Source organism: Eublepharis macularius, chromosome 3 (assembly GCF_028583425.1).
Source record: "Eublepharis macularius isolate TG4126 chromosome 3, MPM_Emac_v1.0, whole genome shotgun sequence".
Lineage (NCBI taxonomy): Eukaryota > Metazoa > Chordata > Lepidosauria > Squamata > Eublepharidae > Eublepharis > Eublepharis macularius.
This window is the reverse complement of record NC_072792.1, coordinates 68211488-68272435: the sequence shown is the minus strand read 5'-3', so window position 1 is coordinate 68272435 and position 60948 is coordinate 68211488. Positions and strand designations below refer to the sequence as shown.

Here is a 60948-nt window from a genome sequence, read left to right as displayed (position 1 = left end):
AACTAGAACGTTAGAAATCGCATATTATGAGTTTAGATTTGTATGAATTTTAGAAAGTTGCTTATTTTAACATTCTCTGTCTTCTGGATGTCCTTTATATATGCTAAGCCGTATTGTTTCATTTTTGGACTCGTTTGAAGGAGCAATGTATTTAACAAAGAAAAAAATTCTTTTAATTCTAAGCATTGTTATTTAATAACTCGCTGTTAATAAATAAATAAACAGGATATATTTTTGGTAAGTGAGCATCAACTGCTGGAAAGTTTAAAAATAGATGTCATATGATAGCAGTAACAGGGAACTGAACCTTAGTAGACCTGTGAAATTCTACAAAGGGCAAACCAAAATGGAGGGCAGTACGCTACTCTATGCTTTTAATAACATTTATTTTGCAATCTTTGCTTTGTTTTGTTTCAAGCTTTTAATTAAAAACTCTTTGGCTTTACTGACTCATTTCTATATTGTGAAAGGGAACAGGAAAGAAGCTGCCAGGATAGCAGAAGAAATCTATGGAATAGCCCCAGGTAAAAAGTGATTAAAGACACTAAATAGTTCTGACACATATTATGCTTTTCCCAATCAAATGGTTAGAAATGGATGTTAATTGCTTCCTTGCCATAGTCCAGAATGGAAAAAAAACTGTGAGCTGAGTGCATGCATGTTCTGAAAAGGCCTGTGAGATGACTACTGCCTGCTTGAACCACAGTAGCATGCGGCTTTGCTTTTCTTGGAGTGATATACCCTCACTGCTTTGCTCTCTGTTGCGCTGTGGCCTGGATTATGCTGGGGATTAATGCATGTAGGGGGCTGAGAGGTGGCCTTCGGTGGCCTTCAGGGTTGCTTCCAATTTGTCTTCTTGTGGTTTTTTGTGATACTTGGTTATAGCAAAATTGTTTGGCAGCAAACTTAACAGAATGGAGAGTTCCATACAGACAATTTAACTGGCCTTGTGAAAAATCTTCTTTATGGTTTACCTTTTGCCTAGAGCTTTATTTGACGCATTTTTATCCCAACCCTCCAAGGAGCTCAGGGTTCTTGCTTCTGCCATTTTATCCTCACAACAGCTCTGTGAGGTAGACTGGGCTGAGAATGACTGACCCAAAGTTACCAGTAAGTTTCCTGGCAACCCCATCCTAATTGAACACTATGCCACTCCTTTGTAAGCTGAAAATAAACAATAAATAAATTAAATGTGCCACAGTAGTAACTCTGTAAATCTTAAAAAGTAAAAATATGAAAAAAAAATTTCAAAACCCAATTTTGCCTGAACTGCTTTTCCTTTCAGTTAAAATAAAATGCTTAAGAAGATATTTAGCATATACACAGGGAATCTAAGTATCTCCATGCATCTGACAAAAAGAGTTGTGGTTCTCGAAAGCTTATGCTACAGTAAAGTTGGTTAGTCTTAAAGGTGCTACTGGACTCTACTATTTTCCAACTACAGACCAACACGGCTAACTCCTCTGGATCTAAATATCTTTAAGTTGTATTACCCGAGTTAATAAAAATGCTTTAAAATATGAGTAGGGCAAGTCATCCAAATGCAACCTCTTAGAAAGCTTTTTTAGGCTATAGTTAACTCCTGCCTGCAGTGTTAGAAGGTAGTGTGTAGTTCTGTTGTCACAACAGTTTCTTTTACCAAAGTCTTTCTAGTGTAATTTAAAAACATACATTTTAAATAAAGGTGCTAATGCTTATAGCTTTTATAGGCATGCTAGTTTCTCTACCATCTTTTTCTCTGCCAAGTTGCCTCCTGTAATACTGTCCCATTGGGTATCATCTTTCAAAACAGTCATGACCACTTCACCTCTGCTCTCAATTAGACGGCAGACACAGGGTCACAGTTAAGCTTTAAAGTAATGCCATCTAAAGAAGAGGGAGTTAAAGCTGCTGGATTTATCTTTAGAACTTCAAACAAATCTCACCACTCTGGGAGAGTTAAGAAAGACCCCTTATGGGAACTACATTTGCCATACTCTTCAGGGAGGTACGTTTTTTTCTAGCTAGAGTGGAATTACATAGGTGTGTTTGTGCCAAGTCAAGTGTATGTTTGTAATAAAAAAGCAGGCATGTACAGCTTTTTATAGATTGCAAATGTTGTGTTCTCAGAGCAAATGTTGAAGATCAGTCATATTTAATGTTTAGGTTACAGTGTCACCACAAAGTTGCTATTTTTATCATTTGAGTTTAAGAGCACAAAGATTTGAGCAGTCACATTCAAACCTCAGCTACATTACACAAAAGGTCCTATCAGTTTAGTATTTGTTCTACAATAAAATGGGAATAGATTTTAAAAGTTTGCCACAAAAAATTAGTTTTTCTATTTCCTTATTCACTGGGAACAAAGGAATGGAAACTCTGTTTCAGCTGCTGAAGCTTAATGGAACTTGCACAGCCAGGAATCATTACCAGTCTCCATTCATGAGACTATTTCCAGCAGCCTGCATGGTATGGTCACAGGTGTTATGCCAAATGCTGGGACAGATAACAGGAGAGAATTGTGTCTTCATCCCACTTGTAAACTTCCAATAGACTTCTTATCTAGACATGGAAATAACATGCAGGACTAGATGCACCCTTGGTCTGATTTGCCCAGGGCATTTATTCCTGAACATGGTCGTGAATTCCAAAAGTGTCCAAAAAAATTTAAAAGTATGGCATATACGTGTGTTAATGTATGACTCACACATATATTATATGTGTGAGTCATACATTAACTCTGATTTAAGCGGTTGGTTTTTTAAAAAATGTATGTAGAAAGAAATTTCTCAGTGATTGCAGTGGTTACCAGTCTAAAGAGCTGCTACAGCCAGCTGTGCCTCAAGACCCTCCAGCCTATCTTTTCACTGCCCTGTGCTTCAGTCATGGAGGGAGCTGCTATTACCAAGTGCCTTTGTTTGTCAATGCAATATCTTGCTTCTTTTAAATTATAAAGGGTCCAAGAATCCACAGCTCAGTTTGATATCCTTGTTACTCCTGCAAAAAAACCCAGCAAGGAGCTATTCTGTTGAATGTGCATGGCACTGATAGCGCTCTTCTTATCGAAAACATTGGGCAAGAGGGAACTGGAAGGAAGATTTGGATCATGGCTGCCTTTTGTTGCTTTGGGGACTTTCTATAAGATGCTTCATTAAGGTGTAAACATACTGCTAAGGTATACCATAACTCATAACATTCATTATGATCATATTGTTCTATACGGAGGTAATTGTCGTTTCTACTCTAAAACCGAGTGCCTTGGGCCAAGACAATGGGAGAAACTGTGAATAAAAATTAGAACTATTTGAGCATGACATAGTGCTGTTTCTGAAAATTACAGCTGTGTACAGAGTTCTTCCCCCATAAACTATAAGTTCAGTTGTACAATATGATAGTCATTGCATGTGGGTATTTCCCTATCTGTGCTCCACCTCATTGGATGTTGTTGGGGGAGAGTGGGAAAACAAAGATGAGATGACTTCAGAAGTGATCCTTGATGGTAGAGGATTGCATTTTTCCCCAAGCAGAAAAAGCTTTAAAATGTTTGTATTTCCACATCTTTAGATGTTGTCAGTGGATTTTATCTTATTTCTAGGCTCATGGGCAGATAGATCTCCTCTTCATGAAGCTGCATTTCAAGGACGCCTCCTGTCTTTGAAAACATTGATAGCACAGGTAAGAAATCTCAAGCAAATAGATTCAAAGCAAGGTTGCAGCGGCAGGCAATAGCAAACCTCCTCTGTTAGTCTCTTGCCGTGAAAACCTCATCAGAGGTTGCCATAAGGGGGATATGACTTGATGGCACTCTCCACCACCACCACTTTTACAAGCAATTTCTGAAATTTTGGTCATATCCTCTGATGAGTGTTGTTGCTGGATATTTGCCAGTGCTTTACACTGAAAAGTTATCAAAATGGATATTCTGTCAGAAAAGTTGCTTGCAATTTTTAGCATTCTCAGTCACCTCACCCAACCCCATTTGTTTGGCTGTAGGGAAGGTTCTGCAGCTCTTCTGGTATTCAAGTATATTTTCCTTAATCTTAAGAGGTGAATCTTTCTGTCTTGCCTAAACTATCATTGTCACTATTGATGGGGGGGGGGAAGGTTTGTAAACAATCAAAGATGCAGAGGAGTTAGCCGTGTTAGTCTGTAGCAGCAAAATCAAAAAGAGTCCAGTAGCACTTTTAAGACTAACCAACTTTATTGTAGCATAAGCTTTTGAGAATCACAGTTCTCTTCGTCAGATGCATCTGACGAAGAGAACTGTGATTCTCGAAAGCTTATGCATCTGACAATAAAGTTGGTTAGTCTTAAAGGTGCTACTGGACTCTTTTTGATTGAACAATCAAAGCTTCTTTTTAGATGAATATATTAGAATAATTTTGGAAATATATTAGCTTGAGTTCACAGAAGCAATTTTTCACTCTGCAACCCCCTAAGCCACCCAAAAAGCTACTCCTGAAAGAACATCATGGGATGTAGCACAGAGGGATGAAGCCTCTGTGGGTAGGGGGTAGGTAGGATTGGGCAGTCTTGCACTAGCTCTTCCATTACTTGTGCAAGAGGAATGTGAAAGCTTCCAATTTACTGACTGCAGTTCCTACACTATGTCCAGTGTGGTTGCCTAACTTCAGAAGCTGGCTTACAAGGGGCCTACGTATGTTACTGAAGGTAAAAATGACCACAAACCTGCTTATTGCCAGGCTCCTGTCTTCCTTGCTCCTTCTCCCTCCCTTTTCAGATGGAGAACAGCTGTTAAATTTTAATTCCAGTTGCCCCTAATATATGAATGAAAGTTAATAGAGTTAAATTTTCCCCACTAACCTGGATTCTAAACCTGGATTAAACCCCAGTTTAGGAACTAGGGAGGAGTAATTCTTAGCATACATTGGGGTAACTGGAATTAATTTTTAATCTCTGATTCTCTGTGCAAGATGGAAGGAACAAGGCACATGAACCCAATGATAATTTCACAGTTAAGTAAGACAACCTGAGTGCAGCCCATTCACTCACAGTCTAGCACGCTGTATACTACGCAGTCTCTGTAGCTGATTGGCTATTAGCTGTCATTCTGGGCTATACTCTGGAGCAGACTATACTGTACAGTAACTTTGCTGGATTTCAATTTTTGTATCAAATTTCTCCACCGGAGAAGTAAATGAGCGCTGGGATAATTAAAACTGTGCATGCCTCAGGATAATAATTACTGATTCAATAGAATTTTTGCCAATATGTGAACTGTCTCTGACAATTATGTACCTTTTAAAAAATATGAGTAGAATTTTTTTCTATTACATGATATTTTTCCCTCCGACACCTTTGTTCTGAGTTCTAGGGATTCAATGTGAACATTGTTACAATTGACCGTGTTTCTGCTCTCCATGATGCATGTCTGGGAGGCCATGTTGCCTGTGCAAAAGTCTTGCTGGAGAATGGTGCTCATGTGAGTATTACAACATGCATTACTTCTCTAATGCTGCCTCATATCTTATCTGAAAGGGGAACCATGCACATCAAATGCTTTTAATAGTGTCTGTCACAGGACACAGCCATGCAGGGGCTTGTCTGTACACAGGATATCCCTTCCAAGGATCCCTCGAGGCCCCGCCTCCTTGCTTCCCTCCTGCCCCCTTCAGTCCTAGAGCAGGCAAAGACCGTGGCTGCCTGCCACCAGTGTGGTTCAACAGCTTGGCTGGGGAGGACCCAAAGTACCCTCCTTGCCACTGAGGGCCAAACTACAAGTGACGAATGACACAGGTTGGACACTTGTCAGCTTCCCTCAAGTTCTGATGGGAAATGTAGGCAGCTTGGCAGAATGTTGGACAAGTGACAGCTGAAAAGTCCATTGGACAGTAGTCAGAGAGCCAAGCTGCAAGACCAGGATGCCTACATTTCCCATCAAAACTTGAGGGAAGCTGACAAGTGTCCAATCTGTGTCATTCGTCACTTGTAGTTTGGCCCTCAGACAGCTTTCTTTTCAGTCAGGGTAGGCCCTGTTGTGTTGCTGAATATGAGGTAGAGCTGCCAGGTCCCCTTACCCTCCTGGCGGGAGTGAAGGACCTTGGATTTACCTTATTGTTGCTCCTGGTATTCTCCCATACCAGCACAATGATGTCACTTCTAGGAAGTGACATCATTGTGCAAGGCGGTGGAGTGCACACACACTTCACAGCAGGCCAATTTAGGGCCCAAATCTGCCCACTGAGTAGCATGGGAGCACTCTCAGGGAAGTGCTATGATGTCAGTGAAGCACCTGGGAGGGCTGTTCCCCACCTTCCCCACCCCCCACCAGTCAGGTAAGCAGTGGCAGGGGGTGAAAGGTGGGAGCGGGGGATCTCCTGCCCCACTGGGGGAATAGAATCCCTAATATGAGGTATGAAGGACCCAGGCAAGTTGAACAAAAAAGCCTAATTTATTGAACAAAGAATGTAACAATAGATGCAATAAGAAAGCAATTATGCAGATAAGGTCGTTTAACAAAGGGCAAAACTTTCACAGAAAAAAGCCAGCTAGAAAAACAATAAAAGTCCCCTAGTGACTATCTGACTGTATTCCAACCATTATTTTAATAGCATATCCCTTTCAGGTCAGGCTTGCCCCCACCTTGGGGTGAGGGATGAGCTCCCTCTGACAGCAGCCTCACTGTTGCCAAGGTTCAGCAAACGAAGACCTTCCCTCTCTATGCAGGGCCTTATGATTGCCAACCTCCAGGTGGGGCCTGCAGCTCTCCTGGAAGTACAACTGATCTCCAGGCAACAGAGATCAGTTCCCCCGGAGAAAATGGACGCTTTGGAGCATGGACATAGTGCACAGAGCACTATGATGTCCATGATGTAATTTTCTGGCATGATGGAGGAGCTGCAGAACTCGCTGAACTGGGCACTTCTATCAGTGGAACAGAACACCCCCCTCCCCCAGCTGATTTACCCAGAATGTTGCTGCTGGGAGACAAGAACAGCATGAAAGGCAAATTAGGGGTCTGCAGAACAAAGGGGAAATTGGTGGAAAGTATCCCACCCATTTCATTGGGTGGAAAATATTTTACTTATTTATTTTATTCAGCTTCTATTCCGCCCTCCCTGCAAGTACGCTCAGAGTGTATCACACCATTTAAAACACAATACATAATGAAATACAGTTCCATAAAAACACATAAAAGCATTATAAAATCATCCAGTCTGATACAAAAATTATGATAGCGTCCCCGGTGGCAGGGATATAGTCTGGATACACTGGATAAAGTGTAATTCTGAAAAGTACAAAGTTTTTTAAGGTGCTCATTGATGCAAAGTGCTAAAATATCTAACGCTGTTGTAGTAATATAGATTGAAGCACAGTACACAAAGCAATACAAAGCAATACACATGTATTCTAAGTGAACTTCTACACTTTGCATGAACTATCTTGTGTTTTTTTCAGTGTTGAATAACAAAAGCAGGTTAACTTTCATCTTTGACAGCTAATTCAAAATAGTGGACACTATCTAGATTAATGTTCTCCAATCACAGAATGGACCAATGGTGATCTACTAATTTAACTCTTTCTCCAGTGGAGTTAGCTGTGTTAGTGTGTAGTTGCAAAATAGAAAAGAGTCCAGTAATACCTTTAAGACTAACCAACTTTATTGTAGCATAAGCTTTTGAGAACCACAGCTCTCTGATGCATATGATGAAGAGAGCTGTGGTTCTCGAAAGCTTATACTACAATAAAGTTGGTTACTCTTAAAGGTGCCACTGGACTCTTTACTATTTAACTCTTTCTGTCATTTCTCACAGTTTTGTTTTGCAAGTTAGATATAACATCACTTTTGGGCTAATTAGAATGTTATTCAATAGAAAATATGACTATTTAATTAAGTTTCAAGCCAATGACTGTTTATGCTATCACATGAAAAAGATTTTAGATATTTGCATAAGATAACCTATAAAACATGCAAATTCAGATTGTATGTCAGAGTTCTGATTGGAAGAAATTGCATGAGAATCTTTCCTTTGTATTGTATGCTATGGGCATCTTAATGCATTTCATAGAAACTTTGATTGTTTGAAACTTAAGAGTTATTGGGAAATGTAAGCAAACCTAATTCTTATTGCTTTTCTGTGTTCCATCTTCGTAGGATTTATATTAATAATCATATGTGTTGATATCTTGCTTATTTAAAAGACTAGAGTGTATTTCAATAAAAAGAAATAAATAAACTCTAGAAGGCTTCTGTCTGCCTTGATGGGAAAAATCTTTGCAAGAAGAACCCAATAAATAATGTACTGATAAGCAGAACTTGTTCAAAGAGCAAGTCTCTGTTTGGCAGGTCTTAACTAATTGCAGAAAGCTATTTTTCTTCTGGGATAGTGGAAGCTTTAGTAAGACACGGGTAAAAATTTGTTACAATGCCACCCATCTTTTCTCACTTTTCTCTCCCTCCTCCCAATATTTCAGGTCAATGCAGCCACGGTGGATGGGGTTACACCTTTGTTTAACGCTTGCTGCAGTGGCAGTGCAGCTTGTGTCAACATGTTACTTGAATTTGGGGCCAGGCCACACCTGGAGAATCACTTTGCTTCTCCTATTCATGAAGCTGTGAAGAGAGGTAATGGTAATTGTTTCAGATAATTCTTTCTGTAAAGTATAAACAAAGACCTTGGATTCTGTGCAGAGCTTGTTGAACAAAACCTAGGCAAGAGCAGAGTTTCCACTGATTGTGAAAAACCCCAACCCTCATTCCCCCCCTTTCCAAATCACTCTTGCTGGCAAAGAGAAGAGGAAAACCAGCAACAGTGGCCTGGGTGGTGAGTACCACTGGCAGAGAGGGCAGACTGTAGAATAGGGTGGTTTACCCTGACAAAGCTGCGTGCAAAATGCATAGGAATCCTTGAGTAAAAATAAAGTTTCTTTTCCCACTGCATCATTTCCCCCCTTCTTTTTCTTGATTTTGCTTTGGTGAGGCCCTCTTTTCTGGTTTTCAAAGGGGCAGATTTCCCCCTTATAATCCTTCCCTCCTAGATTTGTTTGCACTCAAAATACCCCTTCCCCCAGCAGCTTTTCCAGTTGGAAAAAAAGAGTTTAAGGAATGCTTTCAAACAGAAGAAATAGCTGGAAGGGAGAGGATTAAGCAGCCCTTCTCTAATGCCATTCCTTTGTTTAATCTAGAAACTTTCCAAGATTACTTTAGATTTTAAAAATGTTGGGGGAAAGTTGCATATTGATTGTGTATTGCATCTAGTTTGAACCTCTGATATGGCATAACTCAACTGCTGTGACTACAGAATGTAAGTCTTGATAAATTTCTTATAAACAGTGATAAACATTTGGCAAGAATGTACCACCCTGAACTGTTTGGGCCAGGCTACCCTAATCTCGTCAGATCTCAGAAGTAAAGCAGGGTTGGCCCTGGTTAGTACTTGGGTGGGAGACCACCAAGGAAATCCAGACTTGCTACACAGAGGCAAGCAATGGCAAATCATCTATGTTTGCCTCTTGCCTTGAAAACCTTATGGAGTCACTATAAATCATCTGCAACATGATGGCACCTTAAACACACACACAAGAATCTACCCACTGCTTGCTTGCTTATCGTATATCTCTCTCTATATACATATATTTATCCCACTTTTCTTCCTTGGGAATACAAGGCAATGTTCCCAGAAGGACTCCTACCCAGGCACTGACCAAATCCAGTCTGGCTTAGCTTCAGCAAGACTGCAATATCATATGCCTGTCAATCATGTCCTGATTGATAAATGATGGTGACCCTTTGTTTATTGTGTACTCTTGTACAGGGCTTGGCACATCTTCCATGCTTGAGACTGTTAGCTGTATTTCATTTAGCATAGAAGTTATCAGATGTGTCTATAGGTTATGACAAGTTACCTCTCCATTTCTGGTATACTATAAACATAAGTTAATGTGTTTAATATGTTTGACTGTGGAGGATTTAAAGAATCACCGTGTGTCTTGTAGTCCTGTTCAATGAGGTTCTTTCTTCCTGTGTTCCTTCAGGTCACAGGGAGTGTATGGAAATTCTTTTAGCCAATGGTGTGGATGTAGACCAAGAAGACCCGCAGCTTGGAACTTCTCTTTATGTGGCCTGTGTGAATCAGAGGACAGACTGTGCAAAGAAGCTTTTAGAACTAGGTACTCTTATGTATACGTTTAAGGGAGGGACACATACTTGAGTTTTATTTGGCAGATTGAATTAGCTGTTTCTGGCATGGTGTTTCAGTCCCATCTGGCCCCTTTTTCTTTTGTACTGCTAAGATATATCATAAACCCAGAACAATCTTTGAACCCTATGTATGACACCACTTAAGAACCAAAACATTATGTATGACTTGCGTGAATGAATGGAGCTATCACGTGTCAAGGATTATACACAGACTTCATTATCAACACAGGCGAAGTTTTTAGTTTAACACAACATACCTGTAAACCTGATGTACACACACAAGTGAATGGGCTATCTGTATGTCTGGCTTCTCACTTTCCACATAGGGGTGGCCTAGGAAAAAGAATCCATGATATTCTAGGTCTAGTTCTACACTAGGTCTAGTTCTACACTCAAACGTTGAATGTTATACTGAGACATCTGGTCGCTTTTGGGAAGCTATGTAAACGTAAGGGTGGATTCCACTAATAATACTCTACTAATAACTCTAACTCTACTAATAATACTCTACTAACTCTACTACTCTACTAACTCTACTAATACTAATAATACTCTACTAACTCTACTAATAATAGGGCATGACTATTCCTTTCTGTTAGCAGAAAGGAGTCATATGATTCAACCAATGGCCTCTGCAGCAGAAAGAAAAAGATTTGGAATAGTAGTATTTATGCACCCCTTTAATGTGTCCAAGCATTTCATGTATATCCTACTGTAGTTCTTCCAAGTAGGCAAGGTCATGTTGTTATCTCCATGATACAGATGTGGGGCTGACATTGTGGATAGTTGACTGCATGAGTCTAGTGAATTTATGGCAGAATCAAAATTTTAACCTGGAAACTTCTGATTTGTAGCTCAAAGTCTCATTTGTAGAAATATTAAATGATCTTCTTTTTCCTCTACTCAGTACTATAATTGTACATTGTGAAAAAGAAGAATTAGTGAAGACTAATTTGAAGTTGGGGTGAGTGGGTAGATAAGATGGAAGAACCCAAAGGAGTTCTCTTCACTGGATAACTTAACAGACTGTCTGCCCTGCCAGCTTAACAGTTTGTTCCAGTTTACATTAATGTTCCAGTTTACATTAATGAGTGACTTTCCCAGCTGATTTATATCTGCTGAGAGTCTTTTTAAGACTCTACCATTCTTCAAATCTGTCTAATATTCTTTTGTAATTGGCTCCAGCTTGCTAATGCCTGGCCTTGAAGAACATTCCTGTGCCTTTATTAACTGCCTGGAGATAAAAGGTTGGAAAATGTAGCTACTCTGCCACTGAATTGCCAGTGAAGGGAGAAGCTGAGCCTTGGACATCTTCCAACTGGGAGGATATTAAAAGAGCAGAAGCTGGTATTTTGGTATCCCTACTTGCCATATGTTTAAAGTATGTTTCTTAGAATCAAATTCTTGAATTCATAGTAATTACTGATGAATTTGACATGTTCATTCAGTTTGTACAAAAGTTCACCATTGTTACCCCTATCTGTTCCTGACCCATTTTTAATCATGATTATATATGTACATTTGCTGCTGTTATATACATTGTCTTTAAAAAGAGAGTCCCGTTTTAACAAATAATATTAAAAGAGGAAATCAAAATGAGAAAGAAATCTTCAGTTTGCTCTCTTACAGCTGTGTCATATTCTCATGTGATTCTAACCAGTAATGTAGTGCATTCTTTCCAAGGAGCTAATGTTGACCTGGGTAAGCAACTAGACACTCCACTTCATGCAGCTGCTAGAAAATCCAGTGTGGAAATTGTCAACCTATTAACAGACTACGGGGCCAGTTTGACGTGTCGAAATTCTGAATTCAAATGTGCTCTTGATCTTGCTGCTCCTAATAGCTCTGTTGAACAGGCATTGTTGCTTCGGGAAGGTAATGGCTTAGAGTTCTAGTATATTACTACTTGGGATGGATAGCAGTGATATTTCTGTTTTGCTTGTCCACATGTTTTCCCATTGCAATAACTCTGAGGAGGGGAGCATACATCAGTAAAGGTTCGGGGTAACTGCTTGGAGATGGATGAGTCCAGTAACTGGAACTCAGCCCAGAAAAGATCAAGATGCTCTTGGGAGACAATACAGCTATTCTGGATGGGGTTTCACTCCCTCTAAAGAAACAAGTTCATAGTTTGAGGGTGGTATTAGACCAGTGCTCATAAATGAACACTCAGGAATCTCTAGCATTCAGTGACTTTAACAAAATTCAGTTGATGTACTAGGAGTTTCTTTAAAAACTGATATCTGGTCACTGTTATTCATATTCTGATGGTTTCTGGGATAATTACTATAACATGAGCTGCATCCATACATTATTGGATATTGCACCAAACTGGACCTTCCACACAGGAAAATCCTATTGCAAATTATTGCTAAAAAGCAACATTCAACAATATGCTGATGCAGTCAAATTCTATATGGGGCTGCCTTTGACTGACATCTTAAAATGATTCAGTATGTAGTAGCAAGATGATTAGCTGATGTTGGTTAGAGAGAACACCTTGTATTAATTTTAAAAGAAATAAATTGGTTGATGGTTGTTTTCAAAATACCGGCTTTGTCCTTTAAACAGGGATGCCAGTTGCCTATAGTAGGCAAACTCCTGGCTGTGCTCTGCATCCCTCACTTGTCTCAATGGAGCAGCATTGGAATATGGGGAGATGTCACTCAATATAGTGACATCACTTCCAGGTAAAAACCTGGAATTGACATCAGCATGTCCAGCAATGCTTTAGGAATTCCCCCAATCACTATAGAAAATTCTAGAGTGCTGATTGATTCCTTTTCCCCTATGCCCTGCCTTCAAGGTCCTTAGGGGTTCCAGGCATGAACTTGGCAATCCTACCTTTAAAGCCCCAGGTGGTCTGAGACCAGAATATCTGAAGTTCCAGCTATTCTCATGCAAACCTTCATGTCAACTGATATCTGTAACTGAGAGCCAAGCTACAAGTGACGCCTGACACAGGTTGGACACTTGTCAGCTTCCCTCAAGTTTTGATGGGAAATATAGGCATCCTGGTCTTGCAGCTGTAATGGAGAACCAAGCTGTAAAACCAGGATGCCTACATTTCCCATCAAAACTTGAGGGAAGCTGACAAGTGTCCAACCTGTGTCAGGCGTCACTTGTAACTTGGCTCTAAGGATTCAGAGTCAAGGTGGGAGGGTCCAGAGATGGAGCCTTCGCTGTATAGAGGGCATTCCACATTTAAGGTGTCTCTGCAAAGAGTTGCTTGATACTACATTTTTATGTCTTTTAAATTGTAAGGCTTCATCATTGTACAAAAAATTGCTCAGGTTGATTAGTTACATAGATATCTAGGACTGAACTGTAGAGCCAAATCCAATTGGGTCACAGTAAAATAAGTTAATGACTTAGGGAAAGAGTTTTCTGATGTTGTTGTGCATGTCTGAATCTTGGAATATATATGCTGGGGACATTTAAGATCTCTATAGACACTCACTGAAGTGTAAAGAACCCCCCCCCCCCAGAAATGTTAAACTACCAAGTATCAGAGGGTTTATCTATATGAGGTTTGATATATTACTTTGGCTTAACTGAAGTCCAGGATACATATTGGAATTACTGTAGTTAAAAAAATAAATTTATTAAGTCTTGAATTCACGCTTAATTTTTTCTTTCTTTTTCCTCCAGGCCCTGCTAGTCTTGCCCAGCTGTGCCGGCTGTGTATCCGAAAGTGCTTGGGTCGATCATGTCTTTATGTAGTCCATAAACTATGCCTGCCTGAACCTCTTGAGAAATTTCTTCTGTTTCGATAGCATTATAGTTAAATTGATAAAGTGAAGGTTAATAAAAATTGGGAGGGAAGACCCAAGTTGTTTACTCTTAAAATATAAAATAAATGTGAAATTAAAACAAAGACCTCCACTACTCTGTACTACATGTTCAAAACTACTGGTGCCAGAAGGTTGAATGTGACAATCATATATGCATTTAGGTTGACTTCTGGACAGAAGCCTTTCTAGGGCCTATTGAAGTTTCACTGCGCTTGTGACATTTTCTCTCAACAAAGTGGCTTCCAACCCACATGAAATACAGCAAAAGAGATATGACATTATATACAAGAAGAGGATAGTGATAACAATATCCAATTGCCAGCTAAATGTATTTCGCTGGATTGATTTATCCAGCTAAGTTCATATTTCAGCTAAAAGTTCAGTGAAGATGGAAAATGTAGTTAGTGCAAATTAACATTACAGACATGAATGTTACAGTAGAGAAGACCAAATACCTGTTGTCAGGATTTCTGAGACACCTTGTACTGTACCCACATTCCACCATGAGCCACTAATCATATCTTATGTGGGCCCTCCCAGAAAGGCAATGAGAAGCTACTATGACATTGTCAAGCCAAACAAAGCTTGGTGGATGTCTTTTTAAAACTGAGATATTAAGTGTTTGAACTAATATGCTATCTTTTCATTTGTTACCATAGTAAATATTTGCATTGCTCATTCATTAATTTGGAAGATTTGCATACTGTTATTATCATATAACAATGATATATTAAGTTCCTATTAGTCCTTTCAGAACTTACTGCTTGATATTCAGAGAGTGCAATCAAAAGGAAGCAAGGGATACAGTCAGAGGCCATGAAAATATATTAAAACCAGCTAAAATACAGAATAAGTTTCCAAAACAGCTAGGGGCTTACAGTACCACAACACTTTATCAGAACTAAAAACACCACGCCTCTGGACTTCAGGCGACTTAAAAAAATTAAGTTGATGTAAAACATGTTTTTGTTGAAGAATAGTTAACATTTAAAACAATGTAGTTAATATGTGACTTTAACCCACACTGAACTTTGTGCATTTCCTGTTGAGACCATTAAAATGTGGTGGAAGAAATAAATCCTCAAGAAAATAGATCAGTTAAACATTTGGATAAATCTATCACACTATGAAAGAGAGTAGATTAGGTGGAAAACTGGGTTCAAATCCCTGCTCTGTCATAGTGTTTCCTGGGTGATCTTAGATCAGTCTCTCTTACTGCACAGGCTTGTGAGGAGAAAATGAGGAAGGGAAAAGCCAAGGATAAGCATCCTGGGAGAAAAGATGGGTTGAAAGTGCGATAAACCATGTTTTCTTCTAGTTTTAAAAAAGGAAGGTAGTTCAGGAATAGAATCTGGATTTTAAATACATGACTCAGTATATGGAAACTGTTCTTTTTACTTTCCTCAAAGACAGATGGTTCCAAATCTGTAACAACTGCTCCATTACTGAATAGTGTTATTTTCCTGTCTCTCGAAAACTGCCCTTTCTTGTGGATGCTTTATGTAATTTTCATTGGTATTAGAATGGATTAACAAGTAATTTGGTGGATGGATTAACAAGTAATTTCAGAAAGGAATTTCTCCCTCCACAATACTGTTGATTGTTTTGTTATCATGTTTGTATCATGTTGTTAATTCTCTCACAAGAAATATAGCAGTCACTGTAGCAACTATGTGCCAAATGAAAATGGTGTCATTTTATAGCCTCAATAGGCAGTCACTGGACTAGTAAATTTAACTCAGGTATTGGACCCAAGAGTGAGTTCAAGGGCGAGGGGTTCCTTTCTTAAAGCCTTCCTCTTTTCTCCTTTCTCTTTACTAACAAACATTGGTTAAAGTAAAACAATTGTATTTATGGTAAGAGATGGGGATTCCCCATCTCCAAAACTCTCAAACCAAATGTCTAGAATGTGAAGATGAGTGATGGCTTATCAAGTCATGACTTCACTTAATTAAGATGGCAACTCTCAGGTAATGTCCCGGGTTTTGAAAGTACTGTCCTTTGGCAAAATATGGTTTGGCAAAATGGTGGCTCCTATGGTCCTGTATACAAGATCTCAGAACTAAGCCAAGGTTTAGTTCTGAGGGCTAGCCTCTTCCCCAATAAACTATTTCAGTCAACAGAAAATAGGAGGGATGGCATATACTAGATGAACTTAGTTCAGCGATGCGAAAGGAATAAGCCAGCAAGAAAGTCTTGAATAAGAATCCAGCAGAATTCACTTTCTTCATAGCTCCCGCCTACTGCTTCTTCAGCTGAGTCTTTTTAGCAATAAAAGCCCTTGGAACAAATACAAGGACTTCTAAAGGGCTTCCCTCCATCCTTTCTTCTCCCCTCCCCCTCATGCTCCACAACCCACCAAGGTTACAGTGACCAAACTAGCTATATACACTCCTCCCAACATGCAAATTATGTAATGGTATTGCTCTGCCCAACAGTTTACATTCCCAAGCATACATAGGGAAGATACAGACTTCACAAATTTAACTGAAACAAATTAAAGGAAGCTCGCAGACTCACCAGGTGCTGTGCTGCGTTGAAACCGAGGGCTAGGCTGTAGTGGAGGCGAGGTCCAGCACTGGAAGAGGAGGAACAGGCAGGAGGTCCTCTTCCAAGGGCAACAACGTGGTTGGCTCCATTCACAAATTTATCTGAAACAAATTAAGTGGTTTACTGAGAGTGAAAGACTACAAGGAAGCATAGGAAGAAATTAGGAAAGGAACAAAATTACATGGTTATGAGCAAAAACAACTGAACTAACAGTTCTGTTTCTGCCTCCATACGCACCCTCCTGCTACATTGCTAAATTATTCTAGCCCTACAGAGCATAGATACTATGGATAAAGTTGTCTCCTCAGGAAGTGCTTTCTGTCCTGGCTGTTCTTTGATCCTGAACCAGGAACAATTCTCATAACTCCCCTCAAAAACATTTTTAAAAATTGCTCTGAAAATGAAATTTTAAGAATAGTTTTATTTTAGTCCTACAAATCCATTCTCTATGGTGGCCAAACCTCCCAAATACTCTTTGTTCAGTAGTATGAAAGGGAAAGTTCTTTTTCTCTAGATGGATTAAGTTCTTCCTCCTGTTGCTGAATCTGGCCTGTGTCAGGGGTGTCGTCCTCCCTCATTGGCCTACTTGCCTGGGTTCTATCTCCTCACACTCAGTGTTTTGGGATGTTTCTTTCTGGTACACTTGAGTCAGATGGAAACTGTTTTGCCTAAATTTCCTCTTTGGAGTGACTATCCAATAAAAGCATGGAGTGTGTGCCTCTCACAGATGGTTCCCTATATTATTTTATCACAAACCCAAACAGCTTCACCAGTTTCTAAGTCTTCTCACAATCAAGACCCATGATACGTGTTGTAATTCTTCCTTTGTCTCTTTCTTTTATGGCTTTCCCACTTAATCAGTTTCTGTGTTTTTACTTTGTGGGAGAGGAGCTGATGTAAGGCCATTGATAGAGTTGTCTGGATATGATGGCCATGAGCAACTCTGCAGGGCTGTATCCATTTGAGAGAGGGGTTGCTCTGTATTCCATCAGCCCTTTATATGGACCTGCGTTCTTCTTTGACTGCATCTTCGCTATTTTGAGAGCTGTCTCAACAAAGCCATTCAGGGGAAACGGAACTGGATGTTTGATGTTGAAATCCTTAGTCCCTTGCAAATGTCTGTAATTCTGATGTCAGATAGAAACTGAAAGCCACTGTCACTCAGGATTAGTTCAGGAACTTTGTGTCTTGCAAAAATGGATTTACAGGGCAGGATCACCACACTGGCACTCAAGCTGTCCAGTTTAGTGATTTCAGGGAAGCAGAAGTAGTAATCTGTGGCCGAGAGAAACCAATTCCCCTGACAATAAAACAGGCATTTTTTGCCAAGGCCTCTCTGGAAATTATGATAGCATTAAAGGTTCATAAGGTATAGTAGCCTTCTGAATGCAGATAAGGCATCTCTTTAACATCTCCTTTATTTCAGCTGAAATTCCACCACAGATTCCCTTGTTCATGCCCAACATTGTGTGATACCTTGGCGTCCCACCATGGACTTGGTATAGAATCTCCTTGAACAATTTCCTCTCATCAGTAATCCCTCTTGAACTGCTATCTCATGACGCCCCTGCCAAAACTTCTGGCACTCCCAATCCAATTTGTATTTCTCGGGCCAGCCCTCCTCTCTATACTGTGCAATCTTACGCACAGTATTCTGCCTGTGGATTAACTGTTGATCAAGTCTTCACATGCTCTGAGTCCCAGCAGAGGTCCCTTTACCACATAAACCATTTCATTAATTTCTTTCCCATTGTAGTTCATGTTTTCTTTGAACCTACCAACTGTACTTAAGTGTTTTCCTGATGCCCCCTTCATGTTCTTGTAAGATTCTAGTAGGTATTGTTTTAGGTATTTTCTGGATACAGACAATGGAATAGCTGTAATGTCTGCCCGTGTCCAGCTTGAATTCCACTGGCAGTCCATTTATTTTGATTTCTGTTGTCCACACCCTTGTTCTACTTGCTTGAATCTCTGTCTCAAAGCCCAAGAAACTAGTTGGATTAGTTGTAATTTGCCTTACTGCTAGACCTGCAAAACATGCCTGTGCAAAGTGGCCTTTTTCTTACAGACTTTTTCTGAGCGTTTTTCTTTCTGTGTGTTGTTCCATTGTTATCACTGGCATTTTGCCTCATTTGCTGGAGCCTCACCTTCTCTCTCTCTATGACCACTGCCCAGATGAGGGCTGCTGCTACTGCCATGTTGATCTAATTGTTTCTTCTTGACACTCTCATGCTGCCTCATTTTGAAGATGAGCTCATTACCTGGCTGTAGAAATGGAAGTCTCTGACTCTGACTATAATTCTGTCTCAGATTATTTCCTCATGTACGGGCCCATATTCACAATATTGAGCTAGTAAGTATAACGTGGTAATGAAATCATCCACAGGCTCACTTTCTTTTTGCACATGTGAATTAAATTTTGCCTGTTCGTAAGTCACATTGGACCTCACAATAACATGTTTTTCGAAACTTACTATTGCTTTGTTATAGTTCTTTAAATCCTTTTCACACAGCCTGAATGACATAAAAATATAATCCGACTGATCTCCTATTAGAACAGAACACTGTGTTGATCTGTTCTTCAGGCTTGTTTTTTAGATCTAAAGCTATCTGGAATCTTTCAAATCTGTGCTTCCATTTAGGCCACTCACTGGGAGTATTAAATGGAATTGGCTCAGGGCAGGGGACACATCATTTAAAAGAAGTTGCTGCCATGTTCTCGCTGCCAAAGACACAGGTCTTGTCTCACCTTCAGTTTCTTGGTAGGCCTTGGTTTCTCCAGAAACGCCCTCCTACCTTCAGGCTGTGTGGGATCTACCACACTGCCACCATGGGTTGTCTACTAGGCAATCAGACATGCTGGATGGAGAGACTTCAACACTTGTCAATAAGAGAAAGCGGAACACACTTTTATTAAGCAGAGGGGCTTAACTTAACTAACTATACGCTCTAGGCTTTTCCTCTTGTCTCCCCAGGAAGTGCTTCCTGTACCAGCTTCCCTTTGATTGCTGAACCAGGAACTATTTTCATAGAGAAGTTCTGTGTGGCTCTTCAACTTACAGGCATCGTTGCTGCTTGATGAGACTCATCAAGCCATAATGTGGACTGCTGTATGAATGGGTGAGCAGGGGAAGAACAGGAGCCACACACACCCATTACCATGGAAGGGTGGCAGTGCAGGCGGATGGGTGGGCAAGGGAGGGAGGAGCTATCCCCTCTGTTGCCCCCACTGCCGTATGAGCCACGGAGGGGCAGTAACAGAGGAAGTGCTGGTAACCCCTAGGACACTGGAGGTGAGGAGAGTTACCCAAACAGCATCCTGTGACACATCTTCTGGCTACACAGGTAGAAGGGACATTGTAGCATAGAATGCTGTCCCCCTTCCCATTCCTATCAAGTGGTGATGGGGTAAAAAAATCTGGCCTGCCTAGGAGGGAGGCAGATGGGCTGGGGAGAAAGGAGCCACCACCACCACCCTTGCCGCCATGTGAGCCATGGAGGCAGCAGTGATGCATGCAGGCTGGCTGGCGGGCAAGCAGGAGAATGGGCCCTGGCAAGTGGGACAGCCTGGTTAGTGGAGAGGAGGATAAGATTTCCCCCCACGATTCTCACAGATCCCCCACTTGTACTTTTTAATAGAGAGCCAGTTTGGTGTAGTGGTTATGAGCGCAGGGACTCTAATCTGGAGAGCCTGGTTTGATTCCCCACTCCTCCACTTGAAGCCAACTGGGTGACCTTGGGCTAGTCACAGTTCTCTGGAGCTCTCTCAGCCCCACCCACCTCACAGGGTGTTTTGTTGTGGGGATAACGATAGCATACTTTGTAAACACCTCTGAGTGGGCATTAAGTTATCCTGAAGGGTGGTATATAAATCAAATGTTGTTATTATTATCGAACTAGTGGGGATAGGTATGTGTGGTTCATTTATTTCATTTTAGTCCAGCTTTCTTGCTGAGATTCAAAGTGGATTGCAACTAAAAACCATGCAGTAGGACCAGTTTAAACAACCAACAGAATTTAAAGAACAACACATTAAAAACACCACAATGTAGTAGGACCAGTATAAACAACCAACAGAATTTAAAGAACAACACATTAAAAACACCACAATGTAGACAATAAAGTAGAATTACAAGACTGGTTAGAGGCAGGAAATGGCAAACTATCTCTGTTAGTCTCTTGCCATGAAAATTCCACTGAGGGGCCCCCATAAGTCAACTGTGATTTGAGGGCACTCTCCACCACCACACAAGACTGGTTACACACTGTATAAACAATGTAATAAAATGGTATTGCAAAATTAGAGAACCATGTACACAGTTAAGACTGCCTTAAATTCCACATTCATTAACTACAACCTTATTCACCTTGTTAAAATTGCCTCCTGACCAGTTCCATTGTACAAAATCTATGGAACGAAAGGACCATGGGAGCCTTCCCATCCTTGTCAAGCAGCTTGGATTTACAAGCCTTGAGGATAGTGCAATAAAAACAGCATAATCTATACAATAAGGATTGTCTTAAATTTCACAGATATTAGCTATAAACTTACATTATGAAAATTTCCAACTGCATGTAAGACCCAAAGGAGAGTTTCATTTTCTGACCTGGATGTCCTCATCCCTAAGCCACTGTTGCACTTCAGTGTTCATTTGCAACTGGATTGCCTTGTCCACACAGGAGAATCCAGTGGGGAATGACTGATGGCTTTTGTGCAATGTTCTGCGTTGTGTGATTGTAGCCCTTGATGCTCATGGGGATTGGACTGTGATCATGCAGTGATGAGGGAAAGACTTTCTTCACGCGTTTCAGGCTGATACATGTCCTGATTCTGAAAATGGAAAGTGTATTCAGTTAAACTGTGCTGATCCATGAATCTAGCTAAAAGATGTGGTAAGAAAATTGAAGGAAGTTTTTTTAAAATAAGAAAAACAAACAAGCATAGAATATGATTCTAGAAAAACTGCAGCAAGAGATTAGCTGAAAGGACTTATTCCTCTAGAAGTATTGTTTATTTATTACTTGCAATAAACTTAAAGTATTATACAATATTTATTACATAATAGTATTTTGCGCTGATGATTTTGATATATAAGCTAAGTGTTCCCTTATAGAGACTTGAGGGCTAGGTAAGCTGTTTTATATAACAACAACAACAACAACAATAACAGCAGCAGCATTCAATTTATATACCACCCTTCATGACAACTTAATGCCCAGTCAGAGCGGTTTACAAAGTATGCCATTATTATCCCCACAACAAAATACCCTGTGAGGTGGGTGGGGCTGAGAGAGCTCCAGAGAACTGTGACTAGCCCAAGGTCACCCAGCTGGCTACAAGTGGAGGAGTGGGGAATCAAGCCTGGTTCCCCTGATTAGAGTCCCACCGCTCTTAACCACTACACCAAACTGCACCTCTAACTGACAGACGTGCTAGACTTTGTGAGGATAATAAACTTCTCAGTTCCTCATCCATCTCATTGTATTTGCTTCTGTACAAATTACATTTTATTGTACACCTTATTCAGTTTCTAAAATTATAGTATGTTGATTAAATTCATCCATTGTCTTATACTCCAGTAAAACCTTAGCCTTTGATAACCTCTCCATATCCATAGACAGACTATTTCCTCCTTTTTAGTATGTTGTATACCAAGTTTATTAAGTGGTTCATGTAAGAATACTTAAGATAATAATATAGAACACAATAATTAATAAATCAAAATCATAAAATTTCCCCATATTCACCAGACTACATACAAAAACTGCATGCTGCAGCCATCATATCTAACGACTCTTAAAGATTTTAAAATCTGTCTTGACTAGAGCATTTGGAAGAACTCCAGTTACTGAAATTGAATTAATCAAAGATTGGATTAAGAATATCCAGTTGGGATCTGGAGTCTACTACTCGTTTATAGGATCAATGCTATGGTTATTGCTACTTTAACCGAACGTACCTTTTACTTTTAAGTGTACCTTTTAAGTGTAGATGACTGGGGAAGGCAATGGCAAACCACCCCATAACAAATGACTGCCAAATGTTGTGATGCAACATCCCCCCGTGGGTCAGTAATGACTCGGTGCTTGGACAGGGGACTACTTTTACCTGCCCCCAATCTTCAGCTATATTAATTATTTATTTACCTTATACCCTGGTATTCTTCACAATGGAGGGCCAAACAGCTTACATCATTCTCCTCTCCTCTATTTTATCCTCACAGTAACCCTGTGAAGTAGGTTAAACTGGGAGTATATGAATGGTTCAAGGTCACCAAGTGAGCTTGCCTGGCAGAGTGGGGATTTGAACCTGGATTTCCCAGATCCTGTTCTGAAGCTCTAACCACTATACCATGCTGGCTTTTGTGAGGTGGTTGTAGTTGATTAGTAGTGAGCAACCAGGACTGTCAGTGGTTGCTGTTGAACCTGGGCCCAATGGGTCCTCCCTCAAAGGTCAAAGCAAGCCTGGAAAAGGACCATGCCCCCTCCCTCTGTTTTTTACTGACAGAAAACAAAGCTTGTAGGATGCCCAGGGCTTTTTTTCAGCTGGAACGCAGTGAAACTGTATCCCGCCACCACTTGAAAATATCCATGTGTCCAGTGGCCCCGCCCCTCTGAACTCCAGACAGAGATCAGTTCCCCTGCCCTTTGGCAGGCCCACCCATCTGCAGAGTATGGAGTCTAAAGATAAAGGTAATTCTCCAAAGAGAAATGGACAGATAGAACCATTATTGTTATTGTTTTCATTGCTTGTTTTAATGTTACTTTTTTATTATTATATATCTCTGTGAATATCCTTGAGGTAAACTGTAACTATACAAATTAATAAACAAACCTTCCTAATGCTGTGTTTTCCACGCCATGGAGAGAATAAAGGATTTGTTGGAAATGCAGATTTCTTAACATGTGGTTTTAATATTCTCCCTAGCATGTGGTGGGCCTCTTCCATGTGAAAAGAATTCAGTTTGCTATTTCTACATGCAGTCCTCATTCTCTTTTCAAATACCAGTAACAGTATGTAGTACACTAGATTTTGAAATCAAAAATATTAAAGGGGGTGATTTCTGAAAACATCTTAGTTTGTGCCTTGTGATAAAGACAGAACAGACAGTACTAAACTCTCTCTCTCTCTCTCTCTCTCTCTCTCTCTCTCTGTTTTATAAATCCCCTGAAGGCAATGTTTGCTGAGCTAGTTAAACTGGCTCTTTCAGTCTTGTTTTTTTGGCAGCTGAGAAGTTTCTTTCTTATAAAAGCAGAAGGCAGACTTTGCTGATTGGATGTGGTTTGGGAAAGGATATGACATCAGCCACAGCCCTCACTTTGTTTTGTGTGCCTGATCTCTTCTTGTACTTTCACTCACTGAGTCAATGAAGAGGTATTCTGTTAAACTGGATTTCCCAGGTATTTGGGATACTCTGAAGCTGTGGTGGGCTCTAAAGTTCCAGTCCTCTTCAAAGTATTCTTGACTGGCACACAGACAGCTCATTAATAAATGATTCATGGAACTTGGGTTTTTCAACAGCCAAGATGGAATTTGAACTCTCATGATCTCAACTGTGAAGTGAAATAACAGTAGTCCGGCTGTCCAGAGCTGCAGTGACCATGGAAGCAGAAAATGTGGATGCCAGCTTGTCCCAGGAATCTCAAAGCCAGTCTCATTCAATGTATCTATCAAACCCATTGATGGGTGGTGAGTAATATTGTTGAAAGACACTCTATTACATTACAAACAGAAGAGCTGTAGAAGATGCCCAGCCACCTATCTAAAACATGCATGATTTCGTGGAGTTGCTGGGAGGTGCAAGCAGGAACATTACATCTAATTATTGTTAACAGTAATTGTTATTGCTGTATAGATAATGTTGCTTAAGGGATTTATTTCAAGAGTCGTTTTTGTTAGAAAAGTTGGTGTTTGTGCTCAAGATTTTTGTAATTAGTTTTTTAATATTAGTGATTTAAAAGTGGGGTACTGGATGGGGGGAGTTGTGAGCTGAATATGCTAGCTCAGTTTTTTAAAAGTGTATTTTGTTTAAAAGCTTACATACTGAAAAAAGTAACATTCCGTTACTTAAAAATAGGTATATTGTAATTGTATATTGTGAGCACAGCAGTTACAGCTACCATCTTTCATTGTGTCCTGTACACATTATTCCCCTTTAGGTTGCGTATTCCTTTAGAATGCAGGGGCCTGTCTGTTTTTGCTTTAGTTAATGCGTACTGTGCCATGTACACTGAAAATGTTAACACTCAGCTTTATGTTTTTATGGAATTCCATAGACCTATAATATTCTGAAAGAGTGCTGGTTGTGCTGTAGTAAAAAAACAGTTAAAGCTAACAGTTGGTCATAAGACTGGTTCCATTTCATAGACTGTAATGAATACAAGTTTACAATTCTTGCCAGTCTTTTTATGAATACATACAGTTTTCTGTAGCTTATTACATGCACACGGTTTTCCTTAAATGTCCTGTTAATTTCAACGAATTTAGCTTTTTGGAAATATTTCACTGTTGCCTCAATTGAAATGAATGGAATCACCTATGAACAGTTTGTGCACTGGAGAATGTGTGGGGCTGTGGAGTGGGCCAGAGTGCTGTGGTAATTTACAGAGGAATTTGTTCTCATGAAATTGGCAGTTTGGTTAGCCTCTGAGGTGTCACTGCCATGTATATTACTTATAATTAATCCGCTTTTGTTTGATATCTGTTCCTTGCGTTGTGATATGGATGTTATTTTTGTATGTTGTGTTACCTCCAGGAAGTTCAGAGTAGCATTTTTAAGCCTTAAAAAATCGTGTAAAATAGATCAGGCTGAGAGAAAGTGACTGTCTGCCCAAGGCCACAAAATAAGGTACAACTGCAGTGGCACTGTTTGATGCTACATCATGTCACTTTTAGCATACATGTAAAGCGTGTGTCACACATGTCTGGAAAACATGCGTGTATATAAGTGTGGGAAACCAGCATTCACTTCACAGACACATACTCATGGATGTTTAAGATGTGACATCTGCATATTTTTAAGTTTTTTAAATGTTAAATCTTAACAGTTGGAAATGAACCATCCCACTGCCTTTCTGCTTTCATCTTGAGCAGTACTTTTCCCTACAAAAATATTTTCGACCACGGAAAAACAGCATGTCAGCAACTAGGATTGCCAACTTCCAGGTGGAGTTTGGAGTTCTCCCAGAATTACTAGAATTACTACAGAGGAAATAGCAGTTTAGGAGGGTGGACTCTATGGCATCACATCCCTGTGGAACTCCCTTCCCTCTCCAAAACCCTGCCTTCACCAGACTGCCCCTCAAATATCCGGGAATCTCCCAACTCAGAGCTGGTAACTCTATCAGCTGGAAAGCGTTCCAGCTTAGTGCAATATGGCAATTTTATTTAATACTTCATTAATGTATTTATATGCTGCCTCAAAATGAATTTTTGCCAAGAGGTCCAGAAGAATCAACTGGCTCTCCTCCTTCCCAAGTTTTTTTGGCAAAGAGCATCCATTAAGGTGACCAGGGCAGGTTCTATTCACAAATTAGGTCTGTAGGCAAATTTTAATGAGTTCAAAATATCAAGATACATAGTCAATGTGATCTCCAACCTGCTTTCTGAAAATTGCACTAAAGAAGGTTGTATACTAATATTGGCTTGGATCAACTGGAGTTTTTCCATGAGTTCCAGGACATCTGCCTACAGAACATGTCTATCTTGCCTTTCCCCTCCTGCGGCAGCCTGAAATACTCTCTGTAGTTTTGTTTTGGGGGAAGCATCTTGGTCTGCTGCTGGAGGGGGTAAATTAGAAAGTCGCTTTCTGCAGACAAAAATCTTTGTGCCTGTGGAAAGCTCCCGTGGACTCAAGCCACTGTTTCTGAGCATTGTAGACTGGGCCATACTTAGGAATACCCCTAAAAATTCCATTATATGACTGTCAGCTACTTTATTTGCCTATTTTCACAAGGCATTTGCAAGGCCTTTGACAATATCTGAGAATATCCCGCTACATATTAAAAGGTTTCCTTAGAGCACCAGTATTTCTAGTGATACAGCCCACTCAGCAGATGGACGGGTTCTTCATTTGGGACAATGCTGTAAGTTCCTGATCAGCAGCAAGCTCTTCTGAAGGCTGCTTTGAGGAGAGAGTGGTGGCCAGGGCCCTGCCACTAACCCTTAATGTGCTGTCAGATTGCATTAGGGAGTCTGGGGGGACGGGGATGTGGGGGGCACCATGGGATGATGGTGTGATATCAGTTCCTAGGAAAACCTGGAAATGATGTCTTGTCTCTCTAAGAATCTCTGGAGCACTTCTGCATTGCATCTGTTATGCGGAAGTGGAGGGTCACGTAGGGCTTAATTTGATAAAAATCAGCCCTGCACAACACAGAAGTACTCCAAAGTGTGTGCGTGCACAAGATGAGTTCTCCTGGCATGCCACCCCCGGTTCTATGGTTTGCCTGGCAACCCTACAACCAGAAGGCGGGAGGGGTGTTGCAAGAAAGGGCATCAAAATGTACAGGTATAACACAGCTTGTTAAGAGTAGAAATTAGCCTTTGTAGTGAGATAAGAATCTTGTGTCTCTCCAGCCTGGGCTGGGAGTTTGTCCATTGTTCTGAATTTGCAAATGAACTCAATTTCAGAAATCTGGCAGCCCTTGAAGTGAGTAGCATAGCATGTCCCAACAGCAACACTTACATAATGTCATATAGCTTTATGCTATATGTGCTGGGCTGATAATCATTTTATGTAGTCAATATATAGTTTCAAATGTTTAGATTCTGAGTTTGAGAGATGCTTAGAAAAATTGCTTTCAGTATAAATGAGATTTAATGTATTTATGTGACTCATTGATTGACTGCATGTATATTCTGCCTTTCTTCTGACACCAGGCAGCTTCCATGGAGTTCTTTGTCATGCCTTTTCACCAACTGAAAGAGCAAAGCTTTAAAAAAAATCATGTTTCTGTGAGCTCTTTCACATACTTCCCTGGTATATAGTAGGGGAAAAGAGCGAGCCTCAGACCTACATATGTTCCTTCATTGGGTGTAGAAAATCTTAAATAGTAGCTGGGCCTTACATGAACCATAAGAAAACTGGGATGTAGTTTACTTTTAAAGTTCTAATTTGACATTGGAAAGAACAGGTGTCAGTATCTGAATTTGTTTCCACGTTCTCCCATGTGTACCATCTCCACAGTCGGGTCATCTCTGTGTATGTGGATGTCCGTCTGTGCACTCACTATGGGTGCAATCCTACCAAAGTGAAGTACTTTTAAATTCCGCTAGTTATAGTTTAAAATAATTAAGCACATGCTTAACCCTTGCATTAGAACCAATAGGACTTAAAAGCACTAGACAAGCCTTTTGCATGTAGTGTCTGATCCATCAGCTATGAACAATAAAGGAAAGCAGCTTGATTAATGGAGGGTATGGCTATCTTAGGTAAGTGGGAGCAGCATAGCAAAAGCACAGAGATATGAGCAGACAGTTCTGGCTTCCTGATGTATGTTGTTTGGGGGGTGTTTCTTGAATTAAATTAACTGGAGATAAGGTTGACAGGCCAGGTAATAGAATTCAATGGGTTTTTTTATTGTAGCAGGAAAGAAGTCATCACATTTAAGCACACATATCTGTAACCTTTAAGAAATCATTAGAAGGCATGAGATGTGCTAAGCTTTGCTCTAAGTGTAGATAACCTGATTTAATTATATTCTTGTTCCTAAACCTTGTTTTTCTCCTCTTTACGCAGATTTTGTTTCTGACTGGTCTCCTTTACATGATGCTTCCATCCATGGGTGTTTGCTCACTCTGAAGAAACTCATCAATCAGGTATTGTTCTATTAGAGAGAGAAAAAGTCTGTTTGCCTTTTTCATTAGGCCTTTTGCGGAAGGTACACTCCATTTTGTGTGGTGAGGTAGCAGAGCTCTAACGTGTGTTTTGACCTCAAGGGAAAAAGAAGAACCTCTGAAGAAAGATAGTCTTGTCAGGGAAAACTTGGGGTGGCAGAAGGATAAATATCCTTTCAGAAATGTCATATCAGTGATAGTACCCAATTGAGCCATCTTGTGTTTTCCCCAGAGACAGTCTTAGTGATGCTGGGACCCTGAATAAAGGTTCAGGATAGGATCCAGAATCAATTTCACCGGGGCTACTACCCCAGGCTCAAGCAAGAGGTAGCCCTTGCCCCGTGTGAGGTAGGCAGGTGTGGTGGCTGCTGAGCCAGTTGTTGCCTGAGCTCTGGAAGAGCTGGGCACACACGGCAGTTTCTGAGCTGGCCCTGGAGGGAGTGAATGTGCATGGTGGCTACTGAGCTGGCTGGCTGCTGCCTGAACGGAGAAGGGGCAGGGGCATGTGGTGGTCACCAAGCTGGACAGCTGCTACCTAAGCCTTGTAAGAGACAATGAGTTTTCCTCCTCTTTTATTCAACAGATATTTCCAGAAAATGAGCATTCAAAACCTTCTAAATGAAAATAAAACAAATTATTAGCTATTGTTGCTTTTTGTCATTTTACGTTTCATAAAAATTGAGGATTAGCAAAAAACCTCAAGTGCATCTGCAGACTTTTTTGGCCCATTTTATATTGTCTTTATTGAGTACAGCACAGTGAAGTATACTCAGTTGTTGTAGCTTCCAGGGCGTGGTGTATAGGAGAATATTTTTTCTCCCTGCAGTGATTATATTTCTGAATAAATATTGAAGATGGTTAGCTGAACAGAAGCCTTAGTTCTCTTTCTCTGGAATAAGCTTTGAGGGAATCAAAAGGTGACCTGATGACCCAGACACAACAGTTACTTCAGTAGGGTTTGTGTTTCTACTAGAACACTGATCATTAGGTTGCCTGATGCCAGTGGTAGGTACAAGGCCTTAACGGCATCATCTATTTAGATTCTTAAAGTATTTCAGAACATCCTTGATTTTAATTTCTGTAGGGGACCAGCGTGAACATCCTGACAGCTGACCATGTATCTCCTCTTCATGAAGCATGTTTAGGGGGACATTCTGCTTGCGCTAATGTCTTATTAAAACATGGGGCCCATGTGAGTATTAACAGATGTCCGAAATTATGGTTCATGTGGAAACTCATAAATCTCGGTTTATTCTCAGTAAAATAGTCCATAAAGCACAAAGGCTTCTTAGGCTTTCTCAACTTATTCACCCAGTACAAGGGTTGAGTAATCTAGAGTACACACGCAGACCCAACACAAATATCCCAAAAGGTTCATGCAATAAAAGGTTAATACAGTTGAATTTTAAAATAACCTTACACAATATCATGAAGAAATGAGAAGCGCCTTGCCAGAGGGAGCTTTGATAGATTTGAAGTGAGCTATACCAGTCCAACTCCACTTTCTCAACATTGCACTGGGCAAGCAGTTAGGCCATAAATTGCTTGTATTATCTGTGGCACTGCAGTTCACTTGGACCAGCAATTCATGTTCACAGGAGAGAGAGTGCAGGCCCTCTGATCTCAAATGTATGGGTACAGGTGGTTGGTTAATAGTGAGCAAAATTCATTTTGTTTGTATTAAGAAGCTATTATTTCATATTTTCAGGGCTGAGTACTAGGTTGAATATATGGTCCAAGGTTCTTTCCTGTCTTAAATTTAAAACCCAAGTGGTGGCAGATACTATTAGTTTCATTAACCAAAATGTAATTTATTTTAGAAGGATTCTTGTGGAACCTTAAGGATTAACGGATTTAATAAAGCATAACTTTCTGCCCCACAAAATCTTATACTTCAATAAATCTGTTGCTTGTTTCCCAAATTTTTCTGACTTCTTCTCAGAGTTCCAATTTAATTTTCGTACAAGGCTCCATCCTGAAATGTTAAATCAGCCAGTCAGATATGCTGCATTTGCCAGAACTTGATCCTAGCTTCAGACATGTTTCTTAACTTGCCAGGACTTGGAACTTGGAAACCACTTAACTCCCAAAATACGCAGCCGATTTGCACCAAACCAATAAGGGTAAGATCCATGAAATAACCTTGAATTTTTGAGTGGATCTAAATCAGGAAAATGATTTACTGAAAATATATTTTGGTATGCAAACTTTGATCACAAATTTTCTGACCCCTGTACATCAAGGCAATTTTTTTGAACTTCCATAACCATTATTCATCAGCCTTTTATGTAATTTGGCCAAATAGAACTGCTTACAATTTTTTTTCCCTATGGCACATTTCAGATTAGTAGATAAAATATCTGGATTTTATATTGGATAATAGTATTTTCACAGCATATAATGATAGAACTCTAAAAAGGCATGCAGTTTGACTATATGGCTATTCCCATGTCTGTATGACATACAAAATTCTACTGCTAAAAAAAGTCCATTACATTACCTTTCAGGTAAATGGAGCTACTGTTGACTGGAACACGCCTTTATTCAATGCTTGTGTCAGTGGCAGCACAGAGTGCTTGAACCTATTACTACAACATGGAGCCAGCCCACATGCTGTGTGTGATTTGGCATCACCTATTCATGAAGCTGCTAAAAGAGGTAAATCAGCCAATAGATACACCTTTCACGTTAATGGGAGTGTTGCTGCTAAAATAAGGAACAGCTGAACACCAAAGCCAGGGAGGAAAGCCAATAACAATTATTGGGGGTATGGCAAATGAAACAAAAAAGTCTTTACCTGCAGTAGAGGGAGACAGACAAATCTCCCTTGGGAGGAAGTTCCAAAGTTTTGATTCCACATCTAAGAAGGCCCTTTCTTGGCTTGCCACCCATCGAGCCCAAAGTAAGATCTCTGAAGATGACTGGAGTGATTGGGTAGCTTCATAGAGAAGAACGTGATCCTTCAGTTACCCTGGCCCCAAGATGTATAGGTCTTTAAAGGTCAACACCAGCACCTTGAATTGGGCTCAGAAGCAAATTGGGAGCCAGTGTAGACGGAAGAAGACTGGAATGATAAGGTCCCTATGATCCACTCCAGTCAGCATTCTGCCCACAGCATTCTGTATGAACTGTAGCTTCCAGACAGTCTTCAAGGGGAGCCCAAAGTAGAGCACGTAGCACATATGTATTATGGAGCAATGAAATGTACAACAGATTGTTCTCATGATTTCATTTAGTTTGGTTTTTAAATTCCATCAGAAGTGCTTTGCACTATGCATTGTGCATGTGGAAAAGATAGTGGGGATACAATCACTTTCACTTAGCACAAGCAGACAGTGAATGGTAATTTTAGCATTTCCATTGCACAAGGACTGTTGAACACTTGAACATCTTGTGTGGGATCCAACCCGTTTTTTGAGCTGGTTAGTCTGGTTTTCCTACATCCAAACACCAGTCGCTCTACAATGGTTTATTGTATAGGAATGTCCTGTGAAGAAAGCAGCAGCAGAAAACATCTTTATATGAAATTCAATGTGTAAAAATAGCCTCTGTCCTTCCCACAAAAACATTAATAAAAGTTGAAATGGCATAGTTTATTTATATTTTATATTATATTAAAATATTTGGACCCCACCTTTCCTCTTGGCTTAAGTGAGTGAAAAACAAAAGTGAGGAGTAATGAGAGCAGAAGGGTGAAACAAGGTAATTTGAGAAAACAGAGATTCTTTGAAGATGTGGAGTATCTGTTTAGTATCTATAATGTGCAAACCATTCAGTGGGTTTTAATTTTATTTTTAACTGCCCTTTAAAGGCCATGTCAAATGTGTGGAGTCTCTTGTGTCCAATGGAGTCAATATCAATCACAGTATCAAGCATCTTGGTACCCCACTCTATGTCGCTTGTGAACATCAGCAAGTGGACTGTGCCAAAAAATTACTTGAGACAGGTAAAGAAAACAAAAGTATATTGTTTCACGTCATAACTGTTCTCTGTGCATGCAGCGCTCTGGAATTGAGGCCACATCTGACTATTTTCTAGGAATGGCCTAGGAATCTTTGCCAGCAGTTTTAAAAACTCGGGCTGTTCAGCTAGCAGCTTGAAGTCAGATCTGGCCCGCAAACCAATTTCATTTGGTCCCTGGCAGCCATACCAAATTTTAATCAAGCCATAATAAACATGTTGCTCACCATTTTTTTTAGCAAGTTAGTGGGGCACAGCAAACAAGCTGCATTCCCATGCCTCTCATTTAATTGCAGTTTAGCATGTCTGAATGTAGATGTTGAGACTCAGGCTTGAATAAACCACAGCCCAATTTCGTTGGGTTTTTATCTGTTGTGCAGTAGGCTTCATTACTGAGTAGGAATTTGAACCTGAAGAATGGATCTCTCTTGTGATCCCCTCCTTGAAGCAGTTCTTTCCGATCCCTGGAAACTTTATTCCTTTGGTCATGGGACTTGCATGATCTGCAGCCTCACAGGCAAGGCATTGCTCGTTTTTTCCTCTTCTGTCTGTGGAGGAGTCCTAATGCAAGAGACAGGGCATTTTTCTCTCCTTCCCCCTCCCCATTGCAACCTCCTGACCTGCGTGGCTTAAAAATTGAAACCTAAAGCTAGTGGAAGCTGGCTTGAAAATCATCTAACTAACATCTAACTGGTCTCCTGCAAAAATTCCTGGCCGTGGTACTGTCCTGTGGTAGTGTGTGAGGAATTGTGTGTTTGCATTCCTTAATTCCTTTACACACCTGCAGTTTGCAAGATCCCTTAGTTGTAAGCTCTGGTACATTAAGAAGCTTGAAGCCAGTTTTAATTAAATGAAAAATACTTAAAGTATTTCCTTTGCAGGTGATTGTGTGATCCTTAAGTTGATGCAAATAGTCCAAGTGGACTGGAGATAACAAAATAAATCAAGGGGGGGGAATCTCTAGCTGATCTTTGTGCTTACTGTTTTTTCTTATTTTTTCTTTCTTTCTCAGGAGCAAGTGCAAATGACGGGAAAGGATTGGAGTCCCCTCTTCATGTGGCTGCTCAAAATGCCAGTGCTGAGCTGGTGCATTTGCTCATTGACTTTGGAGCAGACACAAGTGCCTTGAATGCCGAGGGCAAAAAGCCAACAGACCTGGTTCCACCAAACAGTCCATTAGCACAGAGATTTCCACAGAGAGAAGGTGCCCATTAACTCCTTTTTTTCAGAATCAAAGTTTGTAAAGGAGCTGAAGCAAATGTGTATGATGATCATTAGCATACGTTATAGTGGACACACAGAATCTATGCCGTTTTTTCTCTTACACTACTGTACATGCCAAAAGATTTGCTACATAGGCCTATTTCACTGTTATAGATTATTTTTGCCAGCATTGTCTCAGCAGTGTGGGAACATTTCTTCTAAGAACCTTAAATAAAGGACTTTGTGTAGCCTACCTGCTTGTATTTGTTTATTGTTGTTATACTATGAAATGCTGTGAAGGCCTCAAACAAAAACTTCAACAGAGAAAAGTTTTAAAAGCTCCAACAGCCATCTTTTATTAGGCATTTTAAATGCTTAACACTCATCTCACAGTTTCCCAAAAAAAAATCCAGACATGTACGGGGCTTATGGCACCCAAGTTAGTTTTAACAGTAATGAGTTTTCAAAATTTATCCTTGCTGTTCTGGATTCTTTGTTTAAAGCATGTATTATGTAGCCAAGTGAACCCATACAGGCCAACAGCTGCTATTGTGCCTCTACTAGGCTTACTAGTTGCCCGCTGGTGACAAGCGATCTCCAGGGGGTTTGCTCAGTTGCCAAAGGTGGCAAACTCCCTGGTGATCACCCACCACCGGCTGGCAACCTGGGAAAGTGCACACCAGGCACACTCCCAGGTGTCACTTTTTGAAGTGATGTCATTGCATTGGCTGTGGGCATGCTCCTGCGCTTCGTTGGGGCCAATTTGGAATCCACACAGGCCAGAATTAGCTCCACACAAAGCATGGGAGCACTTCCCAGAAGTGACATCATATCTGTCCAGGACCATGTGTGTACAAAGCATGCACATGAGGGAACAGCATGAGATAAGTCCCAGGACCCCCACCTCCCACTGGGAGGGTTTAGGGATCTGGGAACCCTAGCTTACTATGATGGACCCCTCTTCAGCATTCCCCCACTGTGAGGCAGCTTTCCCCACCAAAATTCAGTTTGCTTGCTTTGACTGAGCAGCCCCAAGTAGAATGTTAATCCTTGTGGTTTAAAAGTCTGTTTGTATCACCCTGGCAGTCAGATATAATTTTGTTTTTTTAGCCTAGCCCAGGAACTTGGTGGGGAGAAGCAGGAGCCCTCTTCCTTTTTGTTAGAAATGGTCCTGGAGACTGTATAACAGTCAAAAGGAAATAACTTTATTTGACAGGCAGGGATTGGATAAGTTTAGTCAGGGAACGAAAGTGTTAAGGTAAAATTTTGTTGGTATTCCAGAATACACTTTGAATAACAGGAAAAATAGTTTCCTTGAAGCTTAGTTTCTTATATTCTGAGTTCTTAGCACTGAGAGTTGTTTTATTAAATGCTTTAGTTACAGCAACAATGCTTATTCAGAGTCTCCTATGACAGCTCAAGTTTCCTGAAGTGAGTTTAAAACTGTTTTCCCTTCACTACAGACCAGGGGTCCCTCTCAGAGCTAAACTCTCTTTAGCAACTGGGCAGGAATTAATCTTTTTCTAAGAAGACGTAACCCTTCTTCTTTTGGCTTGAAAGGGAGTCTAACCTACTACCCAATCACACTTGCCAAAATACATTCTCAGTTATACACTATCTGTGTCAAGCAGGCTTCAGCTTCTGCTGACACTTATACTAAGAATTCTTAAATTGAATTCTTCTTCAGGACATTGATGTTACAGTAAAAGGCAAAAGTTTCCTCTTCCCTCACTCCGGAGGGGAACCTGTCTGACCTTCCCTGTCAGACTCCCTAACAAACTCACTCTCTGAACAATCCTGACAGCCCTGTCAGCCCTTCAGCCCAGTTCTAACTGACCAATTAGAGAGGAGGGAGCTTGCCACTCAAGCTTTCCATTCCAGGCAATAATTAACTCTTTCGCTCTCACCTCGCTGATGGTGCTGCACTTAGGAAACCCGCTTTTAAAGATCAGTCTGTCACACTTCCACATGTATTTTCCCTTATGAAATCTTAGGAAATAGGTTGCTCTATCTCTGGGGCATCCAGAACTGGAACAGTGAGATACAGATGTTGAACAACATGGGATCACATTTAGAATTACTGAGCTAATATATCCTAGCTACTCTAGATGCTCGAAATTTGCCATATAAATGCTAAGTATGATGATTATAAAATCTCTCGAGAAGATCTGAAGCACTTGCTATGCTCACACGAAGGTTCTTTCTGTAATGTACAATGCTGGGCAGGCATTCCCCCCCCCCCGGTAACACCTTGTAGTGCTCCTAGAAGAGAGTTTGAGCTTTGACATTTCTGCTCTGTTTCACTTTTGTGCAGTACTTCTGCTGAAGCCTGTTGAGAATCTATGTTGTAGTGTTGTATCTTGTAACTGGAATTGGACTAGATGGTTTTTGCTCCTATCCATTTCTATATATGCCATATATCAGAGTGTGGGAGGGGGGAGAAACTACAACCTCGAATAAGAGAATTCTTGTGTGATAACAAATAATACAGAAAGGCGTATCTTATCTGAGAGGAGATTTCCATTTAGCCTTGCTTTGCTCAGCCTAGTTTTTGCTCCTGCGATAATTTGATTTGACCTTCAGTGATACCTCTGCAGTACAAAGGTCAGTCTCAAGAATTTCCAAGCCTGGTCTGCCATGGAGCTTTCAGGTGCCCCAAGAGAGCTGAAAGCTCAAAGTCATATTGTTTAAATGCAGCTGCTTGGGGCTTCAGAAAATAAAGGCTGACCTTGTTACCCAGCTGCAGTTGGATTCCCGTGGGAAACTGATCTTAAGGCAATAACATCTTTTTTTAATTTCTTTTTTGACATGTTTCCTCCAGGGCCCTTGTCCTTGATGCAGTTGTGTCGCCTGTGCATAAGGAGGTGCTTGGGATCCAAACAACAACATGGAATAAGTCAGCTTCTGTTACCAGATGAGCTGAAACGGTTTCTCTTATATCTTTAAACCTTTTGTGTTTACCGTGATATTATTAAACATTGTTTCTTGTGCATGTGTGTTTGTCCCATTTACATTGCAAGCACAAATGCAGGGTTAGTGCAGTCTCCTAGAATTAGTACGTGTCTTGCCTTCTTTTTAAAAAATTTGTATACTGACCGTATTCTAGTTACTTGAGAGAGACAGGCAGACAGAATTTAGCAGCATTTCAAATATGTACAGTAGTTCATCTGTGGTACACTACTTAAAAGTGTGGTATTAGACACACCATTAGATATGTGCCTCTAAGCTATCAGTGACTAGTAACACACAGTGACTAGTAAAAGCCCCCTTAAGTGTAAATTTAAAGCAGGATCAGTAAGCAGAACCTGAGAAGTTTTTCTTAAAAAGTCATCTCCTAGGTCACATGCAGCCCTTTCGAAGGGGTGCAGATTGCCCTATGTAAAAGAAGCCCATTTGCAGTGGCAACAGCCTCATATCACAGCTACAACCACACATAAGTGGCTAGTGAATCTGATTTCATTTCACAGTTCCAAAGATTGCTGTAACCAGACTTCAAACTGCCGTGTTGCCCTAAAGCCTTGCAAGGGATGCAATCCCTCTGGGGATTTTCATTCTCAGTATTAGCATTTGTACAACAAGGCCCGTGTCTTTTCAAATAAATGTTTTTTATGTTGTTTTTGTCTACCAGTTTTCTGATAAAAGGGCTCTCTTAGATTCTTCTCATACTTTATGTGGCAGCCATCTTCTATCGATGGTAAATGCATAAACTGTTGAAATGACCTGCATTCCTATTGACTTGGTGATAGAGGGAAGGGAACTGTGACTGATCATTCTTGCGTGTATTGGCATGTGTTTTGGCATACACATTTCCCCCATGCAGAAAGTGAAGTCTGCAGTGTTTGCTGAAGGAGCATCAGTGGAACCTTGCTCCCACGTTGCTTTAGTTTAAAACAAATGCAAATGATATTCTGGTCGAAGACCAATGTAAGATACAAAGGGAGAACTCAAGTATTCTTTAGACCTGTGTTAGCCAAACTGCCTCAAAGATGGGGAATTAATAGGCAATTGGCATGTATTTTTGGGATCATAACCCTGTATATACCAGGGTAAGAATTTCTAGAACACGCACAATAAAAGAGGAGACTGATACTTAAAACGAATCAAGGCTTTTACTGAAGAACTCTTCAAGCTCACAGGGTCTAAGAATCATACACACATTCAATCCACGGCTCGGAAATAAAAGGGTGGAAAGAATATAGAGGTGGTTGCATTAGCAGGAATATCGTCGATGGGTGATACGCATCTGTCCTATGAGAAGCAGAGATTCAGCAGCGAGGAGCAGAATGCCTAGTGTAGTGGCCTGCACTACACTAGGTGGGATGGAGTAGGAGTGAGAGAGGGAGGAGGCTCAAGGGGTCCAAGCATCTCCCTTAAATAGCCAATTTCTGTCCTGAGGCAGGACCCAAGGTGGGTTTCACACCTTGTAAGTGGTTCTCAGGAAATGTAACAAAAGCAATAAATGTGCCCCCCTTAGTGAGACCAAAGGAAATCCGGGATGGATACTTTGGAATCTAATGTTATTTTTGTGACACCTCCGAAAGGATAAAAGGGCAAGGAGGAAGGAAGGGTAGGGAATGATTGCATCTCCCGATAGTCCATGGTTTGAGGGGTGGAAGCGATAGTCTTTGATGTGAGGTTGACAGAGTCCAGAGGCGCCTTGCTTCACGCCTTTATCTTTGGCTGGGCAATAACATCTACATATCAAGAGGCACATCTCATAAGTGGTCCATTACAGGACCACTAGCACGTCATGGCTCACACAGGAAAATAGTTGTCCTTTTTGTTTTCCTTTTTAAACCATTTCTGTAACATGGCTTCTCTGTCTCTCTACTGGTCCCAGTTGCTGTAAGGATCTCAGCAGTGGCTGGCATCTTGGCAAGCAGGCACGTTGATCTGGGTGCAGAGTGGCTACTCCAGAATGGTCCCGGGAAGGGTTGCTTGTGGGCACTGACTAGGGGGGGTGCCCTGCCAGTCCCATCCCTTGCAGGGGATTGGCCTCAGTGCCAAGTCCAGGTTCTGGGAGGAAGTTCCAGGCAACAACCTGCTCTGACTCTGCCTTCAAACTGCATACTAAGACCTACCAGCAAACTGAATGCAGTCTTACCAATCTCTGCTGGCTCCATTGTTCACTGCTGCCTTTGACAGCAGGAATCTAATGAAGCGCCCAATGATTACTGGCAAAGAGGGAACAAGGAGCAGTAGCCAATGATGGAGCCAATGATGGAGCCAATGGGGTGGGACAAGACAGAAAGGCTTTAGCTGGTGTTTGATTCACCAGTATGTCGGATAATTCTGGACTGACAGTGTATGTGGAACAAGGTGAATGTACTCTGGGCTGTCTATTCCTCCGGCATCTTTCTTTTCACTGAAGAGCAATTGTAGCATAGTAGTTAGACTGTCAGTCTAGGACCAGGTTTAAATATCTACACAACCTTGAAGCTTGTAGTATGACCTTGCACCACTCATCGCCTCTCAAGCTAACCTGACACATAGAGTTGTTGTTCTGGTAAAATGGAAGAAGAGAGGAAGCTAGCCCTGTTTGCTACCTATGGTGAACACACGTACAATCCATGTGCAACACTTGATTTTCATTTATAAGTGTGTTGTGTTGAGTAATTCTCATGTTACCTTCAATGTATGTACAGCTGAATGTGTGACTGAAACCTCACATTTATCCAGGTACTGACTGCAGGTTTAATTTGCAAAGTGAATATGCTTTGGGTTTTTCTTACAAACATATGTGTGCATGTACATCCTGCATTCACTGTTACATGTGAACACGGCTTGAATACAACAGCCCGAGCTCTTTGGGTAGGATTAAAATGTAATATACAGATAAACAGTTGTGTGTGATGAATAATATTATTTTCTCCAGATGTTTTCTAAAATTGATCCAGTACTTTTACTTCATTTTGACTCATTCACTGCCAATCCTTAGGTTTGGTTTTGAGAATATTTTGTTTTTGATCTTTGGACGGTGTGCAATTTTCTACTGTACAACTTCTGTGCAGGAATATACTTTCAGTCATGTTTATTAAAGGGGCAAAGCTGCACTCCAGAGTAGAAATCTTTGTCAAAGACACACAGACATATCACCTGGTGGTTATTCAATGGCTACAATACTCCAGTGACATGATATTTCAGAAATCATGTACAAAGGTCCTTTGTGCTGATAATGACCTATCCATATTTAAACTCTCCTGTCCTTTTCCTGTTGATCACTAGGTGGAGTTCTTACTAAAGATTAGAAAGATAAGTAATAAATTCTAAAGTATGCACAGAATATAAATTCTATCCAATAACAAAGTATAAAGGATTGGATCCTGTGATAGCATTGTGCTTCTCTCTGGCCGCTACCAAGGCGTTTCTCCTCTGTGAAGCTCCCTTGCACTGCTGCTACACTTCTGCTTGTACAAGGGTGATCTTGCACATATGAAAATGCTAGTGATGGAAGAAGCAAAGCACCACACCAGAGGAAAACCTACTTAATAGCTGGAGAAAAACCAGAGGGGAATGATGTCATAGGATCCAGACCATAGTTTCTAGAAATTTGCATTCATGATCCAAATCTACATTTTCTCTTAGTACGGGTTTATTTTTTATTTTTTTTGCAATTCATCAAATTACAAGCCAGTACACTGCAGTTCCCATATTCTAAAGTTGTTTGTTGATAGCAATCATGGCATTAATAGTGCATTGTGGTATCCATGCACAATATTTGAAGTGTGTCTGGCCCCACCCACCATATCTTGCCCCTCCTCTTTTTGTTGCTGGGAGCAGGGCTGACTCCACAGGCCAGAGATCTGTAGATTTTCCAAATCCAATGGGAAACCAAGGGGCACATGTTACTCTACTCTTTCTAGCCCTGTGCTCCTTCCCATGCTCCGTATCCAGAACCTGCTGAACCAAAGCTGTTTTTCAGTTTTATAATACATCCCTTATGAATGTTAATATGGAACTCAACCATTTGAACGACTGAATGTGCATACTATCTAATGTGAATTTTTTCCCATTCAGATTCCAGACATAGGGAAAACTGCAAAAGGAATTTAAGCAACACTAGGGAAAACAACCTTAGATAAGGATGCTCTTTGCATAACTAACAGCCTGTCAAGAATACTCTGATAACTCAGAAATACAGCTGATGGCCCACTATCAGGGGACATGGTATTATCAGAATTATTTGTTTTCCCCTGATTAGTTTATCTTATTCAATTGCACAGTTTAGAGGCATGGCAGCACTGGGGCTCTTAATGAAGAAGGCTTGGATTTTTACTGGCAAGATCACAGAAAGAAGGATTCAGAAAATATGACAAGGTTGTTTTAATGTAAAGGTGAAACTTGTGAGGAGCATGGAAGAAATAGGCTTTTCTTTCTTTTCTGTTACTGTTCCTTTGAACCAGCAGATATTATTTGCCCATTGCTGTGACCTTCAGCTAAGCCCTGAAAGGCTCGGGCCTTGCCAACTGATGCCTAGGAATCACTTGCTGAGCACCAGTCAGAGGCACACACACACACACCCCGCCGGCCGCCTGCATTGGTGGTATATGTGTGCACAACTTGCAGAATAGTTCTGGGCTTTGGCCTCTTTTTTTTCTCTAAGGAGTGGGGAAAATAAGGTAAGGGTTCTGCCTCGCTTGATGTCCGAATCTTTGCTTTCTGTCTTCCCCATGTGAACAGAATGAGTTTGAAAACAAGATGTAGTTATTAATGGTACAATAATAAATAATTCAATAAATAGGTTTCAGTGACTTTTGAAAAATGAAAGAATCTGAAGAATAAAATTGGGGAAAAAAATCAGTCTAATCATGGAAAAGTGTTTTGATCTGTGACCTGTAAAGGAAGCTACCTTAAGCCCTTTGGGGAAGTCTACAGTTTAAGCTCGTTTATTCAATATTTAGTTCTTTGAAATTAATGGTGCTTATTTCATGTACCAGTTTCAATTCAATTAAAGTTAGTTATGAACAATTGAAATGAAGCATATTTACCAGCAACTGAAGTCCCAAAAGTTGACATATGATTAACTTTAGATGGATTGGGCCCAGTGTGTTAGGATCCAAATGACAGTATATGAGAGGTTTGGCACACATAGTTTCTCATGAAATCCGCCCACCCCTGCCGCCCATTTCAATAAAATAATGTTTGTTTGCACCATGTTTTCAAGCTGGTGCAGTGAGGCCTTCAGACATGCTACATACATCAAACTGGCAGGACAGTAAGTTAAATGAGGTGAACGAATGTTGTGATTGATGCTGCCCAGACTCGTGCACCGAATCACTGAACAATCCTTACCTAGGAAACTGATAAAAGTATTTAATTCCTTATGCAACAAGATCCTAATACTCTTCAAGTGGTGTTACTAAGCTGTTGAGGCTTATTCTTTCCTTAATGCTATGAGAAGGCCCATGTTATTAGGAACTTGTCATGTGAATGTGAAAATAAATGAATTTTCTGAACATTTCAAGTCTGATTGCTTAACAAGTGTTTGGGCTTCTCATGTGTCCGTTAGGGCTGTTTTTGTCACCACAGATGGAAAACTGAATAGGCTATCAAAGCACTCTGTTATGGGCCCAGCTCCAGATTTAGTGTGTCACCACACGTAGTAAAGGAATCATCTTCAACATTAAACTGGGAGCTTGACTTGCATTGAGTACTAAGGGAATTGTTTCATCACTTCAGTTGTCTGTCTTTGGGGGCAAAAAGGAAGCTATTCTTAATGTTAGAAACTCCACAGAGTAGTGCATGAATGCTGGCAATGCTGTGCTAAGGAAAGAAGGAGATACTATAATTTATTATTACATTTATGGTCTGCCTATCTTTGTGGAACTCAAGTTGCCGTTCAGAAGATTGCTACAAGATCTCACTTGCAGGAATAGACCAGTCACAGTCCCAAGGGCATAGGTAGCCTTCCTCCTCAGGCAGAACTGCAACATTTCTAGGGATGGCCAGACTCTCCTCCACCAATTTGTGTGTGTGTGTGAGAGAGAGGATGGTGAGGTCATGGCTGGGAAGATCTGCTTCCCCCAGGCTGAAGCTGGCTACCCTTGCTTTTAAGGCAACCTCTATCTTTTAAAAACATTTTTGCCATGCTCCCCAAAAGTTTATTTTTAAGCTCAAAATTTTCCCTATTCTGAAAAAGAGGCTCATTTTTTAAAAAATGGGGAACTGTCATATCACAAATTCAAAGGCAGAAAGCGGGGCAAAGCAGTGCTCTAGGTTGGGCAGCAGCCTCAGTGCCCCACTCTGCCAACTCCCTTTCACAAGCCTTCAAACCCTTCTTGGAAGTCATGAATAATTCCAAATATTGTATTTCAACCAATGAACAGAGGCTGAGGTGTTTCCCTAATTTTAATACATTTGTTTTTGCAGAAAAGGCTAATTTGATCTTTCCTCAGACTCCAGCTGGACTCCAACCTGTGGCAAGCAGCTCACTAGTTGGCTGGGGCCTGGAGATTTCCTGGAATTGCACTTGATCTCCAGGCAACATAGATCAGTTCCCTTGGAGAAAATGGCTGCTTTGGAGGATGGGCTCTAATGCATTATACCCTGCTGTGGTCCCTCCTGTCCCCAAACTCTGCTCTTCCCGGGCTACAACCCTAAATCTCCAGGAATTTCCAAACCCTAAAGGCAAAAGCACCTCAACACACAGAGCAGCAGCAGCAAATGTAATGTGGTACAGCATACATCCACACTGTCTCATCTTAGGACTTGATTTATGATTGAATTTTAGGGGTTTGAGAAACATTGTTATTGTGGCTCAGCGAATCATAGATGGAAATAATAGGAGTTACAGTAACTTGGCTGCAACTTTAGAGTGAGTTGCTATGACTGCTTAGCAAGCCACATCTTTTTGCAAGAGGAAGCCAGAGGATTGTTCATTGCTTTTAGTGACCAAAAGGCAGTTTTCTTCATGGGACCTCCTGTTTTTACTTCATTCATTATATTCCAGTCATTCCTTTGCATTTCCCGTTGCTCTTTAATGGAAAAAATATTTGCATTGCTTTTACGTTTTCCATCAATTTTGGATGTAACTATCAGAGATTTGTTTCCTCTCCAAGGGATCATACCTGACAAATTTCAGAAAGATGAGAGAATAGATCCCAGGTTTAGAGGCAATTAAAATTCTCACATGGCATAGGGGCAGAGGGTAGAATTTAGAAACTCAAAGAAAGGTGCTAATGAGGCCATATAAAATCCCAGTAAACAGATGGCCCTACAATGACGGGAGATTTTACCTTATCTGCAAATTTCCTAGTGGACATAGGATAGTTATGTTTCTTGTCAGTTTTGCCAATTTATTAATTTTTTTAATGAGAGTTATTTATAGCCTGCATTTCTTACTGAGAGACTCGAGGCAGATTATACAATGTAAGTCAATACAATCAATGGCTGGGACATCCAATAAACAGTGCAATGGAGTTTGGATTGCAGAAATTTGAAAAGTAGAAATATGATATACAATTGAAACAATGCTGAAACAAAGCATAAGCATGTAAACATGGCATTGTATAAGCTGCAACCAAAAAAGAAGCGGGCGGGTTCCACCCAAAACCAAACTGGATCAAATACAGCTGTAGAACCCAAAAATCACACTACAAGGCGTACAAATTAATGTCTCTATATTCAGTGCAATTTGACAAATATATACAGTGAATTCAATAAATATATATATCAACAACTATGTAGTTTTCAGTCCATTTGTTCATCCAGACACATTATACATACACAGTCCTTTTACTGACATCCAGATACATTATACATACACAGTCCTTTTACTGAACAGTCCAATGACTTTGTGAAGAATATATTTTTCAAGCTCGAATTCCAAAGCTCAATGGCTACTGTGGCACCAAGTCAGAAGGCAAATCTTTCACTGCTTCCCCCTGACAACGTGTTAGTCCAACGCACAATGGCTCCTAAGGCTGACAATCGCCTCTAAATTGACCAGGAGATTGGCCGGGAGACTGGCAACGAGCCTGCCAGCTTCTTGATATGCTCGTTTTGGCACTTCTTTTTCACAGCCAGTGTTGAGTACAGCCAAAATATCCAATTTCCTAATCCATATTTGGAATAATCTCAGGACTGTATCACCTGCTAATTGCGAGTGATAGTGCTAAAAGCATGGGTCAGGGATTTGGGGAGGGAAAGGACCTTGGCATGGCATAATTCCATAGAGTCCACCCCCCAAAGTAGCCATTTTCTCCAGGTGAACTGAACTCTGTGGCCTGGAGACCAGTTGTAATTCCAGGAGATCTCCAGCCACTACCTGGAGGCTGGCAGCCCTAATCCAAGGCCAAATCCAAATCTGACCTTTAGTGGCATAATAGTATAAAAATAGGCTGGTACAAATTACCGGATTGTTACAATAAAAGGATAAAAAGTTATACAGATAAAATTTAGTTAGGATCCAAAGCAATGAAAGCCTTTGTATGTGATAACCAATATCTTGAATTGAGCCTGGTAACTGATGGGCAGCCAGTGGAGTGACTGCAAAATGGGTTTGGTATGTATGTTCTTCTAGCTCCAGATAATAAATGACCTACAATATTCTGCACCAACTGGAGTCTCTGAGTTGAGCTTGAGAGCTAGGTAGACTGCATTGCAGTAATCTAGTCTTGATGCTACCATTGCATGGGTCCAGGTGGCCAGATCAGCCATGCCAAGGTAGGGCTAGACTGAGCTGGAAGAAAGCATTTTTTGCAGCTGCATTAACTTGCTTCTTCAGCAGGAATGCTGGATCTAGGGGTGGAATTAGGCAGGGGTGTCCATCTTTCCTATCTTCTCAGTCTTTTTTTCCTTGGCTTTAATATACATGTTTAAGTAAAGTATTTGCTTAGTTACTGTGTTAGGATGTATAAGCCCACCATCTAATTAAAAAGGCTCAATCAAGGAAGGATCCTGTCAGTGAACAGGAAGAAGGAAATCCCAGTGAGGAGACTGCTCCCCTCCCCCCACTGAAGAAAAGGATATTTATGGGCAAAGTTCTTGTTTTAAATGTTTGTTCCCCATGGTATACTCCACTTAACTTCATACCCTTTTAAACAGAAGTCAATTGATGTTTTCCTATTGATTTTGAGAGAAGCAGGTTTGGCTTCTTACTGATGTGTGTTCTGGATGATTCCCAAAGAGGCCAAGAGTGAGACGATTTGATAAATTTGTTCTGGCACATAGATGAAGAATTCAGTGAGCATTTAAAAAAATGGCACAGGGATTTTCTGCAGTCAAAACTCACGTATCACTAAAGGAAAAGGGTAAAGCATTAACAAATATTATCCCTCTGTTCTGAGAAGTCTTTGCTACAATAACAAAATCAGTATTCCAAACAAAATTGTCCCTAGAAATTACACTGCAAATAAAAAACTACAAATATAAGCTTTCCATATATTTTCTTTCTGACTTATATCAACAGAGCTGCAGCTGCTTAAGCAGTTTAGCCCAGGCAAGCTGGATCTCATTAGATCTTGGCTGCTAAGCAGGGTTGGCCTCGGTTAGTCATTGGATGGGAAACCCCTAAGGGAAGACCAAGGTTGTTATGCAGAAGCAGGCAATAGCAGACCACCTCTGTTAGTTTCTTGCCTTGAAAACCCGGGCAGAGGCTACCATGTTGATTACGACAGTGATTTCTACCAGCAGCAGGTAGAAGTACTTATTTTAATGTGCAATCACTTTTTAAACTGTTATTCTTGGAAAGATTTTGATTTTAGCAATTGGGGAGGACTGGTTCACACAGGATCCGTGCACAACATGATCTGAGCATCATGAATGGGCTGCGAATGAGACATCCACCACACTCAGTGCATAGCACGTATACAAGGCCCACGTGCATCCCATGTGTGCAAAGGCTCCTTCATGCAATCCGTCTATATTCTGCTGAAGACAGAATGTGTGGGCAGGTCCTAAACAAACAGAGATATCTGCATGTTGTTTTTACATCGCTAATGTTTGCTTCCATCCCTCTCCATGCATAGATCATAGGTAGGTATGTTGCTCTTCACCCAGGGGCTTTTGGGTGTCCTATATGTTCCCTGTTCTCCATTTTATCCTCACAAGAACCCTGTGAAATCTATCATACGGTCAGAAAGGAACTGGCCCAAGATCATCCATGGAGCTTCAAGGATGAACTGGACTGAAACTTACAAAATTCAACATCAAAAGAAGCCAAAAGAATCAAACGATAGGTGTAGGATGGGGAGGTACAGGATTTGACAGAGGCAAAAAGGTGGTTCATCACGTGTCAGCAGTGTAACTACTAAAAAGGCTGATCCAATTTTAGTTGCGTTAAGAAAAGAACAGTGTTCGCACAGTATCCAACTCATAAGAATTGTTCCATTCAATTGTGTTCCAGTTAGACTTTAGCTAGAGTACTCTGTCCAGTTTTATTTATTTATTTATTTATTTATAGTCCTCCTTTCTTGTGAGACTCAAAGTGGATCGTGCAGTGTAAAATTAATATGATCAATAGCTGGGCACCCAATAAACAATGCAATAGATGGCAGAAATCCGAATACAAGCATAACGATACATAATTCATTGCATGTGTTTAGTGCCTAACATTATACATGCCTGTGGTTGATGTTTATTTTCTGTGTTAAAAAAATTAAGGAAAAAATGATGCAAACGGGATAATCAATAGTCCTGCTTCACACACCCGTTTCTAAAAAGTGCATTTCCCAATAGAGCCGTAAGATGGCAGTCTTCTACTGAATTTGTTCCAGTCACCGTTTCCATCTACTAATGTGGACTCCCAACGTAAACAAAATCCTTTTGGAAGTGATGTCAGATTTTCTGCAAAGATGATCAGAATTCAGAAGTCTTAGTGAGGAAATATCAGAAAAAGTGGTTTTCAGACTTATTTTCAGCTGATAGAAAGAAAACTGTTTCCAGACCAACTGAGTTGATGCATCCCCTTTTAAATTTACTATCAAGTTCTAAATAAGAGTGGTGTTCTTTGTAAGCAACAGCATCTCATCTATACACTTAGCGCTATATTTTTATAATAAACGGCCGAAATGGGCCCAAAATGGCAAGGATCGGGCCCAAAACAGCCGAAATGTGCCGAAACGGGCCCCAAATGACCGAAATGGGCCCCAAATGGCCAGGATCGGGCCCAAAACAGCCAGGATTGGGCCGCTGCCAGGCAGGAGAAGGCAGTGGCCAGATCCTGGCCATTTCAGGCCCAAATGGGGCTGAAATGGGCCCCAAATGGCCAGGATCAGGCCCAAATCAGCCTGGGGCAGGGAGGCAAGCAGACGAATTGCGGGAGTGCTCCCAGAGTGGCAATGCCCTGCACAATGATGTCATTTCCTGGCAGTGACATCATCACATGGTCCTGGGTTCCACTGAGTTCCACCACCTCTTTTCTCAGAAAAAAGCCCTGTATGATTGCTATGAAGCCACTCACTCTATCTTGCCTTGCCTGATTCCTAAAAGCCTGGCTTTGGACTGCCTGACCTTGCCTAGCCTGACTGACAGAACCCTGCCCTTGGACAAAATGACCACGTCTTGCCTAAACTCTGGAGCCCCAACCTTGGGCTGAACATCAGTAACCTTGGTACTAACCTTCACGCCAGTAGATATCCATTACTATATCCTGAGGCAATGAATTCCACAAATCAAATTACTTTCTGAGTGAAGAGGTATTTCCTTTTGTCAGTCCTGAATTGGCTGCCCATTAACTTCACTGTGTGCCCATGAGTTTTAGCATTCTCTCTATCCACTTTCTTAACACCATGCACAATTTTATAAAGGTCTGTTCTGAAGAACAGCTGATAGTCACTTTGAAAGGTGGTAATCTGATGTCTCCTTTTACACAATAGATGCTATTATGAATACTGCCAATCATGACTTGACTTGGGTTATTGCAAGTCCTGGATGGACATATTCTCTGCACATATTTTCATTCCAATGCTGCATATCGCTGTTTAGAAATCTAAATCACTGAAAACCTAAGGGAAGTCAACGAGTCTAATCAAAATTCTCATGGGCACCTCTTGAATATTGTATGCATCTGAGCATGAGAAAGTGCATTTTCATTCCATCACCTAGTCCTTTTCACATTCCTTTCAAAAATGATTATTATAACACGCTCTTTTGTAATCCAAGATATGCACAGCAAAGAGCTAGCAAAACTGCTTTCCCACTGTACAAAGGCCTCTGCAAGCCCACACTTGAAAAGAGCCGTTATTGCTTAAGAGATTCCTGCTGTTCTGGTGCAATTTGACATTTTGCCAGACAATGCCAGGAAGGGTGGATTCTTAACTTAAAAGTCTGCTTTAATATATAACATAATGCTTTGATATAAATGGACAATGAAAAGTATATTAGGCAATGATAGATTTTTAAATCCCTACTGTAATTATTTGCTTGTTCGTTTTTAAAACCTTATTAAACCTTGCTTTTGAACATTTAATTGAGCTCGTCTTTATGTTATCTTAAACATAAACTTTAAGAGGGCTCCGATTACAAACAACACTTTTTAAAATTTCTACTTAGAGCTTCAGGCGTTCTCTACTATAACATGGTTTTTTCCTCAAGAGCACCTTCCATTTTGTGTTTGTGTGACCTTTACATTGCTGCCTCCCTGTCTCCCTTAAAAGGTTTTTGCTGCCATCAAAGGCTTTTGCCTTAGACCTCCTCAGTTTAACTGGTAATATAGGAAAGCTTGTTATAGATAGTCTGACAGCACGTGCTTGTGATGTAAAAAAGGGATCCCCCCCCCTCCACAAAAGTAGAATTTATTTATAAATCATGCTGGGAATGGTAACATAACCAGCGTGACAAGGAAGTGCTCCAGAGCGCACGAGAGCTTGCTGTGGAGCTCTTGATTCTGTTCCCTGCACCCTTTCCCCCACTGGCTAGGTGAGAGGTGGCGGGGGGGGCAGAGACTGGGAGCAGGGCATCCCCCCACCAGAAGACTTGTACCCCTTATCTCTTGGCTGGTTAACTCTCTCTCAGAAACACAGAGACATAAACTCTCTCAGGCTCCACACAGTTTGCCTGCCTTAACTAGAATGAACACTTTCTCTCAGCACACTGACAAAAAACTGCAGTTCACTCTGCCCCCTGGGGTACAGCTACCTTCCAATCAGCTCTCACTCCACTCACCCATCCAGCCCCTACTCCTTCTTTCCTCAGAAGCCTACATTTAAACTCACTTTTTAAAAACCCACATTAACAATTATAATTCAAATTAAACACATTGCAAAACATTACAGTTACCCAGCACCCTCATGGCAAGCACTGGGATTACCCAGGATAGGAGCAGGGGTGGGATTAGTCATCATGCCAGCAGAACCCTGGAATGTACTCATCTACTTCCTGCTTATAAAAGTGAATCGATACTATTCATTCATGCAGGCCAAAGTCATAGTGTTGCATGTGGGGATGTTGCTGTGGGAATTCTGTCCATCTCACTATACATTGGTTTGCCAATCTCCAGGTGGCAGTTCTCCTGGAATGACAACTCATCTCCAAGCAACTAAGATCAGTTCCCCTGGAGAAAATGGCTGCTTTGGAAGGTGAACTCCATAGCATTATTTCCAGCTGAGGTGCCTCCCCTCCCCAAACCCTGCCCTCCTTAATCTCCACCCCCCAAATCTCCAAAAATTTCCCTACCTGGAGCTGGCAACACTAACTATACGGCCTGCCTCCTACTGACAAGAATCCTATTGAATGAGGGTAATGTGTTTCTGTGCCTTGGCATTCCATTTCCATGCAATGCAGAGACATTCCTTCAACCTCGACTCTGGCCATTAACATGATACCTTTTATTCTAGTTAGGGAAGTAGCCAGGGAGGGGACAGTTAGTTAATTGCCCCAGTGGGCAGCTCCACCTTAATTACTGTTTCTCCCAACTTAAGAAATGTTTAACAACAGCAATATCATCAAGTCTTTTAATCTTAGTCTTTTAATTTGTGACATCAAGTTCATTTTAAAGAATGGAAGCTTGTTTTAAGGTAAATTTGTAGTACCTTCTCCCTTTTAGTTACTATGAGCATCACTTAAAGGGATGCAATGGGCAGCAAAGCAGTCTAGGCCTGGATTCTCCTGGTCAAATTGTCTGGGGATTGGATTACCTCAGCTATGATCACTGTTCTTCTCTTTCTTCCCTCCTGCAAATGAGGGGAGATCTGACCCTAAGTTACAATGTTACAGCTAGAGATGGGCACGAACAGAAAAAAAATGAACATGATGTTTGTTGTTCATTGCCATCCACGAACAGGGACTAATGAACAACCACAGACATGTCCCTGTTCACAAATGTGTTCGTGGTTGGCTGTTCGTGGGGGCCAGCAGGCTCTCCTCCAGCCATCATCCAAGTCAAGATCCCTACTGCACCGCTCCCAGAAACCTGACCTGAACAGGAAAGGTACCAATAAGAAATAATAGCTTGGCCCCAGAGCCTGGCAGTAGCCCTGGAACTTGAAGGGGTAGATCCCTATCCCACCACACATAAAGAAAATTCAAGCTCCAAGGCACTCCCTCTATCAAAATGCCAACAGCAACTGTCTCTCTCCCTCTCCACTGTCTGCAAAGTCAGAGCTGGGAGCCCCCATCCCCCCTGGTCTTTGCTCCCTTGTAACAAATTTGGAGCTCCACACTTGAAAGGAAGACCTGCCTATCAAGCTAAATTGGGCTTAGATTGGGGTTTCCAGGGCAACAGCAGGAGTTCAGACAGAGTTCAGACAATCCCTGCCTAAGTTGCCAAGGGAATTGATTGCAGGTGCCAGAATGTCTGGCTTGACAAACAGCAACAAACAGCAATGAACGAAGTTTGCAATGACCACCGGTTTGTTTAGAATGGGGCCTCATGGACAGCTTGTTCACGAACAGCAGATTGGGGTGTTTGTGGCCCTTTTTTGTTCATATTGCTGTTCGTGCCCATCTCTAGTTACAGCCCCATCTGGTATAGAACGCTAGCTCCAGCCCCGACTCTAGTATCACCTATTGCTTACCTGAGACCTGATCTCAGTTCTTAATTTTTGTTTGCATAGCTGTCACTCAAAAATAGTTCTTAAGAAGACTGCAAATAGCAGGAGGGAATTGGTGGCAGGAAACTCCCATGCATATAAGAGAGCGGCTCACGCTTTTGATAATATATGTTAAAATTGAATATGTTCATGAAATATATATTTTAAAAAGCTTCCTATTTGAATTGTGTAACACAAACTGCAGAAACAGTAATGCACGGATTACCCAGCCAGCGCACTACGAAGAAAAAATTCCTTTTTAAATATGTGCCACTGATATGTAGAGAGTGCAAAATGGAAAATAGTGAGCAGCTGACTTTTATCCTGTTGTGGGATGAAGCAAGACATTTTGTAAAAATAAATTTCCCAGATGCTTTAAGATATTTCATGGCAGTTTACATGCTTCAAAAGATCAGGTGCTTTAGATTTTTATAAATCTAGATAAATCATTCTGCAAAGTGAAAGATGTCCCTGAGTGAAGGCTTGGTAGATTTGAATTGGATCCTTATGATGAATTCTACTGATCTTGACTGCAGTGAGAGCAAAGCATGAAACACCAGAGTGATTGCCTGGTATGAAGACGATGCTGGCATAAACAGGTGCCTTGATTGAGAGTTATCCTTGTTGTTAACGCAAGCTGTAGCAATTACCAAGGGGCCGATTCTGATTTCAGTAGGAGAAGCCTCATTCAGCTAAATGTCATGCAGAGCCAGTGCGGAAGACAGAAATACAGATCCATGGCAAGCTTCCCTCCTCTCTTCTGTAATGTTCAGAAATATTCATCCCATGGGCCACCATCAACATATTGTGATTTTCCTCATCCTTGCTCCACATCTCTGGCTGCTCTGGTGAGGGTAGCGAAGCAAGTGATGACATGATATCAGGCATAAGTCTTCCCAAATATTACATAATTTGTTAGAGGGAAGTCATTGTTAGGCAATTGCTCTGAGGCATACATATAGGTATTCCTTTGCCCACAATTATTCCTTAAACCTGATTACACATGGCCTGGTTTAAATGTGAGCCTGCCAAGGGAAAAAACAAACAACTTTTACCCACATCAGGCAGTGGCTTACTAAAAGTTGCAATCCAGACTATCTCTTGCAATTAGACATGAGTCCATTGGTTTCAAAAGACTTTACTGAATATAAACAACCCTTATAGTCCACTATCCAAGAAGCAATATCTTGGCTGGTACATGAGTATTGTTACGAATGACAGGCAAAGGTTAAGGTACAGAATAGCACAACCCTGCAGGCCCCATCCTCCCCCCACAGTTCTCAAAACAAACGGCTTGAGGCTGAGAAAGTGAAAGTTTCCCAAGGCTGGAAAGGTTGTAGTCATAACATTCCTCTTCTCTAAGATAACTGCTACTGGACTGCTTGCCACCTGCAAAAGAAGCACGTAAACACTGACAGGATCAAAATGGAGTCTCTTTGGTTTGAACATACAAGAAACATAGTCAGACTCTGAAAACCCATAGGACTTGCTGTTCGCACAGCATCTTGCTTAAACTTGACCTGATACCCATGCAAATCAACTATGCCTACTTACCATGTCAGATACAGCTAGCCTGGCAATATCAATGACAATGTGGCATTGACTTGCTAATTAAACATGTATAGCTACTTTGCCCAGGCAGGTAGTTTGATTTAAATTAGAAGCTGAATGAGTGCAAAATCCCTGTGGGTGAGTTCTGTGGCTTCACCAGTATCAATGTTTAAATTAGGCCAGAGTGGGCGGTATAGAAGAAGAAACTACCCTGACTGCCTTCTCTCAAAGGCAGGCGGACCAAGTGAACAGCCATCACAGTCTGCATCTTATCAAGCCATTCTGAATATCCTGTCTGAAAATGGAAACCAAGATTGGGATGAGATGAGAAACTGTAAAAGAGGAGCCCTGGAACTCCTACTAGAGTTTAACCTTGTGAGCTATCCATGACTATGGGCTTAGGAGGACTCAGAGCTTTCTTTTGGATTCCTAACATTAGCACCATTAACAGTAAGAAGTCTTTGGCTTGCCTGAGTCAGATACAAATATAAAGTTTAAAGAGGTGCTAATCTATGTCTTGTACTTTTGTAGAAATATCAGTTTGGATCCCGCCAGCTTTTTCACTCAATCTCACCCAGTCCTTGTTGGAATTACAGCCTGTATCTCAAACGGCGTGTGTCCATGTAGGTCCCGGAGCTTTTTTGGTGATCAAAAAGTACTCTCCTGTCTTTTATTCACCAGTGGAAAAGCTGGCTGGGTCCTATGTAATATATACAGTATCGTTATTTTGTCATTCCTCACTCCTGAACTGGAATTGCTGTGCTGCATAGAATGATAAGAGGTATATTAACCATTGAGCATTAATGATGTATTTTTAATCAGATGATGGCTAATTAAAATAGTAGATACCTATGATTATTCTTGATCATGATAAATACCATGATGTACTTTCTTGACCCCACAGAATTTATTGAGTAGCTAGACTATTCATATCTGCCAGATGACAAGATGATCTTCCGGACAGTTCCTTCCTGCCCCGATTTCTTTAGTGAAGAGGTTTTCAAACTGTGGGTCAGGGCTGAAAATTGGTTTGCGGGAGTCTCTTGCAGCTGGGTCATGGTGAGGCCAGGAAGAGAAATTGGGGTGACTGGGAAAGGAGGCTAGGGGAAGTTTGATGGCAAGTTCAGGTTTGCTTCTATATAATGTGCAAAATTATTTTACTTACCACCTTTCTGTCCAGTGGGTCCCAAAACGGCTTACATTGTTCTCCTCTCCTCCATTTTATCCTCGTAACAACCCGATGAGGCTGAGAGCATGTGACTAGCCCAAAGTCACCCAACAAGCTTCCCACTTGGGTCTCCCTAGTCTGCCCACCACACCACACCACAATGGCTAATGCCATCTGCTGGGCAAGCAACACTGTATATTTAGAAACATTAAACATAAAGAACAGAATATAAATTTGTTCAGTGTTAACCAGTGTGAGATTCCTGTGTTTTATGATGGGTACATGGTGGGAGGAGGATAGCATGAAACTTCTTTGCAAGGGGATCCTGAGATATACAGTAAGTGTTAACATGTTAAAGAGTTCCACTTCCAAAAGTTTGACAATGACTGCATGAGTGTGTAAAGACAGGAAATAAGAATTAGAAAGAGATAGCACTGTTGTGAATATACAGAAGAATCCTGTCCATAATAATGATGACAGATGTGTATTGGTAATATTGACCAGGACAGCCCTCAGTACAAGCTGTCTTTGGCTTCCTCTTCTGGCATTTTGGTGATTTTTGAAGAAATGTTGTCGTCTCTTTCACAATTACCATACTACCCTTAAATGATCAGTATGGTGGGCTGAATGTCATTGACTGGCACGCTGCATAACACAGCATTTAAGGACATATAGAAAGAAATACATCCTGCAACAAAGCGCCTGGTTGCTAGAGAAGAGGCAGAAGCATCTGCTATAGACGTAGCAGCAGAAGTTCATGCAGTGCTGACAGCCGACAAATATGTAAAAGGTTGACGTAAGGTTCTAGAGAGGATATAACTGTTTAAAGTGAAGGAATTAATAAATATAATACCAAAGTAATTTGGACCAAGCTTCTGAAATCTAGAAAATTAGGTAAGTATTCCGCTATGTACATTCACAGTTAATAAGAAGTTCTTTATAGCTAGAAAATGTGGAGGAGAAACTGAGATTACTCATTAGCCATGTCACGTGAAGAGATTGGGTTGCAGCAGAGTGTGCATAAATCTCTATCCTTTGAGAAGCAATTTTCATAATAAATTAACTTGTAATTGCATAGCAACTTCCCAAACAATCAATTTAGAGAAGAAGAGGCCATTGCACAAGTATAATATGTTATTTACAGATACAGAAGAAATTATAATTGTGTTCAAAGCACATGCAACCAAATCAGTAATAGAATGATTTATTTCCTAGCTGTTTCAAGGCCATTTTCAGCCTTCAAGCAAGGTGGCAATTATACTTGAGGTTGTTTGGGAAAACCAGGAAGTCATTAGTAGTTATCAGCAAGTAATTGCTAAGAGCTTGTCGATTTCTGGTCATGTGTAATATATGGTTGTAATTGCTGAAGAGCACTATAGAGTTTCAGAATTACTTTCCATTAGACAGAGTTAGTAGATGAAACTGCTTTTTCTGTCCTGTTTCACAGCAGTGAAGGTGGGTGCACATAAACTCAGGTCCTCACTCTCTGGAATGGCCTGCTTGAGGAGGTTAGGAAAGCTCCCGCTCTCCTGGCCTTCTGTAAATGATGCAAAACCAAAGTGTTCAACAGGGCTTTTTGCTCAGATGGGAGGGCTGTACTAAAAGAAAGTGGCATCAAGAGATCCATATTGCATGTATATACCCATTACATGTATATTGAAATGTCATGATATTTATCATACTCACACTACGTAATCTGCCTTGAGTCTTAGTGAGAAAGGCAGATTATAAATGATGTAAATTAAAAAATAAAAAAGTAAATACTTTACACTGGCAGGTGTGGGGGCAGCTGCGGTGGTTCCTAGCTCATAGCGCGCCAGTTGTGTAAAATAGCTGCCATGCACAAAATTTGTATGGCAGCCCTTTAAACTGTTTTTGTTTCATCATACTTCAGAAATGACAAGTTGTGACGTATAAAACATCAGTGATAAAAATGCCTTATTTATTAAAAAAAACATTTAGTATAGTTTGGTAATCTGGCATGCTTATTATGACAATTTATCATGAAATGGTTCCATATCTCAAGCAAAACTCTTCATTTTGTGTTACACTGTGTGGCAAGAGAGATGTGTGTACACTACACCCATGTCAATGTGAGTGTAGCACAATCTCCATCTTGGGCTCCAAATCTTCATTAAAATAGTGTGAAGAAAACCTTCCCCCCACTGCCTCTCTCTCTCCACTGCTAAAGAAGCCCCTGGCTTAGGTTCTACACCTGATCTAAAGGAGTGTTCTGATCTGAGCAGGGACCTCAAGTCAATTGTAAAGGACCTTTTGACAAAATGGAGAGGCAGCTTTACAATTCCAAAGAAAAACTGAGAATCCGGATAAAGTGAAAACCGAAATAAAGTATATTGAGAAGTTCAACCTACAAAAACAGGTGCTTGTGGTATCAAATTGACAGGGCTTTGACAGCATATGAGGAGGTAATGGGCGTGGCTTGTGCTCAGTATTGCCTCAGAGCCATCTATTATTAATTCTCTTAATTGAAGAGAAGTATATAAATCAAATAAATTAATAAATAAATCTCTGCTGCTTATGTCCAGGGCAGGCTGAGAAGATGTTCCCTAGGGAGCCTGTCTTGGGGTCTGAAGAGGTGGCACGGATGGGAAGAAGTTTATGCCAACCTGGGCCTCAGTGGGGTGTCAAGGGAGAAGGGTGCTTGGGGCAACCAAATGGCTTGAGCAGCCCCTGGAAGAACAGCACATCTCAAGAACTTTTATTTGAGAAATGTTTCACTCTCCGATTACAAGGGAGGCAGCCAGGTCACAAAGCAAAAAAAGATCCTTTTGTTTCCAAGTCTGGAATGAGGGCCAGATGGGACTTCAGGTGTAGAAGCTGACTGGCTGAAGGAAAGGAGGGGATGTTCAAGAGTCCTGGGTAAACTTCCAAAAAGGTAAGGGGAAAAACGTATTGGGTGGGGAAGGGGAAGTCTGGGTCTGATCCTGAGAGCTGGAGCCTACAACTGGAGAGCTTTTTCCTTCCTTGCCTCTGCTGTGGGCTTTCTGGGACATCTAGTTCATAGTAGGAAATGGGATACTGGACTAGATGAACCTTTGGTCTAATCCAGGAAGACTCTTCTTATGTTCTTAAGGGGTTTTCCTTCCCTACAATACATCTGATTTGACCTGCCTCTGTCAGTATGTTCAAGGTAGTCCCCATGGTTCTTCCTTCCTTCATTTTATCTTCACAACAACTTTGTGAGGTAAATTACTGCTCCCACTACTTGTTTTCCAAAGGATTCACAAGATGTCCCCTGCTATCTCCCTTTTATATAAAAAGGAGATGTTAAGACAGGAGCATTAAACATCATGTGTTGGACCAGCAGCTTTTTCAACCCACCTCACCCAATTTTTCTTCTTACTACAGCCTCCATCCCATGAGGTTTTCATCCATGCGGGTCCCATGATCCCCAGCACAGCCTTTGTGGTGATCAATGAGGACTCCTCCTCCCTTTTATAGCAGAGGAAAAGCTGATTGGCTCTAACCTCATGTTGTTGGTTTTTATTGTGACAAAGCTATTTTCATTTCAGAGACCTTTGGGGAAAGATCATAAACTTATTTGGACTAATAATCTCATTAAATTATCCATAAATGCCACATAAAATGATCCCCCAGCCATTTTTTCATATGGTTTTCTACAGCTCTATCTACCAGGAGCTATATTTAATTTTAAACCTTGGTGTTTAAAGCCCTTCACGGACTGGAACCCGCATACCTGTGGGACCGCCTCTTCCATTACATCCCCTGCAGGGTGTTGTGCTCTGCAGACAAGCAACTCCTGGTGGTCCCCGGTCTGAAGGACATCCGTATGGCCTCAACCAGGGCCAGGGCTTTTTCTGCCCTGGCCCCAGCCTGATGGAAGGCTCTCCCACTAGAGATCCGGGCCCTGTGGGCCCTGTTAAAGTTCCACAGGGCCTGTAAAATGGAGATGTTCCACCAGGCCTTTGGCTGAGTGCCAGCAGGTGTCCTCCTTCTTCCATCTAAGACCACTACTTTTTCTGGGGCTGCCCTCGGACATCTGCTATGCTCATATACGGGCTCCCAATATTTGTTTAAATAGCCTGCTCCTGGCCTATTTTAATGACTTTTAAAAAATTATTATTAATTTTATGGTTCTATGACTTTTAATGTATTTTTTGAATGTTGTTAGCCTCCCTGAGCCCATCTGTGGGGAGGGCGGAGTATCAATCAATCAATCAATCAATCAATCAATCAATCAATCAATCAATCAATCAATCAATCAATCAATCAATCAATCAATCAATCAATCAATCAATCAATCAATCAATCAATCAATCAATCAATCAATCAATCTTAATAACATCATGGACTTTAGAAAAAGACAACACTCTGGGAACGCTGGCGTACAAACAAGTCCTGTTGCATTTTATTTTTTCAGAAATGAATGTTGTTGCAACTCAAAATATCCTGGCAGAGCCATTAAAGATATCTCCTCATAGACCCACAGGCACATGGGGTGATTTGGCAACAAGTTCTGAAATGGTACTCTGTTAACTTACCCGTCTCTGATGCATTCACCAACTCAACAGTGTAATGTGGAGCAAGTTGAAATGAAGTCCCTTGAAGTAATGAACATGCTAATGAGCAGTGTACATCTTAAGATCTGGAGTGCTCTAGAATCCCATACATTCTCACAGAGGTTGCTATGGTACACCTCTGTATGCTGCTTCACTGGTACCCCTACAGTGGGTATACCAGTATTTTGTGCACTGTTGCACAGAGGCATACGATGTACCTCTTAGATCATATGAAACTTCATTGGTACTTCCAGAAGTATTACCACCCTGCTTAAGTTGCTTTTGCAGTGGGGCCAGCCCTTGATGTGTTATGAGATTCCTTGCCAAGTAGACCCAAGTTTGCTTGTTAGTTTTCTTTAGAAGCTGCATATGCTGCCTCTCCAGAGACTTCTTCAAGGCAGCTCACAAAGTAAAGCATGATAACGTGCTATAACAGCATAAATTCATTAAAACAAGTAAACCATAAAAAAGTGCCAGATCATAAGGACAGTACAGTACATTTAACAGCCTTAAATAATACTCCTAAAATGGCCCTCAGTCTAACAATGGACTGTAAAAAAATTTAAGACAAAAACCCTTATTCAAAAGTCTAAGTTAAAATAAATATTTTGGTCTGGCTCCAAAAAGACAGTAAAGTCAGTTCTAGGCAATCCTCAAGAGGGAGGCCATTCCACAGGTAAGGTGCCACCACCAAACAAGCCATCTCCTTGTCATCTTCTCCCTCACCTATACAGGTGGTGGCATAGAGAGCAGAATTTGTGATACAATGTTCTTGATTCAGAACACTTCACAAATGAACAACACTAAAACACATGGTGGTATCTCTGGCAGCATAATGGAAATATTCCCCCTCCCAGTTCCCGTGGAAGAGGAACATATCTCTGCAGCTGAAAAGAAGCATTTCATTTGATCCACTTGTCCTCCATAACTAGATCCAGAAAGACACCAGAGTAGCCCAATTAGTCCAGGCTTAAGCTCTGAAGAGATACAGAAATGCTGAACAAGTTGCATGGCAATTTAGAAAGCTTCTAACAGGGGCCTGTGAGAACAGTGGGATGATTAAATCCTCCCCACCTTACTTTTCCTACACCAATGACAATGGTAGCTCTCCCAAGCCACTAGCACTCAGCTTTGTCACCTCAATGGGCCCAATGGCTGCAAGGTGGGGATTTGCACTGGGCCCAGAAGTGGTGATAAGGCCAAGAGCTGCATCTGGCCTGGCAGCGGAGACTGGGGACCGGGAGCTGCATGGTGATGGTGGGGAGCCATGCCAGGTAGGGGCAGGAAGCTTTGCCAGGCGATGGTGGGGGACAGGGAGCCATGCTAGGTGACAGTGGGAGAGCAGAAAGCTACACCAGGTGATAGTGGAAGGGCAGGTCCAGTGGGCAGCGGTGGCAACAGTGAGGATGTGAGTTGTGGCTTCTTCTCCCAGCCCCAGCCAGCCTGCCCAACTGAAGTGCTGCTGCAGCCTGCCTACAGCTGTTCCATTTCATCAGAGAAGTGTTGTCTGTATGCGTGCAGACAGCACTTCTCAGTTTGGGGAGGATTTACATCCTCTCAATTTTTCTCAGGTTTTTAGATTTTTCTGCAAAATTGGGTGGTCCCCCAATTTTACAGAAAAGTCTCCATAGGCTTTGTGTGGTCCTCCTGATCTGCAGATTTACAGTAGTGGCCACACTTGACAATTAGAATATATGATTGAAGTTCAGGGAATGCAATGGAACCATGTTTTCTTGACATTGCGAGTATTTAAGTTTTAACTGGGTGGTGGAAGTCCCCTGCTGACATCTAAACTCGACTTTTATTTATTTATTTATTTTATTCTATTAGATTTGTAGCCCACTGTCCCTGCCTGCTTCAGGCCCACCTACTCCTTTATGAACCCACATGACCACTGCGGTCCTCTTCAGAGGTCCTGCTTTGGGGCCCTTGCCTTCTGAGACTACGAGGCTGGCAACCCGGGACAGGGCCTTCTGGTACCAATTCTCTGGAACTTTTTCCCCCGGGAGATTCACCTGCCCCCTTCTGTTGCCATCTTCTGCCAGTGGGAGAAGACTTTTTTTGTTTCACTTGGCATTCCTTCAAAAATCCCTTCTACTTCCCCAGTGTTTTAACTGTTGTTTTTATTTTTGTATTCATTTTAAGCTCTGTAAATTGTTTTAATGATTACTTGTGTACTCATTTTAATGTTTTTAAAGATTAAATTTTAATTTGTTATAATTTGTTAACTGC

At 41.1% G+C, this 60948-nt stretch overlaps 2 protein-coding genes across 3 annotated transcripts; both read left to right on the top strand.

Annotated features, from left to right (window-relative positions):
- Nucleotides 1-346: 346 nt before the first annotated feature.
- Nucleotides 347-13992, top strand: ASB11 (ankyrin repeat and SOCS box containing 11). Its single transcript, XM_054974053.1, has 7 exons — nucleotides 347-524; nucleotides 3575-3654; nucleotides 5315-5422; nucleotides 8416-8566; nucleotides 9976-10110; nucleotides 11825-12016; nucleotides 13793-13992. Exons 1-7 carry the CDS (start codon nucleotides 347-349, stop codon nucleotides 13915-13917), a joined length of 969 nt encoding a protein of 322 aa, XP_054830028.1. The 3' UTR covers nucleotides 13918-13992.
- A 9832-nt stretch (nucleotides 13993-23824) lies between these two features.
- On the top strand, nucleotides 23825-36477 carry ASB9 (ankyrin repeat and SOCS box containing 9). 2 transcript variants are annotated; one of them, XM_054974298.1, is made up of 8 exons: nucleotides 23854-23886; nucleotides 24008-24175; nucleotides 28227-28306; nucleotides 29409-29516; nucleotides 30832-30982; nucleotides 32136-32270; nucleotides 33297-33488; nucleotides 36309-36477. In XM_054974298.1, exons 2-8 carry the CDS (start codon nucleotides 24088-24090, stop codon nucleotides 36431-36433), a joined length of 879 nt encoding a protein of 292 aa, XP_054830273.1. In that variant the 5' UTR covers nucleotides 23854-23886; nucleotides 24008-24087; the 3' UTR covers nucleotides 36434-36477. The 2 variants fall into 2 exon arrangements, with proteins under 2 accessions (XP_054830274.1, XP_054830273.1); XM_054974299.1 differs by having other exon boundaries at nucleotides 23825-24149.
- The last annotated feature ends 24471 nt before the right edge of the window (nucleotides 36478-60948 follow it).

Excerpts from the sequence above, each read along its gene's own strand:
- ASB11 (XM_054974053.1), top strand. The coding sequence starts at position 347 with ATGGAGGGCAGTACGCTACTCTATGCTTTTAATAACATTTATTTTGCA. Across the intron at positions 525-3,574 it reads AATCTATGGAATAGCCCCAG|GCTCATGGGCAGATAGATCT; the intron begins GTAAAAAGTGAT and ends TCTTATTTCTAG. Across the intron at positions 3,655-5,314 it reads TGAAAACATTGATAGCACAG|GGATTCAATGTGAACATTGT; the intron begins GTAAGAAATCTC and ends TCTGAGTTCTAG.
- ASB9 (XM_054974298.1), top strand. The coding sequence starts at position 24,088 with ATGGAAGCAGAAAATGTGGATGCCAGCTTGTCCCAGGAATCTCAAAGC. Across the intron at positions 24,176-28,226 it reads ATCAAACCCATTGATGGGTG|ATTTTGTTTCTGACTGGTCT; the intron begins GTGAGTAATATT and ends CTCTTTACGCAG. Across the intron at positions 29,517-30,831 it reads TATTAAAACATGGGGCCCAT|GTAAATGGAGCTACTGTTGA; the intron begins GTGAGTATTAAC and ends ATTACCTTTCAG.